This window comes from Tasmannia lanceolata, unplaced genomic scaffold (assembly GCF_043159265.1).
Source record: "Tasmannia lanceolata isolate RefF3 unplaced genomic scaffold, GAP_Taslan_0.1 ptg000029l, whole genome shotgun sequence".
NCBI lineage: Eukaryota > Viridiplantae > Streptophyta > Magnoliopsida > Canellales > Winteraceae > Tasmannia > Tasmannia lanceolata.
Window position 1 is genome coordinate 8715900 of NW_027518706.1, and position 72089 is coordinate 8787988.

The 72089-nt window shown below is 37.7% G+C and overlaps 5 protein-coding genes across 6 annotated transcripts; 3 read left to right on the top strand and 2 right to left on the bottom strand.

Moving 5' to 3' along the window:
- Nucleotides 1–4074: 4074 nt before the first annotated feature.
- LOC143858885 (ruBisCO large subunit-binding protein subunit alpha-like) lies at nt 4075–12395 on the bottom strand. Its single transcript, XM_077369573.1, has 8 exons — nt 12238–12395; nt 11195–11369; nt 10606–10727; nt 9784–9991; nt 9192–9337; nt 8774–9080; nt 5301–5752; nt 4075–4620 (listed from the first exon to the last, which is right to left on the bottom strand). Exons 1-8 carry the CDS (start codon nt 12292–12294, stop codon nt 4333–4335), a joined length of 1755 nt encoding a protein of 584 aa, XP_077225688.1. The 5' UTR covers nt 12295–12395; the 3' UTR covers nt 4075–4332.
- A 1135-nt stretch (nt 12396–13530) lies between these two features.
- On the bottom strand, nt 13531–26937 carry LOC143859112 (serine/threonine-protein kinase PCRK1-like). 2 transcript variants are annotated; one of them, XM_077369791.1, is made up of 6 exons: nt 26666–26937; nt 25829–25881; nt 25043–25455; nt 21475–21735; nt 17670–17792; nt 13531–14263 (listed from the first exon to the last, which is right to left on the bottom strand). In XM_077369791.1, exons 3-6 carry the CDS (start codon nt 25421–25423, stop codon nt 13745–13747), a joined length of 1284 nt encoding a protein of 427 aa, XP_077225906.1. In that variant the 5' UTR covers nt 25424–25455; nt 25829–25881; nt 26666–26937; the 3' UTR covers nt 13531–13744. The 2 variants fall into 2 exon arrangements, with proteins under 2 accessions (XP_077225906.1, XP_077225907.1); XM_077369792.1 differs by lacking the exon at nt 25829–25881.
- A 4247-nt stretch (nt 26938–31184) lies between these two features.
- Nucleotides 31185–46036, top strand: LOC143859067 (sucrose-phosphatase 1-like). The gene is made up of 9 exons (XM_077369741.1): nt 31185–31797; nt 41032–41114; nt 41202–41501; nt 41856–41957; nt 42286–42480; nt 42786–43076; nt 43770–43956; nt 45354–45400; nt 45704–46036. Exons 2-9 carry the CDS (start codon nt 41055–41057, stop codon nt 45794–45796), a joined length of 1275 nt encoding a protein of 424 aa, XP_077225856.1. The 5' UTR covers nt 31185–31797; nt 41032–41054; the 3' UTR covers nt 45797–46036.
- A 3800-nt stretch (nt 46037–49836) lies between these two features.
- LOC143859013 (uncharacterized) lies at nt 49837–50274 on the top strand. Its single transcript, XM_077369691.1, has one exon. The coding sequence runs from the start codon at nt 49837–49839 to the stop codon at nt 50272–50274; it is 438 nt and encodes a 145-aa protein (XP_077225806.1).
- A 16447-nt stretch (nt 50275–66721) lies between these two features.
- LOC143859015 (disease resistance protein RGA2-like) lies at nt 66722–69379 on the top strand. Its single transcript, XM_077369692.1, has one exon. The coding sequence runs from the start codon at nt 66722–66724 to the stop codon at nt 69377–69379; it is 2658 nt and encodes an 885-aa protein (XP_077225807.1).
- Nucleotides 69380–72089: the final 2710 nt, after the last annotated feature.

Here is a 72089-nt window from a genome sequence, read left to right on the forward strand (position 1 = left end):
CATTGGATAGTCACGATCCGAAATGTTTTGCAAAAATACCCTCCAAATTTTGTTAATGCTAACCGTTCAATGAAGGGTAATTTGGTCAGAACCTCTCTTATCACTTAATGAATCGGACGGGAATGCGATTTCACTCATTTCAGTCGTTTCATTTCATACTTTCACGAAGGAAAAGAAAGAGGGGTTTTAGGGTTTTGTTCTTTTGGCTACCCGACTGCCATTAACAACAAAGTCGATCCCAAATCCCAATCTCTCTCAAGAAGACAAGAAAGTCAAGAGGGCTCCATCGAAAGATACTCCCTCGTTCGTAGATCTTACATTGCCCTAGGAAGCTTTCAGGTTTTTATTCCATTTCATTTTTTTTTAACATGAAAAACTCATATCTAGGGTTCTGATTTCTCTTTCCTCTGCAGCTCGCCATCAATGGATCGATCCTTCTGCACTGACATCCCTTCAAGCTGTTAAATTGCTCGCATTAAAAAAATTAATTGTTTACTTAGCTTAGTAGGACATAATAGGACACTCAGATGGACGGTCCGAATTAAAATGGATCGTGATCATGATGTGGAAAGTAAGATCCGAAGAACAATCCGACTCCTACCTGACCGATAAGGAATTTGAATGGATCGTTACTGTGACCTAGGTGGATCCTACCCGAAGTGGATCCATTGACACCCCTAGTTGAAGCCAAAACAGTTTATTCAAAGCCAACATAGTTCAGTTGAGGGGCATTTCCGTCCATGATTTTTATTTTTTTAATAAAATAACATTTAGACGAGTTTTTCCAAAAACTGACATTTTTACGTTATATTTCCAACACTTGAGCACACAATACTAAATTACCCTTTTTTCAATTATATATCTTATTCCTGCTATCAAGAACAAAATTTTCTTAATCAAATATGATATATCCAGAAATTACATGGGTGCAAAGCTTACAAACAATATCGAATGTGAAATATTTCTAGTGTTATTGGAAGAAGCGAAATCCAGTTACCCAGAGGACATTGTTATGGCGCTACAGAGCGATTGTGTGGATGACATAAGTAGGAATGTGCCGACTTTGGTAGAATGGACGAGGAATTGGCGTCCGAGATCCTAGCCGCAGAATGCCTGTTTTAGTGCATTCTTATCAATAGTAAGAATACTCTTCCCACACCATTTGAAGTTTATGCATCTGCTAATGAAATGAAATTTTGTTTAGATGAAGGCAGAGATCACACCATCTCAGTCTTTTATGTTTCTAACCTTTTTTTCAATTATTATGTACTAGTGAGACACCCTGTGCGATGCACAGGGCGAGGAAAGAAAATGATGCCTAATAGGAAGCATTAGAGGGGTAAAAAGAAGTTAAATAAGTGATATGCCGTATCCATTGTTTGAGATCAACATATGTAAATTTCAACATGCAATTAGCAAACCCTTAAAACTATAAAAGTAAGAAAGCTCTCCACAGTCCACACTTTTAGATTTATTTATGAGGAATGATACTGAGAGTAAAAATAAAAATGCAAACCTGTTGCTAATTGGTCGAAATTGCTATCTTCCGGCTCCCATTCGCAAATTCTCACATGCCGTAAGCAAAACCACTAAACCATATTTTTTTACAGTTATAAGTGGTTCGACTTCTCCTCTCTCCATGAGAAGTGGGGGATGTTCTGTGATGTTTCTTTGCTGTTTTTCTTGTATTAATATTCTTGTCTTTCTCTTTGTATCTCTGGTGGTCCATCTCGGATCCCCTTTTTTAATATATTATCATTTCAAAAAAAAAAAAAAAAATAGTAACTAAGAACATGAAAGAGACAATTAAACCCAACGCCAGCATATGTGGCAATACCCACTGGTTTCTTCTCTGATATCAAGTAAGTCAAAAGAGGCGAAAATATCACTTCCCAGAGAAAAGAAAATATAGTACAAAATAACTTCACTGTCCCATGTTCAAAACTTCAAACCATGAAAAAAATATACTTAAAATAACATGAAACTGAAAGTGACAAAAGATGGGATGAGAAAGGGGGAAGGGAGAAAACTGACCTAGTAATTTCCAAAGATTTATTTGAATTTGGCTTTTCTATCTTGTGTTTGGGGCGGATTGATTGTGAGAAATCAAAAAAAGGTTTGTATCGTTTCGGCAAAGGGTTTCTTGTGTTTGGGAAGGTGGATAGACGATGGTGGGATGATAGTAATGAATTTCGGGGGGATTTTTCGGAAGGTGGGACAAATAGCTGTAATGATTATTATTTTTTTGCTAGATTTATTGCTAGCAACCTTTGCACAAATAGTACTTCGGCCAATCTTTGCACCTCCAAGCAAGCTCAGGCGAGTAATGATTATTTTTTTTTGCTAGATTTATTGCTAGCAACCTTTGCAAAAAAAGTACTTCGGCCAATCTTTGCACCTCCAAGTAAGCACAGGCAAGTTGTAGCCTCGGCGATGGTGGCTAGCAAATTGATGATTATTATTTTTTGCTTGCTAGCCACCTTTGCATAGATAGTACTTCGGCCAATCTTTGCACCTCGAAGTAAGCACAGGCGAGTTGTAGCCTCGGAGATGGTGGCTAGCAAATTCCTAAAAAACAAAAATTTCTTAAAACATCCGTTCTTAAAAAATCCAGTAATTGAGGGGGTGCCACCTGGCCTACAAAATATCCGGTTATAGGAAGTGGAAACGTTAGCATGAAGGGATGCCATAAGATTTATAAGAAGGGTTTCTCTTAGTTGCCACGTTGGAAATAAATCGCCACGTAGATTGAAGGGAGGAAGGGGAGGGCTGCCACGCGGCGGTGAGCAGCGAAACCCCCATCCAGCTATCTTATATTAGATGTTCAACTCTTTGTTATGTTTTATTTTAGGAAAATGGTAAAAAGGAATTCACTTTTATGCTCCTTCCTGAAAGACATTTATTAGGTCCCACATATGATTGTAGGCCCTTGATCCATTGGGCCTGGTTGAGGCCTCCAGCAGGAAAAGCTAAACCCTTGATTTTGTAATCCTTTATTAGGCCATGTTTGGCAAACCATGAAATTTGTTTCTATGGAATATCAGTTTACTCAATGGAGAGGGAGAGAGCTAAGAGGGTAAGGAAAGGCTGAAAAACAAGGGTAAAAAACTCCATTCAAAATATGATTTATTTTTCTCTATTTTTAGCATTTTCTCAGCCTACCCTCACTTTTGCCCTCTCAAGTCTCCCCTTATGAAACTGCATATTCTCCAATTCTACAAGACCAATGGCCCTACTATAACTATAAAACTGCCTTTTAGCATTGAACATACATGCAACTCTCATGAAATCTCGAATCAGATCATTTTTACCATTGATCATAAATACAATTCTTGAGAAATCTCGAATCAGATCATTATCATTTGTCCTGACTTAACAATGGAAGCCTGAACCTCTTCTGTTGAACCAATTTCAATCTTGGTCCCAATTCAAGACTAAACAAAGTCTTTACTACCTGTTTGGATTGCAAGAAAAACAATTCCTCAGAGAACTTTTTCCTTTGCACAATTTAGAGGAAAATAATATGAATATGCTTAATTTAGAGGGATATCATCATAAATTGAAGGTCTCTTGTGAATAGCCTTGTGTCAAATTATCCTTTTTCGAATGTAAAAAATGTTCCTACTTTTAGAAATATTTTTCCTTTCCAAACTTCTTCAGAGAATTCCTGCAATCCAAGCATGGCAATGGAATACTTGCGTGAGAAATTCTGCTAATTGGTCTGTGGACCTTTTTCTGAGGGTAATTGCTCCCTCACCCCATACAAGATTTATTAAGGGAATCGCTCGTGGCATCAAAGAATTTCAAGAATTGTGCAACGAGAAAGATTAGAAAGAAGGGCAATGAAAAAGGAAAGAATCCTTTAGTAGTTGGCCTGACCTCATTGTTATACAATGTCACACCCCTACTATAGGATAGGAGTCCAACCTTTGTTTGATCCGAAACATTAATCTGAGAATATTTGAAAGCGGCTCTAAGTCCCTCCTTGGAATTTCATTTCTTGGTCAAAATATAAGATGATATTGGGATTAAATGGACAGAAACCAAAATCAGTACGTAGTAATTGGCTGACTCTTCCATGAGAACTCCCAATCAATTCCCAAAGATCTTGTATGAATCAGACTACACATCCTTCGTAGTCCCTTAATTTCCATACAAAAATTCCCTCTCCCAAGGAGATGATACAATTTCTTCTTAAGATTGCTCCTCCCTATTACATTAAACTCCATCTGTGTCATGGGGCACTCTCCTACCCTAGCATCCTCTTAAACCTCTATAAACTTATTCATAAAAACTTACAAAAAGAAGGAGCAGATACAAACCTTAGAAGACCTACATAGAAAGACCTTGAGGAGAAGCCGCCATTGGCTTCTTGGGCGTAGCCTTCTCCACCACAATGGCCTGCGTTGTTAGAACCATTCCAGCCACAGATGCTGCGTTCTGCAACGCACACCTCGTTACCTTGGCGGGATCGATTACCCCGGCTTCAACCAGATTTTCATACTTGTCTGTCATGGCATTGTATCCAATTTCCCATTCGCTCGCCATTACCTTCTCCACCACTACCTCTCCTTCAACACCAGCATTGTGGGCTATTAATGATGTCGGCGCTACCAGTGCCTGCATTTATAGAGATTGCATCAACAAATTAAACAGAACCAGCAAGTAGATAGAGTTTCCTTTCTCATTAGGCCTTCTTTATATTCCAACAAAATTCAAACAAGCACCATGTTTGGGAACCATGAAAAAAAATTTCATGGAATATTGGTTTACCAAGTGGTGAGATAGGGGTAGGGAGAGGGAGATGATGAAAATTGGGAGGGCAAGAGTGAGGAGATTGTGAGATGTGACTAAAAATAGGGAAAAAAACTATATATTGAGTAGAGTTTTTTTTTTCACTGTTATCAGCCACTTCTCACTCTCTCCTTCCTCATGTCCTCTAAATTTTCTCCATCTACCTCCTTGCCCTTCTGTCCCACCACTAGAAAAACTAATATTCCATGGAAAAAATGTTAATGGCTACCAAACATGGCCTAAGCTTATTTTAATTAAATCTTATTTGCAAATCGGATATTACGGCCTTTGGGAAGCTATTAACTGCATTTCGAAAACTATTGTCTGAATTATTTGCAAATTATCATGTTTAACTTCAAAACCATTTGCATATAAGATTGTACGCAAATAATTTTAAAAGGTACTTAGAGAGGCCCTTATCTCCTATCCAAATTGGCAACAAGATACCACCCACATTATTTTCATCTAACTACATCAAAAAAAAAATGAACGGAAGCAAAACATACCTTCTGTATGATGTCAGCACCTAGCCGTTCATTGGCATCTTCAAGTTTATCCTTAATGGCGGGAACATATGTCGAGAGATGAACATAAGCAGCACCCCCACCAGGCACAATCCCTTCCTCTATAGCTGCAAAAGTGGCATTCTTAGCATCCTCGATCCTGAGCTTACGGTCCTCGAGCTCTGTCTCTGTTGCGGCCCCCACCTTTATAACAGCAACCCCACCTGAAAGCTTAGCAATTCTCTCGGCCAGCTTCTCAGAGTCATAAACAGAGTCAGTCTCAGAGAGTTCTTTCTTAATTTGGTTGATTCTGGCCTGGATTTCGTCTTTTGTGGCGGCATCAGCTATGATGGTGGTAGTGTCCTTAGTGATGGTCACCTTTCTTGCCACACCAAGTTGTTCAATAGAAGCATTCTCTATCAACAAACCCAGATCGCTGGCTTGGAACTCCGCTCCTGAAAGGAGAGGGTCAGAGAGAATGAACAGCAGAAGAAAAAGGATTAGAGCGCCTGGTCACATATCTTCAAGATGTAGAAATTATTCAATCCCCTAAAATTTGGTGGAAATGCCAAATTGGGTTCGCAAATGACCACTAATTTCAAAAGGTGCTTGCATCCACTGAAGGTAGCACAAGGCCATTAAAATTAGGGGTGCAACTCGGGTCGGGTTGAGGCCAACCCTGATCCAACCCTAGATAAGCATTCCCTCAACCCTAACCTAACCCAACCCAACCCGAGCCTCAGGTTAAGGATGGTAAACCCTAACCCAATCCGCCTCTAAATCAGGTCAGGTTGAGTCAGGTTGGGTCGGGTTCATCTAGGGCCTAATGGAAACATACAAGAAAAAAAATGATCCTAAGAAAATCATGATAAAATTAGAGGATGGAGGTCAGGTTCGGATCGGGTTTGCCAAGGCCTCAACCCTAACCCAACCCGAAATTAAATCGGGTTGGCTTTTCCCAACCTTTTTTTTTTTTTCAAAAACGACAGATATATATATATATATATATATGAGGATTACATAGTGAAGGGACAAGGTCCCCTTACCCCCTTCCCTTTAAATGTTTCGCTCCCCGTCAGTATTCCAAATTTACGATCTTCGCAGAAGATCCCTCCAAAAAAAACTTTTAGTACTTCCACCAAAACCTTTGCGATCTTCCCCAAAGATCTTGAATGCAGAAAAGAGGTTCCCATCATCATGATAGGCCAACCTCAAAGACCCTAATTACACCCTACCAAAAAAACTTATCCTTTTACAAAGGAAGCGGGGCCCAATCCCCTATGAATTCAGCTTTAATTAGAGCATTTTTCTAGAATCCCTAAGAGAGATTCAATCTCAAATTCCATCTCATCTTCTTCTGAGATGAAAGGAGCGGGGTACTCGGGGACTACCTCCATGATTCCAGAAACCTTTTTTTTAGCAATCCTTTCTTCCAGCTTCTTGATCCCTACCGCCTTATCCGCCTCCCACGTAATACATCTTAACCTCTTCTCATCTGCCAGTGATTTGATAAAGAAAGGGTGCTTATACATAGGTGAGTGGCATTTCCCAACCCAACCCAACCCGAGAAAATGCCAACCCAACCTGAGCCATAATCGGGTTGAACCCGCCAGGTTCGGGTTGAGCCTGACCGAAGATGCACCTCTAAATCAAATGAGTAATTATCTTTTTTTCATTCAAAGCTATTAAATTAAATATAAATTTCCATGACTAGTAATCCAAACTTGCGGCAGGTATTGGCAGAAGTAGGAAGGGTGATGAGAATAGAGAATAATAGAGTTAGGGTTTTCTTGTTTTTAGATTATAAGTTGGGGCGAGGGGTTTATATACGATTTATTTCTAATCGTAAAAGGCCCACCACAAAACAAAAAAAAACAAAAAACAAACCAAAAAGAATAATAAAAAATCATAAAAATCGCACGATTCAAAATCAAATTCACTAGAAGTACGATTTTTACGAAAAACGATTCTTCTTTCCGATTTGAATCGTTCACCCTTCGATTCATCAAATCATAAATCGTACGATTTAAACATGGGAATTAGCATTTGGAAATTCCAATAGGGCACTATGACATTGAACAAGATATTCTCCGCCAATATTAAGAAGGTATGAACAACGGACAGAAGCAAACTAGACCAGATAATACAAATACAAAGTAGCACCCTAAAATGTTGCACCTTGTAAACAATGCATACCATTTGTAGCCAATAGGCCCACTATGACATTAAACAAGATATTCTCGACCAACATTAAAAAGGTATGAACAATAGATTTTACAATAGGTTATGTAAATCTGGTGGGACTACTGGTCCCCATTGTAAATTTGCTGGTATGAATATATTTGTTAATTTTAAAAAAATATATAGATTTTACAATAGGACTGCACCAAAGATTAGCTCTACGCCCTTATCTTTTTACGCTAGTTATGGACGAGCTTACGGAGGGTATCCAGGATGAGGTGCCGTGATGTATGTTATTTGCAGATGACATAGTATTAATCGACGAAACCAAAGCAGGAGTAAATGCTAAGTTAGAGTTATGGAGAACTACTTTGGAATCCAAAGGTTTTAGACTGAGTAGGACTAAGACAGAATATATGGAATGCAACTTTATTAATGTAAGGAGGCAGGATCAGGATGTAGTAAATATGACTGGACAGGAGCTACCTAAGAGGGATATCTTTCGCTATCTTGGTTCAATTCTACATAAGGAAAAAGAGATTGAAGAGGATGTTAACTATAGAATAAGAGCAGGTTGGTTGAAGTGGAACCTTGCCTCAGGAATTCTGTGCGTCCGTAAAATCCCTACCAAGTTGAAGGGAAAGTTTTATAAGACACTTGTGAGGCCAGCCATGCTGTACGGCTCAGAATGTTGGGCCACCAAGAAGCAGCATGTGCATAAGTAAGTGTAGCGGATATGCGAAAGCTTGGATGGAAGTGCAGCCACACAGGGTTAGATGGCATTATAAATGAAGACATTCGTAAAAAGGTAGGGGTGGCACCCACCAATTGAGGAGAAGATGAGAGAGCACCGTTTAAGATGGTTCGGACATCCAACGTAGGCCTTTGGATGCTCCGGTGAGAAGAGGGGACTAGTGGCAAATTGATGGAGTAAAAAGAGGTAAGGGCAGACCGAAAACAACTTGGGTAGAAACAGTGAAGAAAGACTTGATAGCTAGGAACATAACAGAGAACATGACCTTGGATAGGATAGAATGGAAGAAAATGATCCACATAGAAGAATCCAACTAGAGCCAGGATTAGAGCCGGATAGATTCCTTTCAAATTCTTCATGAAATTTTTCTAAAGGATTCATTTAGCCGACCCCAACTAGTTTGGGACAGAGGCTTTGTTGAGTTGAGTTGAGTTTATGAACAATAGATTGAAGCGAACTAGACTACCACCAGATAATACGAATACAAAGTAGCACCCATAATAGCTCTCTAAAATGTTGCAACTTGTAAAAAAATACATACCTGTCATGATGGCGATATCTTGAAGGAGAGCCTTTCGTCTCTCACCAAAACCTGGCGCTTTGATTGCTGCAACATTTACTATGCCACGCAACTTGTTCACAACAAGAGTTGCCAAAGCCTCACCAGTGACATCTTCGGCAACAATTAGCAGTGGGACCCTCAATTGGGTAGTCTTCTCCAATAGAGGGATGATGTCCTTTACTGTTGAAATCTTCTGATCAGTCACTAAAACTCTAGCATTCTCAAATTCAGCAATCAACTTCTCTGGGTTCGTAACAAATTGTGGAGATATATAACCTCTGTCAATCTGCAAAAATGTAAAAAGGCCCCATCAAAAGAAGGGACCCACAACACTAAATGACTAACTTGAGATGTGCATCCAGACATAGTTTGAAATTTTCAAGGATAAAAAACACACCTCCATTCCTTCTTCAACAACTACTGTTGTCTCAAAGGATGATGAAGACTCAATAGAAAGAACACCATCAGGTCCAACTTTATCAATTGCATCAGCAATCATAGTCCCAATGAACTCATCATTCCCAGCAGAAATTGTGGCAACGGCTGGAAAGAATGAATAACAATAAAACTCAGCAACTTTCTCAAAATAATTCTTTGACTGCAGTTAAAAATGCACTAAACCAAAATAGGAAAAAAAAAACCAGGCCAACAAGAAGAATTTACCCAGACACAAAGTATATACAATAAAATTTAAAAATTATAAATAAAATAAAATTTAAAAAAATCAAAATTAGAACCATTTTTTTAATGGTGGCAAATTTTCGTTAATGAAAGAGAGACCGAGATGGTCACACCAAGAAAAATACAGAAACAACCACACAAAGCAAAACAAAATAAAAGGAAAGAAAAAGAGAAAAGGCTCAAGGGGGGAGATAGTCAAACATTTTGAGACCCGACTTAAGAACTAAAATTAGAACAATTGATTCCTCAATATGCAAAAAGTCACCGAGAAACTCAAATCTTCATTTAGGCACATGTTGTATATTAACCTTTGACATCATCGCGTCCTTTAATGGGCCTAGCTTTTTTCTCCAATTCTTCTACCAGCCCCTGTACAGTCTTATCAATACCTTTCTTGATGGAAACTGGATTCGCACCAGAAGTGACACTCAACAGTCCTAATTTGATGATTTCTCGTGCAAGAACTGATGCAGTTGTAGTCCCATCACCAGCAGAGTCATTAGTTTTACTTGCAACCTACACCATACAAACCGAATTATAAAGTCTTACATGCATTGCTTCTGGCATTCTAAACATTAATAGCATCTCAATATTCAGTTGCCACTTAAATCTAAGAATGTATGCCAAGAGTGCAACTCGGGTCGGGTAGAGGCCAACCCGAATTCCAACCTGATGAAGTTCAACCCGAGGAACTCTTTTTTCCATCCCGAACCTGACCCGACCCGAGTTCCAACCCGACACAACCTGACCCATCCCAAGTTTTTAAACTTACTTAAAACTACAAAAAAATGATAAAAAATTTCGGGTTTCACTCAGGTCGGGTTGCCCAAAGCCCTCAACCCGAGCCCAACCAAAACTCAACCCGGGATAGGAAAACCCAAAACCGAACCAGACCCGAAAAATACACAACCCGACCAGATTTTTTCCAGGTTGAACCTGACAGTTTCGGGTTGAACCCGACCTGAGTTGCACCCCTAAAAAAACCAAAAGCCTAGGGATCACAAACATTCATCCATGAGAATTTGAAGGAAGGAAAAGCTACAGTTTTCAATCCCAATACTTACCGTGGATCACAGGGATTCAGAAACAATGAACAAGAATACCATGAAAATCCGAAAGAAGATGATTACCTCCCTTATCAAAGCTGCACCAGCATTCTCCATGGCATCTGCAAGTTCAATTGCCCGAGCAATTGTAACTCCATCATTAACTACTTTAGGGTTTCCAAACTCATCCAAAACAACATTCCTCCCTATAAAAATATGAGAAAATTAGAACTTAGTCAAAGTGCAAAATCATGTTTCCATTACCCTTACATCAAACTACAAAAGCAAATAAAAAATACAATGTTCAAACACCTTATCACGCCACAGCCCTAACAGGAACAAAATCCGTGGGGAAGGGAGAGGTTGAGGAGCAAAGAGGGTGAAGGAAACTCCCAGATCAGTGGATTTCCAATTACTTATTTCCACAGCATATTTGTAAATCTGACTTTTTTCACTGTCAGTCGCTAATTTGGAAATCCAAGGATTTGATCCGGATCCAAATCACAATGCAAAATGGGCTGCAAATGTGACAAATCCAAATCAAAATCTTCTCGGCATCCAAACGGGCCCTTATTTCACATGCTACGCTAAATTCCTAGATTTTTCCACCTATATGTGTGTGTGCGCGCGCATATCATTTTTATAGTAATAGATGATAGCACAAGATAAATACCTCTAGGACCGAGAGTAACCCCTACTGCATCAGCAAGCTTATCAATGCCAGCCTGGAGCTGTGTTCTCGAACTTTGATCAAAAGCAATTTCCTTTGCCTTTGCCCGCACAACAAATCTGTTGCAGGATTTCCTGTAGTTCAGTTTTTTACCCTGACTCAGCCTCCTCAAGCTTCCCTGCACCCATACAATACAACTATTGTCAGCATCATAACCTTGGATGGTGTAAATGGGGTTGCAAAGACTTTGGGAAATGGCCAAAGTCAACTAAAATATGAGTTAGTGATGCAAACACTGAAATTTTGCAACAATGGAAAAGAAAACAGCAGCATTTAGAGGTAAATTGGCTTGCTCGATCGGAGATGACACATGAGGAGCTTTGTTTTTCCTTTTTTTAAACTTTCTCCCACCTTGAGGAGATTAATGATGTATTTTTTCATTTTTATTTTTTTTGGGTGTTTGTTTGACCATCTCGATCACCTTGTTTTTCTTTTCTATATGTGTGAATAAATCCTTGCATTAAAAAAAAAAACAATAAATCCCTAGATAAAAACTAGGCAGGAAAAATCCCAACCCACATCCCAAAAAACTCTACTTGACATGGTGGACTCTCAATACCTTAGCAATTACACAAATCAATCCCTAAGCCACATCATACTCCCAACTTCATGAATGTAAGCATCCCAAAAACATAACAAAAATGAAAAAATAAAACTCAAAACTATAGATTATTTCCAACATGGCTGAAAGAAATCATAGAATCCAATGGAAGTCATAAATCAAACCCATATGACACTAGCAGCACGGGAAACAATAAACCATGAAATCTTATACAAAGATAGAAATCAATCAGAAAACCCCAACTAAAAAAGTAATTCACTCACAAAAACTAAAACTTCCCAAAATGTAAAATGGAAGGACACCAAATATGAAACCCTATAAAATGATTTCATATAAACGTTGATATTAAAATGAAAAATCTCAGGTAAATGATAGAATATTAACTCCAAAAACTTGAAGAAACAGAAAAAATGTAGGAATTTACATGTTGAGTAGGAGAGCAGAGAATTGATAAGGTCGAGATTGCATTTGCTGCGGCCATTACTGCAGATAGCAAAGGAAAAAAAAACTAGGGTTAGGGTTTTCGATTTAGATAAAGGAGAGAGAAGGGTTTTGTATTGTTAGGGTTTCCATCTTCTAGATACTTCGAAAATGCTATATAGGGCGACTAGCGTGCGCACCTCACACCCTGCGTAATATAATAATTTATGATGGATTCGTTCCTAATTTGCGCCGAGATTTTGGATTTTAGTACTTTTTGAAACATGCTGGACAATACGGGCGTACACCGTATAAAAAGGAAAATGTTATCAGCACTACTGTATTTTGATTAAAAGTACGGTATGGCCCGCACAGTAGGATGATCCAAACCGTCCATTAGATGGGCCACCGCCTAAATAGGTTGTGCCCCAAAAATTATTTCGGATCAATCTATGTGGGGCACAACCTATTTAGGATGTGGCCCATCTAATGGACGGTTTGGATCATCCTATGGTGCGGGCCATACCGTACTTTTAATAAAGTGAGGAGTGCGATCACCAAAATACAGTAGTGCTGATAACATTTTCATATAAAAACTAGTGTAAGACAGTATTTTTAAAAATAGTACTATACGGCTCACACCATAGGATGATCCAAACCGCACATTGGATGATCCTAGCCCACCGATCGAGGAGATGCATATTATGAAAAGCTCTAGATCAAAAGGTTGAGATCGTCCTTTAGTAAAATTCTTTTTGCTAAAGGAGGGGGTGTTTTTGAAGATAAAAACGTTTAAAAGACAGAGAAAAATGTAACAAGCTTGACGACTATGGGGGTAGCCCACAGTTTCAAGTAGATAGACACCTCCTACGTTGTGTACTTTGAACCATAGTTTCAAGACACCTCCTTCGTGGACTCCCTTTGTCAATTCCCTTTTGCCTCCTAAATCCCATTCTTGTCTAATTCCACATTTTGCCTTACAAAGTCAATAAAAACTCATTTTTACCCGTCGTCTGAGTTATGACCGCATCAACCGAGTACTCCACCGAGCCAACCAAGTACGGGCACTCGATGACCTCATGCCAACTCAACTAGGATTTACTTTGACCATGTTTTAGCTTGCATTCGCATTTTGAAACACTGCTCTATAGAGTTCTTATAGAAAAAAAAAAAAAAAAGGTTCAATAAAAAAAGAAATAAATAAAAGAATAATTTCTTTTTTTTAATGGCTAAAAGAATGATTTCTTGAAAAATGATTTCCACATTTACTACCATAATCAAGTAGAAGCAGCAATGGTAACCTGCAGTCATGGTTCAGTTATGATTAATTTTTTGTCTCAGAAATATACTAAGTGTTCATCACTGAGTGCATGATATACACACATGAATAGTTTATTTCCTACAAGATTTAACATTACAAAACCTCATAAGATGCCCCTATAAATTTCCCAAAGAGTTGACTTGGAGAAACCTCAAACTCAACCGAAAACCGTCCGTCCTCAATCTCGTCGTCACCACGATCTTACAAGCTTCGGGGTCCACGCCCGCCAGATGGACCGACCACTTTCTCTGAAATCTGCGAAACCCCTTTTCAAGTTGGATCCTTTCTTCTTAGGTTCTTCTGAAACAACTTTTAAAACAGAACATTTGATAAGGGGTTCAGGGCTCCCCAACTGTGATGTCTCAATTATCTGCTTCACCAACTCATAGACCTCGCTCATTTTGGGGCGTGACTTTGGATTCCGAACCAAGCATTTGTTTGCCACAGAGGCGAGCTTCTGAGCAGACTTAACATTGATTTCACCTCGGAGTCTTGGATCGAAAATCATAGGGAATCTTCTGATGTCTGATAAGTATGGCTTGACCCAGTCTAAGAGCCTTTGCTCAGATTTTGGGCGGTTGCGGTCTAATGGACGCCTCCCTGTGATGAGTTCGTAGAGGAAGACCCCGTAACTCCAAACATCATTCTTGGTTGTAAGGCGTCCGGTTTGAATGTACTCAGGAGCTGCATATCCAATTGTTCCTACAATCTGTTTGGGGATCAGTAGAATGCAAGAAACATTTGGAAGAGAAATAATATGGATAGAAAAGGAAATCAATGTCTATTTAAGTATTTATCTAGAGTGAATCAGTGTGGTGCATTCTCATTATGATACAATGATGTACCACACCTTTGAGGTGGCCCAAAATAATGCTGATCAGACGACAATAAATATCCAATCAAATGAATATTTGGCTTTCAAATATGTATATTTTTACTGTTCGTTTGTGGGGTCTTTAAAGGACGATTAGGATATTCCGACCAGTGTGATTAATGGGCCACTGCAGATCTAAGGTGGGTCCCGCCAGGTGGTCATTCTTGAATGATAGTGGGGCCCCATGTGAATTAGAGCAGACCTCAGTATGCACAATTCTAAGGAAGATCAACATGCTTTAAAAACAGCTGAAATTGGAGATGAGCAACATAGTATCCTAAATCTAACATAGAACACTAAAGAGTCTACAAATCCTACGAATCATTACTGTATGATGATTTTGTTACTAATTGGTCTGAATGTAGTTGTAGGTTCTTAGCTGTTAATCAGAACATACTACAATTTTCAAGTATCAAAGCCGTTATGTGCTATGTTCTAATTGCGAGCGATTAATGCAGATAGGTGTCCACTACAAGGTGCAAAATCTGAGCGAAACCATTATTGCATGGAAAAAAAATATGAGTTCATTGAATTTGATTATCAATTCATCAAAAGTAGCAAACATAAAGGAATAGGAAGCAAACATGAAGGAATAGGTAACGATCTTCCAAGGTAGAAAGTCATAAACAGCTCGGGGGGAGCACTGGGATCAGTATCAAGCGTTAATTTTTTGCGTATATTTTTAACATGTATTTGTCTTCATACTAATGTTTCATTTTTAAGGTTAAAAAAGATAATGTTATCATTTTTTCATTATTCAATTTATATTTCTCTAGGAATGACACTGTTTGTAGAAATTGAGTAGGCATGGTTTCAAAACTTAAACCCACACCATCTGAGAAGAATCACCTCCACACCTACTCCAATTTATGTTCTCTCTTGCTTCCATGTTGTTTTTTTTTTTTAGAATGGTAGCTGATATCATTAGAAAAAGACCGAGATGGTCGAGAACTCGAGATACAAGGAGATATAAAGAGAAATAAAAAATATAGAAAAGAAGACAAAAGAAAGAATCAAGGCATAAAATCAAAAAGCTCTAAATCTTCCTTCTCTACTCCTTTAGACAGTCTATCGGCCACTCCATTTGCGGAACGACGCACATGCTGAAGAGTCCCCTACCCAATCTTGAATCTATTCAAAGTATCTAGCAAATCTATAAGGATAGGGGTGAAGGCCTTTGAGCCAACGAATCACATTCAAGGAATCCCCTTCAACGATCACTTTCTCAAGGAAGTTTTTATCTAGCAACTTAAAGAGAAGGCCCTTATAACTAAAACTAGAAAGAACATTGAAAGTCGCATAGTTGACTTCATAACACTGCTTTGCACCATTAATATTTACTATTTAGTGTAGTTAAAACTTAAAACCACATTATTCATCAAGAGGTTCCCAAACTAAAAAAATGAGTTGATAAATTGTTAAGTAGAAATTCTTCTTACGAACTCATTTGTGTAAAAGGATCCTCTCAGAAGAGGAGCCCCTTTTGAGTTGTAGACAGTCTTAACTTTTCTTTTTGACTCTTTTGGTAAGAGAAGTCCCATGGTGGAAAATCACTTTTGAGTCAGTAACTATTTTGACTTTGTTTTTGTAAAGGAGTCTTCTGAGAAGAACTCCCGTTAAGTCATTATGAAAACTTGTCATTCTTTTAAAGTACTTGCCAAAGAGAATCTCCTCATATTTTGCCTTGGAGGAGAATTTTTGCCAATCAATCTTCAGGATCCCCAAAATAATGGTTGTGACGACATGGAGAGTGATTGACGTCGCCAATTGAATGTTATCCATAGATACGATTCGAAGATTGATGGGGATAGTGATCTAAACTTCCAAAGATATTACTAGCATATGCAATAGTGTGATGATCTGGAAGTCAATAGGCGTGATGATCCGCAATCTAATCGACTTCCAGTGTTTTGTAGAAATAACTGCATGAAAGTCAACTAGGGCGAGTCAAAAATTGATGGGAGCTTCTATGAAGAAATTCATATGTGCCATTCAAAAAAAATAAGAAGAAATTCATTTGAGAGATTATTCTGAAGAGGAAAGATGTTATGATTTATACGTTTGCTAGCTTTGTAATTTGTGTATCAATCGGCTTTTCAATCCACATTTTTTAGGATCTTTAATCCAAAGATTGATAAATCAGTAAAGTTCTTTTGATATCCTTTTTCTTTAGTCAGTATCCATTTCCCTAGATATTCCTGGAGGTAATCTTTTTTATGGAAAATGTTTCCTTTTTCTTGGAGAAAATCTCTTTTTTCTTGGATTTCCCAGAGGAGCTGAATTTTAAAAACATGTCATTTCTTCCAAAGGGAAGCCTTTCTTTTGGATTTCCCGAAAGAAAAAACTTTGAAGAAGTTTGGCATGCCTTCTTTTCTAAGGAAGTCCTTTTTCTTCTTGGATATCCCAAAAGCAAGAAGTTTCAAAGTATCTCCTCTTACCGAAGGAAATCTCTCTTTAAATTATCTCAGAAGAGAAGAGTTTTGAGGATCTATATCTTTGTTCCTATGGAAGGCTTTATTCTTCTCCCAGAGGAGAAGAGTCTCTACGTGTGAAAACTGCAAAAGTAATATTTTATCAAAATAACCTTCTCACATTTTGTTCTCTTTCTTCTCCTTTCTCTTCTTTTCCTTAGAGGTAGCCATTTTTTCTAAAAGAACCGATCCCCCCCTTTCTTTGTCCTTCTTTCTAGTTATAAATTATAAGAATCCCCTTTCTTAACTTTAGCAATAGGTTTCTTACAACTACTTTTACCTTTAGTCATAGCTTTTTTATTATTATTTTTACTTGAATATAGGAATATCCTTTTTTAACTTAGTTGTTGGTGTGCAACCAATTTTTTTTATCAAGGGATTTTACTTTTATCATTTTTTGGTAAACTTTTAGCTCAACATGGTCATAGAGACACAAAAAATAGCTGCTGAGAAGAGGTTTTGAACGAAAAATGTCTAATATGGAGATATCTAGCCTTTTCTGGAAACTTACAGCACTTGTCTGTGAAAGTACATGTAAAGCACAAGTTAGAAACTATCAGTGTAAGCAATAAGCAGCCTTCATTACAACCATGGTTTTAAATTTAATCCGAAATACCGGAAATTTTGGATTTCGGCCGGGACCGAAATTACCAAAAAATTTCGGCTGAGGCGGAAACCGAAACCGAAATTTCAAACCTCGATTACAATGCCAGTGATAAACAAGTGTTAAAAGCAAAAAAGTAACAGTGCCAATGCATTTTGAGACATACCGCTGTTGAAACGTGACTTAATCCTTCAGCTGGTCCCTGTCTAGCCAACCCAAAGTCCGACAGTTTTGCATTCCAGTTCTCATCCAAAAGAATATTTGAACTTTTAAAGTCCCGAAAGATAATCTGTGCAAATAAAACTGACATCAGCTGACATGCTGAGCTATCATTACAAGGATAAATTTTTTTGTTCGAATAGTTTGCAATCATTACAAGGATAACTTTCAGCAACATGAAATCATAAATCCACCATGGTTATCATTTCGTTCGAAAAATGGGAGCATGAAAAAATTTATTAAAATATAAGAAAAATGAGTGCTGCTATGTTTGAACCATGGAGTTTTGTTTGAAAGAAGACTAACAAAAAAAAAGTTCAAGTGAGAAGAATAGAATTATTTAAAGCAAGATCAAACCACAAGCAGAAGTTCAGCATATCCGTTGAAAATGATCTGAAGAACCTTCTCAATTCAAGATTTAGCCCTTGGGCCATTGAAATGGTAAATGTTGAATTTTATTTTCTTTGCCCAAACCACAACAGTATAAAATTTAATCACAGCCCAAACACGAAAACATACATATGTGGTGCAACCAATATTATTGTTTTATCCGTGATAAAGAAAAAGATGAAAAATGGAAACAACAAATAATGAAATACCACATAATTTAGAATAAAAAACAAAATAGAAAGAAAATACTCCACTAGGGCGGTTTACATCATAATAAACTGAGGAAGCTCAAAACTTGACTGATTAGCTCATGCACAACAAGTTTGTTTCCATAAGGATCAATTACTAAAGGGGGACAAAAATCAGCCAGAATTATCAACTGGACCCAGGCTATTCAGGAATTACCAATGGGGGACAGATTTTGTACGGATGAAAAGATGTGGTCGAAAATGCCCTTTTAGTAAAGACCACGTTTTTACTTTTCTATTTTCCCCTCCTCTCTTCTTTCCATCTTTTAGTTTTCTACTTTCCCTCTTCCCAAGTTTGTACTGTTTCGATTTTGAACTTGGGTTTTTAAACCCTACCAGTCATCTCCTTCACCTTGTAGCCGCCATTGGAGGTGGCAAAGCTCGAGAAACACGTGAATAGGTTTTTTTTTCATTTTCTCTATCTAGGTTTTGTTTTTCATTTTTTTAGGGTTTTGCAATGTTATTCTTTTCTCAATATATGTTTTATCTTGTTTAGGGTTTAGGGTTTTCTTCCTCTCCTATGATTTCAGGTGGATAACCCTATTTTGAGAGTTGGAAACCCTATTTCAGGTGGATAGCCCTATTTTGAGGTTTTGTTTTGAGAGTTGGAAACCCTCTTTAGATAATTGGTAAGCCCCATTTAGAGACTTGAAAACCCCTCTTTTACAGATCTTAAAACCTCTGACAACCCCCTTCTAGAGAGTTGAAAACCCCTCTCTTATAGACTTATAAGCTTTGAAAACTCCCTCCTAAAGAGTTGAAAACCCCTGCTTATACATAATCCAATTTAGTTGAAAACCCCTGCTTTGGACCTGAGAAGCCCTCTATAGACACTTGAAAACCCCCATTTAGGTACTTGATCAGCCCTATTTTAGACTTGAGCCCCCCTAGCCAACCATGTTTATTGACTTCATAACCCTCCTTCTTGAGACTTTAAAACCCCCATTTAGAGTGTTGACAACCCTGTTTAGAGATTTGAAAACTCCCCTTATTTCAACATTGTTCTTCTAATATCTTGTGTGTCTTTGCAGGTGTTTAAAAAAATGGCCGAAACAATGGTTTCTCTTCTTTTACACTGTGATGGAAGATTGAAGGATGAAGTTTCGTGGGAAAATATCGGTGGGAGGAAAACATTCTTATCGATTGGACGATGAATCAATTTCCAACAATTTAAAGTTCTAATCCAGAAAAGAATCGGAACTATAGAAGGGCAGGTGATTGAATCCATAAAGTGTCGATACGTTGTTGATCCATATATATCCACTTTATGGATGTCGATAATGATGATGCCTTCCCAACAATCATGAGGATGTTTGACAAAGATGTGTTCAATTCTATGATGATATATATATTCAAAAGCATTAGTGACAATGGTAGAAATTCATTGTATTCGTCAATGCTGCCTCCAAACAATGTTTGTATTACGGGACCCTCTAATAATGTAGCCATTCCGTCTACTTCGAATCCACCCTAAAATCTTTCTCGAGAAGCAGAAAATGTCAATCGTCCCCCGCGTTTTGAAGTGGATTTGCAAAGAGACTACGAGGATGAACTTGATGGTACCAATATAGGAGGTGATTCAACACAACCCACTCTAAGGTATTGTACTTCTTTACCAATGGTTTTCTCCCTTTAATATTTGAAATTCAAAATTAATCAATCTACTAGCCTGATTATATATTGCTGAACTATGCAGGTCTCGCATTGACCTAAATGAAGAATTTACACATGATTTGACGGACCATGCCACTGAAGATATCCATGACAGACAAAGTGATGGAGATTTGGAAATGCACCTCAATAATGAATTTCAAGATGATTTTTGTGAACAATCAACCATAGTAGAACTTTTCTATTAAGCAGAGCTGAATTCATCTAGTCCATGCAATGTTCAGGCAATTGGTTAAGGAAAAAAAGCTTATGAACACTGTTTCACAATTAGAGGAGCATCATTTAGGAGCTTTATTGTTGTATTGTCATGACTAAACATTGGCAACTACAAAAGCAGTAATTGGAAGCACTATGGAAACTCCAAAATAGTACTAATTCCACCAGTTAGTCTCTGATAGCTCACTACAAACAGTGACACCACAAAGACCTCAGATTTAAAGTGAGTTATGAAGTCTCTAAATAGGTTTCCAAGTCTCTAAATGGGGGAGTAGTGTGGGCATACTATGGCTCTATAGGTGTCTGTGATGCCTCTGAAGCTGAAGTGAGGGCTGCGCATTTTGGCATTTTGCATATTGATAGAAGTCTGTTGGATCAGACCATTAATGAAGGGGATTCGCTAAATGTGATTCGTTGGCTGAAAGGTGGGTCGGCTCCTCCATGGAGATTTCTTTCCATGTTTGATGAGATTGGTGATATAACCTCGGGGTCTTTTATCGGATATCAACATGTCAGAAGATCGGCAAATGATAAGGCAGATGCACTTGCCAAGCGTGGTTTATCTGGTGGTCCTATTAGGTGGTTTGACCACCTTCCTCCTTGAGGAGTGGTGTGCCGTTGATTGTATATTTCATCTCTTCTGTCTTCTCGTTTTCTATTGTAAATGTGGGAGTTCCATCTCGGTCTCCTTTTTTTTTTTTTTTTTCATCATTTATAATATTACCATTTCAAAAAAAAAAAAAATCAATACAGTGGGACCCAGCAAGATGAATGGTTTCTGCCATCAAATCTTTACTTTAGCTCACTCGTATTTTCCATGGGAAAACATGTGAATACTACATAGCAAGACAAAACAAAAGAGGCACCGCAACTCTTACTTTTATTAATGGACATATTCCATGATCTACAACTTTTATTGTCTTGTTGTAAAGATAATATCATCAATAGATCAAGACCCAGTACTACAAAATACAATCATACAACCTGACCGAGATGGGGTAATAAGTACAGAATGCCCGTATTGAGGTCTTTTTACTCTTTAACATTGATTTGAAATGAATAATGCGCATTTAAACAAGGCTACACTAGAACTAATGGAGATCTTACGCACAACAGACTAAAATATCCATATTCCAATGGCAGTCAAACCCAGCTGAACCATTCATGAATAAATCCACATAAGATGGCAAGATAACATGATAATGGACAGAAAAGAAAATGAAATACCTGAAAATCCATTTCTTCGTGGAGGTATTTTAACCCACAAGCAGCATCCTGAGCTACTTTTAGTCTTATCGGCCATGAAAGAGTGGTTTCTGATCGATTAAATAAATGGTCCTCTACACTCCTATTGGGCATAAATTCGTAAATCAAGAGCCGTTGGATCCCTCTTTCATCATCATCAGCACAGTAGCCCACTAGTTTGACGAGATTTGGATGTTCAACCACACCAAGAACATTTACTTCTGTGACCCACTCCTTATGCCCCTGAAAGATGAAAAGAATGATAAGAAAAACATCCTACGAGCACAAAAGAGTTTGTGCCTTCAAAAACAAAAAGAGAACCATTTCTACAAAATATGACGTACAACTGGGGTGGAATATGATGCAGAGACCCAAAACCCTATTCAATAATTTAATCAGAGCCATTCATCTAAATTTTTAAAGCGGCCAAATTTAACCAAAAAGAAAACTCTAAAGTTGACTAAATTATATGTTTTGCACAGAAACACTATTCATGTTTTACATTGATAGGACCTACAAAGAGCAACTTAGAGTGGAGCTATTACAATACCTAAAGCACTCCTAGCATTCGACAGGCTCAAAACCTAAAGTTTCTACTTCTATTTTGTCCATATAACTTCTAAACATCTCCAAAGTCCCTACTTAATGAACAAAAAGGAAAGGCTCAAAAAAGTATTAATGTAAACATGTGTTGCCTGTATTAATGTAAACATGTGTAGCCCGTCAGCCTTCAATTTTTTCTCTTCTTTAATTATAATGAATCTTGAAATGCAAGATGATGCTTTTGCATCAAACCCTCCTGATTGGACGAAACTTGACCTCGAGTTTTCACTATCACGCCTTTCTCTCAAGTCTCAATGAAAATGCTGCTGAAATCCCTTCTAATGGAATAAGCAAGGTGTTAAATTTTGATTTTGGTTGGAAATTTAGGTGGAAATACTATAAAATCATGAAAACATGTGGAAATATATGCAAATGATAGAATTTAAAGATGAAAGTTCAGGAAATGCTTGAATAAGAACACATAAGCAAGACAGCCATCCATAATGGCTTAAAACATCAAACACGTAGTGTCATTCACTATAGCGAATGTCTGATAATTTAGTATGTAGCAAATTTTCCATGTAATTCATATGAATATTGATACATAATATATGCACCACATTTCATATGCAATTTATATAAATATAATTATGTAACACATACTGATATAATATACCACTATTACATTTAAAATTTTGGTTTGTGCATTTCGGTTGTTACGGTTTTGGTGCATATGGAAACTGAAACATTTCGGAAATTTCGTGTCGGTTTTGGCGAAAATGTAAAAATATATGAATAAGTTCTTGGAGTAAGAACCATTTACTATGATCCTTATGGAATTTTTATCCGAATGTTTAAAATATTAAAATTGCCTAACTGACATCTCCAAATCTTCTCGTCTTCAGTTCATTCATTGTCATCCCTTTTAGGCCACGTTTGGATACCCACAAGATTTGGATTTGGATTTCTCACATTTGCAGTTGAGATTTGGAACTGGACAGGATCATTCGATTTCCAAATCAGCTACAACAGTGAAAAATAATCTGATTTTCAAATCTTTTCTGTGAGACATTATTTGGAAATCCATATTGGTGGCAATTACCTTCACCCTCGCTGCTCCTCGACCTTGCTGCAGAAACAGCAAGACGTCCCTCGCTCCCTCTCTTGTACAACATGAGCATGGGGATGATTGATGTATTTTATATCCAAAACTCAAATCCAAATCCAAATACAAATACAAAAAACATGAGGTATCCAGACGTGGCCTTAGATTCTTTTGCATGGCAAATTGGATTTTCAAATTCTTCAATGCTTTCATTGGGATTGTTGGGCAAAACTATCTAGGAGTTTTATTCTTCATCCAAGTGAACCCTCCAAATGCTAGCCTAGATTTAGTTTATTTCTTCATCTAAACATTTAAAGAGAACCAACTTGACCCAAAAGAGAACTAAATGTGACTTAACATATAAGTTTTTAGTTAAAAACACTTTATTATAATTGTTAGGTCTCACAAAAAACTTAGGAGAAACTATTATGATGCCTTGTTCCAAAAAAATAAAAAATAAAAAATATTCTCATACCTAAACTACCCCTGGCCTTAGGTAAACTCAAAATCCGAAGTTTTTAATCTTTTTCTTTTTTTATTCATATTCATATGACTTATCCTTGAACTCCTTCAAAAAATATTTTATCTGATTGCTCTAGTGTTTCGTTATGCTTTCCATTTTTTCTTCTTCTTTTCTTCATTAGTTCAATCATTCAAAGGAAATTAGAAATGGTATCCGAGCTAATGAAGATCTAAGATGTGACTTTGTGAGCAGTGAAGAACTTGCAGGAGTTTTTCGTGGAGAAAGAAGCTTCCAACCATCTTGGCATGGACTTTTTTGCCCTAATTTGGTATGTAAACCCATGTTTCACCATCTAGAAGGCATTTGTTTAATTTGGATTGGGTTTTCTTTGTGTTGTAGGGTACTTCCTCTCTATCTTTTTTATATTAGGTTCACGAAACCCTAATCTTTTGATGAAAGCCTAATCTTATCCATTGTTTTCTTTAATCTAATCATAGGGTGGTTCCTTCATCTCTATAGGGATCTTGATTAAAGAAACCCTAATTATCTTCTCAAGATTGGTTATAAACTCAAATTCTATTCCTGGAGTTGGCTAAAAACCCTAATCCCTTGTAATTGTAGGATGGCTCCTTCATCTCTATAGGGATCTTGATTAAAGAAACCCTAATTATCTTCGCAAGATTGGTTAGAAACCCAAATTCAGAACCCAAATTCAGAGGCAATTAAAGAAAAGTGCCAAATTTAAAAGTTATCTGCATATAATCTTATATGTAAATGGTTTTGATGCTAAATATGATTGTTTGCAAATAGCGGTTATAGTAGTTGTAAAAAATGATATCGTTGAGTTTCCACAGATGCCTTAATGTTCAATTTGCAAATAACATTAAATTAAAATAATCTTATTTGTGAATAAGGACCAACGTTTGTGGCATCCCATGAAGCCCTAGGTGTAAACTGCTCCAAAGAGAAAGATCCATAAAGAAAACTCTCCAGAATGTTATGGCCTCTCTCACCAAGTTAATAATGAACGGTGTGCCAACAAATACTTGCAATCATGGGCTCATATCTCAGATTAAATGGCAAAATTGCTAAGGTTTTTCACACATATTATGAGAATTTGAGGCCTCTCACCAAGTTAATATGAAGAATGAATGGTGTGCCAACAAATACTTGCAGTAATGGGCTCATATCTCAAATTAAACGGAAAAATTGCTAAAAATTTTCACACATATTATGAGAATTTGAGTTCAATTATCAGAAACCAAAACAGTGATTACCCAAAGATTGCAAATATAGAGAAATGAAGACATGTAGGATTGTGATATTGGCATAAACATCAATTACTTTGCCCGTACTAGACCAAAAGATCAACAGATGGGAAACCAACAAAAAGAAAGAACCAAGCATAAATCACGAAAATAATGAAAAAGAAACCTTGCCTGCAATCCTTTTCTGCTCAACTGTTTCACAGCAATTTCAAGCTTGTTATGAGGCTCGTCAGTATTACGGACTATGCCCTTATAAACGCACCCAAATCCACCTTCCCCAACCATAAGTGACCGGCTGAAATTCCTTGTAACAGTTTTCATATCAGAAAAAGTAAACACCCTCAGATTGTTAGGTCTCTGAGACAAACTCGAGAAGGATATCCTCCCCATAGATTCAGCACTCGTGTTAGAAACATTCTCCGAATTGAATTCAGACCCTGACCTCCTCATGTCACGGTCGGTTGACTCAGTCGTGTAAGACCGAACCGATGTGGACTTTGTGGTCTTTTGCTCTTCCCTCTTCTCACCGTTGATGAAATGGAAACACTTCATAGCCCTAAAAGACTATAACCCAACTCTTAGCCCTGTAGATCAAAAGGCAGAATAGGAGAGTCTCAAACCCCATGAACAAATATAGAATGAGGACTCAGAAAATAAGAGAGCAACAATCTAATGCGGCGCCAGGAAGAGAGACTCAAATAATCCCACGACCGGGGCAATGGCATCAAGAACAATAGAGAATAAGGAGAGAAGAGACGATTTTTCATTCATGCTCAATTAGAAGATTACAAATTATTTTTATCAAAATGATCCTATGCCACTTTCCTACTGAATATAGAATAGGATAACCAACTAATCCCGCGCAAGCCCCAAGTTTCCAAGAAGAATACTCTAAAAATCAATAACAAAATGAACAAAATGAAGAGGAAATATAAAAGCTAAGAAAATGCAACACACCCTTCAAACCTTCAAAGCGCAAAAGTCCTTCTTCAGAGCACGCAGAATAAAACCTAAAAATCAAAAAATCAAACGAATTTAAGAAACTCATCAACTAATCCTGAAAATTCCCACTTTGAGGTTGTTTGCAGAAAATCCAATTTTAGAAAATTACCATCAAAAACCTCAAAACCTACCTCCCTAAAAGTTTTTTTTTGCATAAAACTTACCCTCCCCCAAACACAATTTCAAAATAGTCCTCCACTCATCAAAACCCTAGTATAAACATTTCGCAGAAACTCATCTATTGAGTCCAGAGTTCAACCAGCAGAACCAGATTAAGCCAAAACAGCTACAAATTGGTGCCTAAAACCCACTTTCAACAAATTAAAGGAACAAAATTTTCATTTCCAATTTGCAAGAAACACCTCAAAACCTACCTCCTAATAGTTTTTTGTATAAAACTTACCCTTCCCACAAACCCAATTTCAAAATAGTCCTCTACTCATTAAAAACCCTAGTTTAAACATTTCACAGAAACCCATATTTCAATTCCAGAGTTCAACAGATTAAACCAAATACTGTCAATCCTTGCCTACTTTCAACAAATTACACAAACAAAATTTTCATTTCTATTTTAAAACAAACACTCCAAATAATATGAATTGATGCCTAAAACCCTCTTTCAACAAATTACAAAAACAAAATTTCCATTTCCCATTTACAAAAAACTCACCTTTTTCAAACCCAATTTCAGAATTTCACTTATTAAACCCTAACCATCATTTTTTCAAGTTTTTTTCCTTCTCCTTTTGCCTTTCAATTTTTCTCAAAAAAAAAAAAAAAAAAAAAACTCACCTTCCTTTGCTCTGATCCAAACCCAATCCCAAAAATTCATGAGCTAAGAGTCTAAGACTTAAACAGTCAAGTTTTCAAGGACTTTCAAGGGAGAAAAGAACCCAAATCTCAGAATTCAGAATCTAAGAGCAACGAGCAATCCATGAGCTAATAAAAGTCAATACAAGGCAGCTGGAAATCCGCTCACCAACCAAAATTAGAGAAAATAAATACACAAGGAAAAGTGAAACCTATAAAAAGGAGATGAGATGTGAAAAGGGTTTTGAAAATGAAAGAGAGGGTTTCCACGTAAAAGCAGAGTCGTCTAATAAAGAAAGAGAGGGAAAAAGACAAAGTGTTTCCATGGTTTAAAAAAAAGCCTTTTTAAAAGTTCTTAAGAATGTTGCTTGGATTTTGGGAATAAAAAGGGTAAGAAAGAGTCGTCATGGAAAAGTGTGTTGGAAATTTTATAGACATGTTATGTTGCTAAAATTCATTTTACAGGAGCAGTTAAAATCAAAGCTATTAGAGAAAGGATTCAAAAAATTCAAAAAATTAAAATAAAGGGAAAACACCTTCAAAACATCATAGGTGTGTAATGACCCAAAGACCCACTTAAGGGGGTTAAATTGTCAAATAAATGCCATACTTAGAGTTTTTTTACGGTGTTAGCCCGCAAAGTCCAGTATTTTTCAGAAGTACTGTTAGGCTTACTCCATAGGATGATCCAAACCGTCCAACGTAAATAGGTTGTGGCCTAAAAATCATTTCCATAGAATGATCCTAGCCCTACGATCTACAGTCATAATATGTAGTTCCTCTGTAGATCATAGGGCTAGGATTGTTCTATGGAAATGATTTTATTTTTGGCACAACCTATTTATGTTGGACGGCTTAGATCATCTTATGGTGTAAGCGGTGTATTACTTTTTGAAAAATAATGGAGTATACGTGCTTACTCCATATAAACTCTGTTAAATAAAGCTATCACCGGGAGCTGGCTAAAATAATTGCCGATCAGGTGTTCCTCGCTTGGCCTTTACGACATCAAAGGAAAGTCCCGCGGGCAAGGTGCTGTGCCGGTCATCAAAAAACCTATGTAATAAATGGAGCAGATTATAAAATCTGGTTGATGGCAGCTGAGCTGTACGTCTTGTAGTTAGGCAAATCTCTAAGCTTTCCATGAGTTCACATTGAGGTGGCTTCGACTGACCTCGTAAGGCGCAAGCCTTGTGGATTAGTCCATAGAGCATGCTTGCTCCTCAAATGACCAAGCCTTCAAGTTTGGCGAATTAGGACATGGTGTACTCAATACTTCGTTCCTTCTTTTGCTTCAACTATCTGAGCAGGGAGTGGACTTGTGTTGCGAACTTGCAATTGGTCCCTTGATTTGGTGGTATGAGCGGTTAAGTCTCCGAGCTTGGTAGAGTGGAGCGCCGCTAGACCTACCCTTGCCTTTAGGTGGTTGGAGTTGCCTTGCAGGACTTCGGTCCTATGGATTGGCTCATGGCATAGGTCAGTGCCTTGAGCTGTTGGGTCACGAGACTTGGCGGATTGATAAGTGGCATCGTCATTATTCACGCTGGATGGACTTGCACTTGACTTGAGGGCCTTTGTTGGATATCACTCGTGATGCATGCCGATCACGAGAGTAGGCTTAAAGTTGAGCATAGCAAGACCAAGCATAGTAGCCTGATGAAAGGCTCGAAGATTGTGAGAATTTGAAAAGCATCGAGAGGTGCTGGCATGTAAGGCCTTCAGGGCCTTGCAGTGGTGAAGACTACCCTTAGCATATGCGTACGTTGGAGCGTCATATGGGTTTGTCTGCCCTAAAAAAAAAAAGGTTTTATACTTTTATGGATCAAAGGCCTAAGATTATCTAATCAAGGCGTTTTCAACAGCGTTTGGCCACACTTATGATTGCCATTCAGATCAGCGAATCCGATCATGTAAACAATGTTTAATCGGGCCCCAATAAGTGCCATCTAAGCAGGCAGCCACACATGTTAGGTTTACTTAAGATGGTATTTATTTAAAAATTTAACCCTGTAAGAATGGTATTTGGGTCATTAAACATCAGATACCCTCGTCAAGGGGCCCCTACATGTATGATGTTTACTTAAGATGGTATTTAGTTAAAAATTAAACCCAGAAAGAAGGGTATTTCGTCTTTACTTACAGGACGGAATCCCATTTTGGAAGTATTATGAGAATGAAAACAAAGATAAAAGGTTTGAATCTTCAAAAAACATTGTTTTCAGAAGAACCATCAACTGGAATCTCTTGTACATGTCCCAATCACCAGTTACATACAGTTCCCATGGGGAAGAGACCCACCGAGTCAATAAAAATCTCATGCCATCACTCACCGATTCACCCAAGTAAACCTAGTTTTGAATTGGGCGAGTCCACCTCATACAATATTGAACTTCTTGTTAATTTGGTTAGCAGGTTTCGAGCCATGCATCGGCAAAATCATGGATTTGTCAGGGAACTTTTGGGTATGATATTGGCACTACCGTGTTTTGATAATTGCACTAACTCACTTTGTCTTTTTTAAATTGCACTAGCTGAAGAGATCCGAGTAAATGGAAAGGAAAAACTTTGTATATGATATGTTTCTAATTGAAGGATTGAGGCAGATACAGTTATTGGACTAATCCCTATATTCATTTTCGGGAAATATAAGAACTTTTTACCGCTGTTTAAATTATAAAATAATATGAGATGAGTTTGTGCAATTATCAAAACATGGTAGTGCTAATATCAGTCGCCTTATTTTTTATTATTATTGAGATTTATCATTGTTCTATCCATGATCCATCCTATATCTGTTGTCTTTGATTTCCTGCCCCTTTATTCCTCTTATTTACTATACAAACCCATGTTCATCTTGTCGTGTGGGCCCAGAAATTCGGCATTTATGAATCTCTCCAGATGTCAGCATGTGATAGATTTCATATACAAATCAATCTGAAAATGAAAAGTGAGGAGTCTGTGATAACGTTCATTTATAAAACTGGAACCCACAAATTAAAAAAAAAGGATGATTTTAGTTTCCATAAAGGGTAAGGATTGATAAATTTTGATAATGGCACCGGTCACTTTATTAAACAATTTCTTGATTGGCTGTTGATAGCACCCCTTTTCCCCGCAATATGAGTTAGCTAGACGTAGAAAAAATTGTTTAATTTTTGAAGAAAATAAGAAAAGATTTTTCCAAGAAATCCCCTGCATCCAAAATTGTTAAAGAAAAAAAAATTCCAAGAAAAACTTCTTAGAAAATTCGGAAAAAAAATTCAATCTTGCTAAAGAAAATCTTGAAAAATGGGATAGTCAAACTCTGGAAAACTCATTTTCCAAATAATTTTTTTTTTCAGAAACTATAAAATCTAAGAGGAAGTCTAAACTGAAGGGAGCCGTTGCAAAAAAGAGGTGAAAGGGCTTCCCCATTGGCTGCACATCACCATCATGTTTGACTTTTCAGCTAATATTAATGCATGATGGCGATGTGTAGCCAATAGTGAAAGGGCTCCCTTCAGTCTAGAATTCTTCAAAATCTAGTCCCGTGTTTTTTATTGCAAGAATTTCTTAGAAAAGACAGGAAAATAAAAGGTTTTTCAAAATTCCTGTTTCTTCATTGTTTGATTGCACATGAAATGAAAGCAACTTGCATGGGTACACTTCAAGTTGTATACCTTCATTTTATGATGATATCCCTCTAAATAAGGCATGACCAATTGATCATATCATATCGCTCTAAGTTATGGAAACAAATTTTGTAAGAAAACAATTTCCAAGAGAAATGTTTCTCCTGCAATTCAAACAGTGCCTAATAGATCAAGGCTTCCGATCAAGGTGGGGCCAATGAAAATGGGCTACACTTAGGGGTGGCCAGAACCGAACCGGAACCGAAGAACCGAAACGGAACCGAACTGTTTAAAAATATTTTTGGTCCGGTTCGGTTCCACTGATGAAGAACTGAACTTATTCGGTTCGGTTCCGGATCTAATCTTCTTGGTTCGGTTCTGGAACCGAAGAACCGAACTTTGAAGATATATATATATATATATATATATATATATATATATATATATATATAGAGGAAAAGGATTGTACGCTCGACCGTACCTAAGGTTAGGTACGGTAGACTGCCAAATCACATGGGTCTCACATTTTTGTTGGTCATCTAAACCATTCATTTGTAAGGCCCCATCATAGATAGGGTGCATACCAAAAATCAACTCCATAGGATCATCCTAACCCATCCATTTGTGGAGGTCAAAATGGACATACACTGTTTGTCCACAAATCTGCCCATTTTGCCGTCCAGCTTTGGAGGGGTTAGGATGATTCAATGGTGCTGATTTTTGGTACACACACTATCTATGATGGGGCCTTGCAAATGAATGGTTTAGATGACCAACAAAAATGTGGGACCCATGTGATTTGGCACTCTACCGTACCTAACCTTAGGTACGGTCGAGCGTACAATCCGTTTCCTCGTACGGTCGAGCGTAAGCTAATTTCGTGCCGTAGAGTGCGGTAAAGTGAGGAAAAACGAAAACCCATCTCATTTCTGTTTTTCTTTCACCCTCTCAAACCAAAGAAAAACCAAAACCCATCTTCAGCTTCAGAAAAACCAAAAACCCGTGGCAGATCTGTGCCCAAAAGCTTCGCCCTTTGTGGTGCGCCTCCTCCTTCCTCTCATTTCCAATCAAAAACCCCTAAAAACAGAAACTCATCTTCAAGCTTCCATAACCCAAAACCCCTTTTTTACAGACAAGAGAAGAAGTGAAAAACCCAAACCCAAAACCTCCTTCTCCGACGGTAATCTCTCTCTCCGACTCTACTCTCTCACTCTCCGACGCGTGTCGTCCTTCTCCGGCGGGCGCCACCTCCTTCTCCGATGGGCGCCACCGGCTTCAACTCACAGGTATGTTGTTTTCCATTTTTTTGGGTATAAAGAAAACAAAACCCACGAAGGGCGAACAACAGACAAGAGAAGAAGAGAAAAACCGAAAACCCCTTTCTACTGTGAGAAGAGGGAAACCCAAAAGCTTCGAACAACAGACGCGTGTCGTCCTTCTCCGGCGGGCGCCACTTTCTTGGACCTTCAAAAGGGATCGATCTTTACAGATCTTTAATCCCAGGTAAGTTTGGCTATTTTCTCGATCTATTTTCGATTATGTCTTTTTTCTAGGGTTCTTAATTTTGTCGCACAATGATTATGCATGTGAGGCTATCATTTCTAGATCTGTGGGTATGAATTTTTTAGGGCATTTTTTGTGTGTGTTCGTGGGTTTTATATAAAGGGCAATGATATATTCACACAATCACACCCCCTCATCTTCCCTGGACAACCCTATCTAGTGTAATTCGACTACGCATTTTAGTTTTTACACCACAGGGGTGGTCCAAGCAACAAAAGGGGTTCCAAAAAAGAAGTGATATATTTTGCCTCCCCCTTCAACTCCCTGGACAGCCCTTTTAGTGTATATATAATAGATAATTTGATATATATTTAAATATATTAAATCCTTAACGAGCCTTAATGAGCCGAGCTGAGCCTGGCCTAGCTCGGGATCAGCTCGTTAAGGATTCGAGCCGAGCCCTTACCGAGCCGAGCTCGAGCGAGCTTCCGAGCCTGAGCCAAAACTGTCACCCTTAGCATGGCCAATTGGCCATGTCAGCATCTCTGGATTTCAATGGTTCTCATTTCCATGCCCACCATCCACTCATGGGTCCATATCTATGTTAAATGGCATTGGAAATACTTATAACACAATGTGCTTTATTATCCTATAATATAAAAGCAGCCTTTTCTTTTATACAATACACTTTGTTAACAAGAAACAAAAGATACAAAGAAAGAAAAGAAGGAATGAAGGAGGTAAAATCTGTAAGATTTTTTTTTACTGATCACCAATCCTACACCGTGTTTTAAAGGGTTTGCACCTTGCAACACATTTCTTACTAGGTATGTATATCTCAAGAGTGACAATGAAAGGATAGTTAATAGATGCTGCCCTCTGACTGATAAATGAAGCTTAATTACAATGGGAGCAGCCACAAAGAATCCTACCCCGTCCAACTTAGGTAAGATTATTAGAATTAGAAAGATTTTTAGCTCTATCTCCTACATTAATCCAAAACTTATAGTTGATTCGAAGATAGGAAAACGCTAAATGCGAGCCCGTAGTAAGAATGGGTCAATCACCCCTCACATAATTCTAAGGTTGCTAGTAGAATTTCATGAGAACGAATCATAAAAATTCAATTTTGAACAAATAAAAACATAAATTTCACTAAATTCAAAATTGTACTCATAAATATATATATATATATATATATATATATAAAATGTGTGTATATTTAAAGAGTATCAATGATTGAAAGGGCAATTCACATGTGCTTCCCTCCAACTGATATAGGAGGCTTAATTTCAATGGGAACAGCCACGAAGAATCCTAGCCCTTCTAGCTTAGGTAGGATTATTAGAATTATAATGATTTTAGTTCTATCTCTCACACTAATCCAAAACTTATAAACCCATACTCAAAATGGGTCAGTCATCCCTCACAAAATTTTGGGTTTTCAGCGCGATTTCATGAACAAATCATAAAATTCAGTTTAGAACAAATAAAAAAAGAATCAGTTTTGCAAAATTCAAAACTCTGCTAATAAATATATAAAATTGAAAAAACCAGTGTCAGTTCAAAAAACCTAGAAATGAACAGCACAATCAATAACAAACTGAAATAGTATCCCCTCTAATCACAAACGTAATCAGTACTCAATAGATAACAATTTAATCGAAAAAAAACTGAAAAACTGATATAAAAGAAGGAAAAGAGAAAGATAACAAAAATCCTTGTTTTCAAATCCTTGTTTTTAACATAGAACAAAATAACATGTCAATTTGAAAAGCAGAAAAAAAGAATTGGGAACAGAAATGTACCTAAATTGTGAGAATGAGGAGGAGATTTGTGAAACTCAGAAGGGGAAAGAGGATATGAGAGACTGAGAAAGATGAGGGGTTCAGTTAGTTTGGATGCTAAATGCCAGAAAAATGTGCGAGTAATATTCCTTCCAATTGAGGAAGTGGAACACGTGTCACTGTGCCAACAAAATTTCCCATAAAAAATAGGGGAAATGAGATATTCTCTACCCTTTTATTCCTTGGGCCACCCCCTTGTAGCGTAAAATGTTGGGGTGCAACTTGGGTCGGGTTCAACCTGAACCGGACGGGATCAACTCGATTTTTTACTTGGGTTTGGTTGGCATTTCTTTGGGTTGGGTTATGGTTGGGAAAAGGCCAACCCTGTTTAATTTCGGGTTGGGTTAGGGTTTAGGCCTTGGCAACCCTGCCCGAACCACGAAGGGCGAAGCTTTTGGGCACAGATCTGCCACGGCTGCCACGGGTTTTTGGTTTTTCTTTTTTCTTGTGAAGCTTGAAGATGGGTTTTGGTTTTTGGGGGTTTTTGATTGGAAATGAGAGGAAGGAGGAGGCGCACCACGAAGGGCGAAGCTTTTGGGCACAGATCTGCCACGGGTTTTTGGTTTTTCTGAAGCTTGAAGATGGGTTTTGGTTTTTCTTTGGTTTGAGAGGGTGAAAGAAAAACAGAAATGAGATGGGTTTTCGTTTTTTCTCACTTTACCGCACTCTACCGCACGAAATTAGCGTACGCTCGACCGTATAATCATTTTCCTCTATATATATATATAATATTTTTATATTTCTATTATACATATACTTATTAATATAAATTACTTATAATATTAATAAGTAATAGTTAATACTATTCTTATAATAAGAAAGTAACTTATATTATAACTTTAATTAAAAGCTTTTATAAATTATAATTAATAGTTAGCAATTAGCCATTAGAACCGGAGAACCGGACCAGACCGAACCGATTATGTTCGGTCCGGTTCGGTTCGGTCCTACTATGTACTACGGTTCAGTTTGGTTCTTACGGTTCATGGAACCGGGAACCGAGAACCGAAAAAAAAGTAACCGAGAACTGAACCGGTTGGCCACCCCTAGCTACACTTGAATGACCTCATCATCTCCAAGTGGTATGAGGATCCCAAAGGTGATAGTATTTTCAAAATTTTATATGGTGTAGGCCCGTACAGTCTAGTATGTTTCGAAAAGTACTTACAGCCCACACTATAGGATGATCCAAATGGTCCATTTGATGGGCCACAATGTAGTATTTTCGAGATTTTATATGGTGTAACCTCATATTGTCCAATATTTTTTGAAAATTATTGTACCGACCACACAACAGGATGATCCAAACTGTCCATTTGATGGCACGCAATGTAAATAGGTTCTACCCAAAAAATCATTTCCACAGGTTGATCGCAACCCTCTAATCTATAGAAGTTTCCATAATTGTAGTTCCTCTATAGGTCGGAGGGCTAGGATTATCCTATGGACATGATTTTTGGGCACAACCTATTTATGTTGTGGCCCATCATATGGACGGTCTGGATCATCCTATGGTGTGGGCAGTACAGTACTTTCTTAAAAATAAGTGACTATATGAGCTTACACCATATAAAAACTCTATTATTTTCTATCATTTTTGGGAAGTGATATATTTTCCTCCTTTTATTCCCCCAGCCACCCCTCTAGCGTATTATGATTTATGATACTTTTTTTACTAGGAGTGAACTAGGTGGAGTTGGATCCGGTTGACGCCAGCCCTGGCCCAACCCAAGATAGCATTCCCTCAATCCTAACCCGAACCAATCTGAGCCTCGGGTCAAGGATGGTCAAGTGTAACCCAACCCATCTAACATGTTTTTTTACAAATCGGGTCAGGTTGAGTCGTCGGTTTGGGTTCAGTTTCACCTCGGACCAAACAGAAAAGTACAAGAAAAAAAAAAAACATAACCCAGAGAAAATATAAATAAAAATAGAGTAAGGATGTATGTCGGGTTCAGGTTCGGGCAGGGTTGCCAAGGCCTAAACCCTAACCCAACCCGAAATTAAACAGGGTTGGCCTTTTCCCAACCATAACCCAACCCAAAGAAATGCCAACCAAACCCAAGTAAAAAATCGGGTTGATCCCGTCCGGTTCAGGTTGAACCCGACCCAAGTTGCACCCCAACATTTTACGCTACAAGGGGGTGGCCCAAGGAATAAAAGGGTGGAGAATATCTCATTTCCCCTATTTTTTATGGGAAATTTTGTTGGCACAGTGACACGTGTTCCACTTCCTCAATTGGAAGGAATATTACTCGCACATTTTTCTGGCATTTAGCATCCAAACTAACTGAACCCCTCATCTTTCTCAGTCTCTCATATCCTCTTTCCCCTTCTGAGTTTCACAAATCTCCTCCTCATTCTCACAATTTAGGTACATTTCTGTTCCCAATTCTTTTTTTCTGCTTTTCAAATTGACATGTTATTTTGTTCTATGTTAAAAACAAGGGTTTTTGTTATCTTTCTCTTTTCCTTCTTTTATATCAGTTTTTCAGTTTCTTTTCGATTAAATTGTTATCTATTGAGTACTGATTACGTTTGTGATTAGAGGGGATACTATTTCAGTTTGTTATTGATTGTGCTGCTCATTTCTAGGTTTTATGAACTAACACTGGTTTTTTCAATTTTATATATTTATTAGCAGAGTTTTGAATTTTGCAAAACTGATTCTTTTTTTATTTGTTCTAAACTGAATTTTATGATTTGTTCATGAAATCGCGCTGAAAACCCAAAATTTTGTGAGGGATGACTGACCCATTTTGAGTATGGGTTTATAAGTTTTGGATTAGTGTGAGAGATAGAACTAAAATCATTATAATTCTAATAATCCTACCTAAGCTAGAAGGGCTAGGATTCTTCGTGGCTGTTCCCATTGAAATTAAGCCTCCTATATCAGTTGGAGGGAAGCACATGTGAATTGCCCTTTCAATCATTGATACTCTTTAAATATACACACATTTTATATATATATATATATATATATATTTATGAGTACAATTTTGAATTTAGTGAAATTTATGTTTTTATTTGTTCAAAATTGAATTTTTATGATTCGTTCTCATGAAATTCTACTAGCAACCTTAGAATTATGTGAGGGGTGATTGACCCATTCTTACTACGGGCTCGCATTTAGCGTTTTCCTATCTTCGAATCAACTATAAGTTTTGGATTAATGTAGGAGATAGAGCTAAAAATCTTTCTAATTCTAATAATCTTACCTAAGTTGGACGGGCTAGGATTCTTTGTGGCTGCTCCCATTGTAATTAAGCTTCATTTATCAGTCAGAGGGCAGCATCTATTAACTGTCCTTTCATTGTCACTCTTGAGATATACATACCTAGTAAGAAATGTGTTGCAAGGTGCAAACCCTTTAAAACACGGTGTAGGATTGGTGATCAGTAAAAAAAAATATTACAGATTTTACCTCCTTCATTCCTTCTTTTCTTTCTTTGTATCTTTTGTTTCTTGTTAACAAAGTGTATTGTATAAAAGAAAAGGCTGCTTTTATATTATAGGATAATAAAGCACATTGTGTTATAAATATTTCCAATGCCATTTAACATAGATATGGACCCATGAGTGGATGGTGGGCATGGAAATGAGAACCATTGAAATCCAGAGATGCTGACATGGCCAATTGGCCATGCTAAGGGTGACAGTTTTGGCTTAGGCTCGGAAGCTCGCTCGAGCTCGGCTCGGTAAGGGCTCGGCTCGAATCGTTAACGAGCCGAGCTGGCTCGTTAAGCCTAACGAGCCGATCCCGAGCTAGGCCAGGCTCAGCTCGGCTCATTAAGGCTCGTTAAGGATTTAATATATTTAAATATATATCAAATTATCTATTATATATACACTAAAAGGGCTGTCCAGGGAGTTGAAGGGGGAGGCAAAATATATCACTTCTTTTTTGGAACCCTTTTTGTTGCTTGGACCACCCCCTGTGGTGTAAAAACTAAAAAGCGTAGTCGAATTACACTAGATAGGGTTGTCCAGGGAATATGAGGGGGTGTGATTGTGTGAATATATCATTGCCCTTTATATAAAACCCACGAATTAGGGAAGCTCGGTAAGGCTTGCAAGCCTGGCCGAGCCAAGCCTAGCTCGAGCCCGAGCCAAGCCCGAGCCTAGTTATCGAGCTTAACTAGCCGAGCCGAGCTGGGCCAAGCTTGGCTCATTTACACCCCTAGGCTATGCAGGTGTATAATGACATTGATAAATATGTAATTATATAAGATTATGAAAGTATAAGACATAGGAATGATGTATCTAATGAGCTAGAAATTTATTACAATTATATAATATACAAGTTACTAATATCCACACTACGAAGTTTTGATAATGGGGAGAACTCACCTTGTTTACACTGTTTAATTGGCTGGTGAGTGCTTTATGGGAATTGTAATAGCCTTTGACAGCTGGTTAAAATGTGTAAAACAAGGTGATTTCACCCCATTATCAAAACATAATAATGTGGATATCAATAGCCTATACACACATATACATATACGTGCTTTTTTTGTTCTGTAGGTTCATTAGAAATATATTGTTCATTTTAACTATATTGCAGGTGTATGAAATCCTAAAGGCCCATGTTGCGGAGATGTGAGTGTTGAAATCACAATAATATGGAGTGCTGCATTAATAAGGTTCTGTAGGTGTGAGTAGAACATAGACATGGGTGCTTGGAGATGCAAACCTCTTTGAATGAGGTCATGTATTGCAAAGAAAAATGAAGAAGGATCACACAATAGCTTTAGGGAACATCATATAGATAATAAAAATTGGATTCACCAGAGTTTTAGAAATTGGAATTTAAAACACATGCACATATAACCATTCAAAAAAAAAAAAAAAAAAAAAACCCACATGCACATATCATACAAAACATAGGTAACACCTACTATGATTAAAACTTTAAAATTTTTACTTCTGAGCTTCTCGAACATCCGGCATGCGGGGCCTGGGGTGGGGTGCTATAATGTAATTAGAACTCCTATTTCTGACCTCTCAACTTTTCAAGTTACAAGTTTCCAATTTTCTGCAGCTTGCTAGAACATAGTCCTTCAAAAATTTGTTCCACTAGAAGTTCTGAAAATTTCTACAGAAGTGTTATATTTATGTATTTAACCCGAAATTTATCTAGGAACATGGCCTGGAACCTAAAATTTTATTGATATTAAAGAAAATTACAAGAGGACATGCCGTCTTGCCTCAACACCCAAAGAAAAACGAAAGAATCAAATAAATCAAATACTAGGAATTTCCAATAAATCGCATCTCAGGAGATCTTTCCATTTCCAAAGAGTATTATTTCTTCTCAATACACAAGCATAGTTGGCAAGAGCAGGAGCATCTACTACTTGATTGCCTTATCTGTATTGGTGAGAAAACCGAGGGTTAATTTCAAAGATAAGGTTCAAAAGATCCTGCCAATAGCAGCTACTAGACCAAGGTTGCTCCTTAGTGGAGTTAATCATATTTATCAACATCCTACTATTAGCACCATTAAAAAAAAAAAAATCCTACTATTAGCTTCCACCAAAACCTCTGTGAACCCTAAGACCTTAATCTAAAATGCCTATCATTTCAAATATAGATATTTTTCCCAATTTTTTTCACTGGATCTTCCAATCTCTACCACAGAAAGTATCCGAAAAGTACACTACCTTTTGCTGCCAATTTCTATGTTAGTCAACTTGTTCAGCATTTCAAGTTTTGAAACCTGTCAAAATCTCATCAGAAGTTCCATAAAAATTCAAAAAATGCATTATTTTTTTTTCTGAATGGTTCAAAAAATGCATTATCAGACATAAGGAACCCACTTTTCGAAATTTTGATTCATCTGAGGTCATTCGACCCACCAAATACTAGGTTTCTAAGTTGCTGGAGCAATGAAGAAAATGTGTGAAAGGTATCATGTTGGGATCATAAAAAATGGTCTCGAAAAATATACCTTTTTTGTATTTTGCCTCTTTTTATTGCTGCTAGAGCTTCCTTTTCATATCAACATGGAAGTATTTTGTGGCTTCTTGAAATTTAGGCTGACTATTTTAATTATTTATTTTTATGTATTTATTAAATAGGCTTTAGTATTAAATGCAGTATGTCAACTTTGTAATACATTTTTGGAGTCGGTGAACATATGGATTTGTTTAATAGTGATTGCATCACAGTCAAAGCTTAATTTATGAATTATAAGGTAAAATTTATATTATTAAGTCTTAACCTCAAAATCTAATTTCCAAAATTTTAAAATTATTAAGTTTTTGTATCAGGACATGATGTTGTAGAAATTAGAATTACCTTTTTCACAGCACACATCACATATAGGTGTTGAGTTGCTACACCCATTTGAAATGCACTCAAGAAACCTCTTAAAAATCGGATTCTTGGATAAATTTTTTTTAAACAGTTACTTTTCTTAAATATTAATGGGGTTGTTAATGCAATAGATAAACGGGTAATCCAAACGTGATGTTATGTTTTCCTTATAAGAACACACAACCATGGTAATTATAGATGTTTATGATGTTCAGTTCAGGAAAAAAAACAAGTTGAGGGGCTTGCTGAATATAATTGGATGGATGAGCTCTAATGCTCAGTTCCCTAGGCAGGATGTGGATGACATTGGGGAGTTTTTGGACGGTAGTGAGGGTCATGTGGTTTATTTCAGCCCTGTTTTGGGATCTGCTAATGCTGTGGATGACTTTGTCTCTACATGAGGGGATTCCCTAATCATCAATGACTTGTTCCTGCGTGAGTAGGAGGGCTGTTTTTTTTTTTTTAAAAAAAAAAAACTTCCCTTTGTTTGTTCTGATGTTGATTTTTATTTTATGACCCCCTCAGTCAATAATATCATTATCTTCTAAAAAGAAAGAAAAGAAACCCAAAAATGCTGCATCCGAATATTTGGAGTTTCAGAATCTTGCATTTGTTGACACAGTATTTCGTCTGTTAGAAGTATCCGTGGAACATTGGCTAATATAACAAAAAAAAGATTAACGAAAGCTTTCTCCAACAGCTGTATTGAGTTTTGACGCTTGTTCTACTAGCATGTCCGGAATAAAAATTGAGTGGCTGTAATTTAGAAAACTTAGTGTCCTTGTTGGGTAATTATCTTGATGAACTGAGATGTATTGAGTATTGACGCTTGTCCTACTAGCATGTCCGGAATAAAAATTGAGTGGCTGTAATTTATAAAACTTAGTGTCCTTGTTAGGTAATTATCTTGATGAACTGAGATGTAATTAAATGTGTATGATTATAATAACAAGGAATTAGGAAAGGGTAACTTGAGGTTTAATGGTTCCTTGTCGATGTATTAGTCTTTTGCATGTATTTGACACTACTTAAAATTTAGTATTAGAACTAACTACTGGCTAATTTGCAGTTTTCTCTGGTGATAACCAAACTATGGATAGACTGAGTGGTCCTGCTCGTCTCATGATTGTTTCAGATCTCGACAGTACTATGGTAGCGGTTATGAGATTTCTCTTGGTTATTTATTTGCATTTAACTCATGTTTCTGCGATATTTAGACTGGATATTCTCTATTTCCAGGTGGATCATCAAGATCCAGAAAATCTATCGCTGCTTAGGTTTAACGCCTTATGGGAAGCCAATTACCGGCATGACTCTCTCCTAGTTTTCTCGACTGGAAGGTCACCTACACTTTACAAACAGTTGAGGAAAGAGAAACCAATGTTAACCCCTGATATTACTATAATGTCCGTGGGAACGGAGATAACTTATGGTGAATCAATGGTGCCGGATGATGGTTGGGAAAACGTTCTAAATCAGAAATGGGATAGAAAGATTGTCACTGAGGAAACTGCCAGCTTTCCCCAACTTAAATTTCAGGTAAGGCTTGTAGCTCTCAGTTTTTATTATCCTGTATTGAGAACATGAAAGAATGGATAATTAAATTAGGGGATTGATATCCGCACTACAACTATTCACTTTGTTTTACACTGTTTTAATTGACATCTTGAGTATTTTCACAGCCGTGAAATGCTAAATGAGAAGGTGTAAAACAAAGTGAGTAGTGCCATTAACAAAATATGGTAGTGTGGATATCAAACCCCTAAACTTACTATGTAAATTTTTACTATGTAACTTGTTAGCATCCCCTGTGCAAGATACAGGGTTGATAGACGATTTCTAAATATAGGCTTTATTTTAATCATAATTGGAATTTAATTTACTTTGAATCAGTCTGAAACAGAGCAACGACCACACAAGGTTAGCTTTTATGTAGAGAAGGAGCATGCCCGACAAGTGATGAAAGATCTTTCGGCCCGTCTGGAGAAACGCGGGGTAAGATTATTACATCGAATGGAAAATTGTTACTTGGCTAACAGAAAAGTGGACTTGAGTGCCATTAAAAAAAACAGAAAAATGGACTTTCGAGCCTTTGCTTGATGTTGACGACCCTGAGTTTATAACATTAAGGTCTTCTTTACCTATAAAAAAAAATTAATAATGAAACAGAAACATGCATTTTGAGAATTGTTTATAGTTTCCATGTGACTGTATCTCCTCCATCAATTTCACCATCTATTTAGTTGACCTCTCTATTAACTTGGAAACAGTGATTTCATTTTTTTTTCCTTTTGTTCATTTTTTTTGCTTCATTGTCTATCAGTTAGACGTCAAAATTATTTACAGTGGAGGAATGGATCTGGATGTATTGCCACAAGGTGCCGGCAAAGGACAAGCTCTTGCATATTTGCTCAAAAAATTCAAGTCTGATGGAAAACCACCAACAAATACTCTTGTTTGTGGTGATTCTGGAAATGATGCAGAACTGTTTAGCATTCCAGAAGTTTATGGCGTCATGGTCAGTACCTAGAAAGACACTCTTTAATTTATTTAATTAAATAAAATCTTTGCATTGTTGCGGTCAAGGTTTGAAATTTCGGTGTTGGTTTCGGCCTCAGCCAAAATCGAAATTTTGGTGGAAATGCCGAAATTCAATTAAAAAAAAATCAGAAATTTCTGAATATTTAGCCAAAATTAGAAATTTCGGCCAAAATTCTAAATTCCAGGAAAAAAAAACTAGCTAAAATTTCAAACCATGGTTGTGGTTATAAAGTTTTTTTTTTGTATCTACAACTTTATGACATTCATATGCTCGATGTACAGGTCAGCAATGCAATGGAAGAACTACTGCAGTGGCGTGAAGAGAATGCCAAAAACAATTCTAATATAATTCATGCAACTGAGAGGTGCGCAGCTGGTATTATACAAGCTATTGGACATTTTAGGCTAGGTACAAATACATCCCCAAGAGATGTTATAGACTTCTCAAGATGCAAGACAGAGAACTTAAGTGCTGGGTATGAAGTAGTCAAGTTTTACATGTTGTATGAGAGATGGCGTCGTGCTGAAGTTGCAAACTCCGAGCTGCATATCCAGAACTTGAAAAAAATTTATGTACGTCTTTTGTCAACTTTTTGCTTCTAATTTAAATTCATTTGACTTTTATTGGGATAGAATGGATGCTAGCTATCAATTCACCACTTGTGGGCAAGGTTTAAAATTTCGGTTTCTGTATTGGTTTCAGCCATAGCCGAAAAATTTCGGATCGGTAAAAATTTCAATTTCAAATTTTTTTTTTTTAAATACAAAATGCTGAAATTTTTGAAATTCTGAAATTTTGGCTGAAATCTGGGCCGACACCAAAATATTTACTTCGGTGTCGGCCCCGGCTGAATTCCAAAATTTCGGCATTCTGGCCAAAATTTAAAACCATGTCTGTGGGTAACTTGACTTAGACTCGATGAGGACCCGAGTATGAGACTTAAAGCTTTGTTGGGTACTAACTGAAGTTATTCGAGTTTATAAACCATATGTTGTACTGTTGTAGTCTGGATTTTCAAGTTTTGAGTACTTGATGAGTTTTCTACAATTATTGGGTTTTTTTTATTTATTCCAAGGACTCATTTGAGTTCTATAAAAAATGAGTTCTTTGTTAAGTTAACGAAAGCCCGATTCAGTCAAGTTGGCATGATGAGTTTTTTGAGTGCTCTATCAAATTTTCACACCTTACTTGACATATAATGAGTTTCTGCTATTGCTATTTGGTTCTATTTATAGACTTCTAACTGCTTACAATGTGATTGACAGTACCCAACTGGAATAATTGTCCATCCCTCAGGGATTGAACGGTCTCTTCATGAATGCATAAATGCATTGGCTTCATTCTATGGCGACAAACAAGGAAAAAAATTCCGGGTATGGGTGGATAGACTTTCATCTGCACAGATTGGTTCAGATACATGGCTAGTGAAGTTTAATAAGTGGGAGTCATCCGGTACGATCTAAATTTTTTAAATTTAATTTTTTTTTGTTTTTCAGCTGCAAACTTATTACATGCCATCCTTCTTGAAAAATTTAATGCTCTGACATGTTTAATTGTCTTATATAATCGGTGCCTGTAAAAACCGTTTTGCTAATATTAAAAGAATTTCTGGGTCAATCATCGACTCACCGCGCCGATCCAGTTTGGTTGAGTAATATATGCACATCAAAATTACATAAATAATGTCCAGTTTTATACCAAAACCAAGAATGAGATAAAAAAATGTTTTTTTCCCTTTCTTTCCATTAAAACCATTTTAATTTGTCAGACGGGCATGCCCACACATCTCTAGCACAAAAATTTCTTAACAAATTTCTGTCCCTGTTACATGGCATAAATCTATGGAAATTTCTTGGAACCCGAACTGGAGAGAACTTGAATGTAGTTGTTGCATGTCTGCCATTAAATATTCCACCTTGAAAAAATTTAGTGTCTAACAGCCGGTTTGGGGAGAAATTGTAACATCAAGCTTTATCAAAAATCAACTTTAAAAGTGATATATTGAATCACTAGTTTTACAAGTTGTAGCATCAGCTTTATAAAAAATCACCTGTAAGTGTGATATATTGAATTTACAGAAGCTTTACTAGAAACTGAAGTGTTCTTTTGCAGAAATAAAAATTTAAAAAGAGCATTTTTTTTGTTCAAGTCACCCAAACTCTACAAAGGTTGAGTCTTCCAAATAAACGTGCAAAAGAAAACATTTGTAACTTAGATACATGAGGCTTCGGGAGAATAACAGACTTTGGAAAACTCACATGCCAACATCTCCTTACAGTATATATGGTGATATTGATAGATATATGATGAAAGTATAAGATATATAGAAATGTGAGTTTTTATATGGTGCACTTGCAGCTTGAAAGTACATCGGGCCCACATGTGTGGATGCTCTAAACCATTCAGGTTTTCATCCCTGCCATAGACATGCTGTGCTCCAAAATTGGGCCCTGTAGGAAAATCCTAATCTTTCGATTTGTGGAGGTTTCTATACCCTGTCGTCCATTTTAAACCTCCACAAATCAAAGGGTTAGGATCATCCTCATTTTTGGAGCACGGCATATCTATGGTGGGGGGGTCCATCACATCCATTCATATGGGCCTCACTGTACTTTTTGCTGCGATTGCAGCTGCACTAGTGCTCACTGTATAGAAACTCAGGAAGTGCAACTAAATAAATAGAAATAAATTAATAGTTAGAAAAACGCCAAGCTAATGTTTTATGTAATGTACACAATAGCATTATAGGACATTAAATGGAGCATCCTTCTCTATGCCTATTGATTTTTATTATTTTGGAGCTGCTTTTCTGTCTTTTTCTAACTGCTTTCAATGAACTCTTCTTGCAGATGAAGGGAATCATTGTTGTCTTGCCACTGTTTTACTGAGTTCAAAGGTAAGAGATTTGGTGTATTTGTCCAGGTATTTCATTAAGAAAAAAAACCATTTATAATAATAATAAGAGGAATGCTAAACTCAGGGGCATCCTTGCTAAAATGGGCTGAAAGGGCGCCCCAATTGGCTGCACGTCACCATCTAGCATTTATGATGGCTGCAGGCCAAAGATTATTAAATGCACTTTGGTGACTTGTAGCCAATGGCGGCGCCCTTTCAGTCCAGTTTTGCAAGGGCGCCCTTGAGTTTAGCATACCTCTAATAATAATATTATTATTGACATGGGTGAACTATAATTTTGCAGCCCGAGACACAAAACGGGTTTATTTGGGTCCACATGCATCAGACATGGTTGGATGGTTTTGGAGCGAGAAACCAGATAGCCTGGCTATTCTAGATGTTGGGTTCGAGTCCGATGCCAAATATCTGGTAATAATTTTTCTTTTGATATAATAAGTTTCTGTCCTCTTTTAATTTTATACCAGCCAGTTGATTAGCACCAAGCGTACTTGTGACTTGGAAACACATCATTGGCGCATGGATTGTTTATTTATTCTGTTATTTTATCTTAACAATTTCATCGAGAATGATATACTTTTATCAGAAAAAGGGCAGCTGGTCTGTGCAAAGTTCTACCTATGATTTCTTATGTGACTTATAAACTCCCAAGGATCAGACTTGACCTCTATTTTTTTAAAGAAACTACAAAGTGATCCCTTTAGACACTTTAAAAACTTCCTGTGTCAACCATCTCTACTCGCCCGAGTCTACTCTGTTTTACTGTGGCCAAGTTCTCACCCAATTCTGACATTTGTCTTCCCAAGTCCATCAACTCATTTCTCTAGGCTGAGTTCTCGTTCGAGTTCTTAAAAAGTGGTTTTGACTATGATAATAAGTTTGAAGTTTCAAAAGAGTGAAATATTTCACGAAGAGGAATATCCAATGTGGCCTGTCCATTGGATTGCTTATGGCCCAAAATCTGCTATGATTGGATAATTCTGACAATCTGACCAAGAGTTGCTAATCAGTGGCCAGGATTATTGGCAATAGTTAACATTTAATAGCCAAGATTGCTTTGGTTAGATTGTGTCTGACTGGAGTAGTTTGGGCCATGGCCAATCCAACGAGGTTCTTACTACTAATAAGTGATAAATTCTCAAAGATTTGGTAGAGTAGATTTTATAAGTAATGTAGATTGCAATTTATTTTTTGAAAAAAGATGACGGTTATATCAAGTCTTCCTCTCTACCACCAATCATCCATCCATTCCTTTGTAACATTTCTTAATTTCGGTGAACACAGCTCTCCCACCTTTATAGAATCATTTTGTCTAATGGGTCCTGAATATGACATCAAAATGTTCCCATTTTATTTCGAAATACTCTTCCAATACCCACCAGTCTTGCTAAAGGAGCAACCATCGAAGTTCAGGTTTGATTTTTTTTTCTTGGGGCTACTTCCTATAATTTCTTTGTTCCACTTTCTAAGTATCTTCTCAATTTTATAATCTTTGTGTTCCTGCACATTGCTGCCAACTTGCCATTTGTACCTTAATTTTTCATGCATTTAGCCCATAAATGCAACACTTTAAATGTTTGTGTGTTAAATTCAGTCCATCTACTCCACATAAAAGTGAACGGAGCTATAAGCCTCAGTACCTTTACCACAGCAACTCCATCTTCCATCAGCTCTAATGTTACTTAGCAATACCTTTGATTTTGAACCATTGAACTACCTATGTCCATATGAATGTTACACCTTTACAATGTAGCCGGAGATGGTTCGCTGATTCCCCTTCTTCTCTGCATATGCTACAAATATTTGCCTACTGAAACTCCTTTCTTTCCAAACAATCTTGGAGTGTTAATATTCATTAACATAGCTATCCCTACGAATGCTTAAACTCTTGTAGGGATTTCAACACCTTCACCAAAAGGTATGTTGAATCCTCATGTGGGAGAAGTGAAAAGTAGAATGACTTGACCTTGGCATCACAATTGTTGTAAAAGACATGCACATTCTGACTCTTTTAGGTTTCTACCCAAACTACATGTTCCACTACCTTTTTGTCGCATTCAGATTATCTTGGCATTTTGGTTCTAGACTGGCCCATTAGATTCTCAAGAAAGCTTGCAATACGGAGACTTTACCTAACCAGGTATCTTGTTAAAACCTCAAACCTCACTCTGTCACTCTCCAAACATATCCTCACTCCCATTTGAAATGGCTTTACCAAACCCTAGAGCATCTCTCTATCTAATTTCATAACCTCCCATCTATCTCAAAGATTCTCTAAAATTTTTGGGTTTCTTTGAATTAAAGTTGATTGGAGCAATTATAGATCTAGAGTTCTTGAATTCTCAAAAAATTAATAAAAAATAGGGAAAAATACAGTTACACCCCCTCAACTTTCTGACACATTCAACGATAACCCTGTAGTTTCAAACTCATGAACATACAGTGTCGGTTTAAAATCAATCGTAGCTGATTGCGAGTTCGATTAATTCGCGAAGGTATAATTTGTTGTCGCTATTTTTATTTTGTAGCGACAGTTAACCGGCGACACAGAAAAGGCTATTTTTCTTGTAGTGATTTCAAGGTCCAAGTCTAAAATTTAAGGAGTTAAGCTAGAGAAAGATAATTGGATTATAAAATTCTCAACCCAAATGAATAGTAAACCATTATTCGATCAAAAACCGAAATAAAAAAGGTAAATAAGATATGAATTAAAACTATATGGAAAATGAAATAGAATACTAAGAAATGGAACGTTCAAAGTGGGCATTGTGGCCTTGCCTCTCACTCATCTTCTGCTCCAACTCCACATTGTAGTGATACAAGGAGAAATCTTGCAATTTCAGTGTAATTTTTCACCTTTCTTCAAAGATAAGAAAAACTAGAAATCTCTTGTATCTTTTTCTTTCTTTCGTTCTTTATTTATTTTTTGACATGTACTGATCTGGACCCATAGAAGTCTTAAAAAAAAAGTCTTAAATTTTCAGAGAAAAATTGATTCTGAGTCGCTGTGGCACAATTCTATCTAATTTTCAAAAACTAAAAGATTTAAATGAGTTTTGCACAATTCTATCTAATTTTCGAATGTTTACAGTTTATGATTTATGGTCGCAATCTGTCTAGAGCTTACAAGGTTGCAAGATAAATACCTGTGTTTCTCTTTTCTTTATTTTAAGTGTGGTTTCTTTGTAGCATTTCTTCGATTTTCCCCCCTATTTTACTTCTATTGGTTGTTATCATGAGGATGGAAATCCTTGGATAAGCTGTTCAAGCGATTGGATATCATATCATGCTCGGATAATTTTATATAGAAATAACGTTGTCTCTGTTTGGATTGCAATAAAAACATTTTTTTTTATAAAAAGGGCAGCCCAGTGCACGAGGCTCCCGCCAATGCGGGATCTGGCGAGGGCTAGATGTACGCAGACCTATAACCCAAGTCTGCGGAGACTACTGGATCATGCCTAGCACGGGCCGCTACTGTACACAAGCCGTGTCCTGGGGCATTGCCACCTTTAATCAACTTATTATAAATTAGAGGAATGTTAAACTCAGGTATGCCCTTCCAAAAATCCGATGAAAGGGCGCCTCCATTGGTTGAATGCCACCAAAGTGCAATTTGTGTTCTTTTCCTTCAACCAAAGGGGGCGCCCTTGAGTTTAGCATTCCTCTATAAATTAAGGTTGATTTAAAAGTAGTAAATTTTAGAAATATTTTTCCTTCCCAAACTTCTCCGGAAATTCTTGGAATCCAAACAGAGCCAGTGGATAAACATGCGCTCCACTTGGCTTTAAGAGCTTTTTGAGAACCGACAGACAAGTGGATCGCATGTTTATCAAAACAAGTGGGCGCAGATATCATTTCCTTTAAAGAAAAAAGGGAAATGATTTCAGCACAACCATTGCATCTTCTCATTTTCCAAACTCAAAAGGTCATAGATTACCCAAACAGGCCATTTGGCAATTATAAAAATGAGATTTTCTATGGTGTACGTATTTTGCAGAATGTACTGTACAGACCACACTGTAGGATGATCTAAACCGTCCATGTGATTGAACACAACGTAAATAGGTCTTGCCCAAAAAAAAATTTCCGTAGGATGATCCTGACCCTCCGATCTATAGAGGTTCCATATTATGCAATTCCTACATAGATCGGAGGGATAGGATCATCCTATGGAAATGATTTTTTGGGCACAACCTATTTAAGTTATGGCCCATCACATGGACGGTTTGGATTGTCCTATGGTGTGGTCCGTACAGTACTTTCTGAAAAATACGGGATCATAAGGGCTTGCACCATGTAAAATAAGGGACTAGTAAGGGCTTACACCAAAAAAATAAAAAAACCCTCTTGAGAAAAGATAAGGTTCTTTTTATTTTCCCCTCTACTTCATACCAATTACCAATTTCTATTACAAGTATGGAATCTCTTATCAATAACGAGGACTTCTTAGATTCAGTTCTAAACCTGAAAAAAACCCATTTGAACGAGGGTTTCAAAGACAGATTTAACGACGGTTTTATATCAGGAAAGGAAGAAGGAAGAGAAGTGGGTCTAAAACAAAAACATGGGTTTGAAATAGGAGAAGAATTAGGGTTTTATCATGGTTTTATTGACATTTGGAATCCAGCCATTAAAATCGATCCCAATTTCATCTCGTCTAGGGTTCAGAAGAACATTAAACAGATGGAGGAATTGATCTGTAAATACCCGATTTTGGATCCGGAAAATGTGAGTATTGAGGAGATTATGAATGGTTTGAGTTTGAAAATTCGCGCAATTTCGGCCACCATGGGGTTGCGATTGGAACATGAGGGGTACCCAAAAGCTTCTGAAATTAAGGAGATTGAATTTTGAGTGGATTTTTTTTTTAATGCTTAGGTGAATTTTGTTGGGAAATTTTGAGTAACACCCCATCTTTGATCTTCGATCATTTTTTAAACAATTAGTGCCTTTTGATTTCTGGGTTTGGCTTGATTTTGTTTGAAATTTTGGGTTTCACATTTAATTATCTACCACTCTCATTTTGAGTTAATGAGGATTCATATGCTTTTGATTGATTTTACTTCCTCAATGAGAAACATCTAGATTTTTTTTCTTCTGTAATTTGAATGGAGGTCAGCTGAGTACTTCCATAGTTCCATCTGAATTGTTGGGTTTCTGACTCTGGTCGTTGGCTAGTGTGGAAAGCATTTTCTTCGGCCAAGACTAAAGGTAGATGGCCTTGTAGCAATGGGAGAGTTTCCAAGTGTGGCTAACAAGCTCAGATTGATGAGTTAAGGATAACATAGATATGATCTATAAATGCCTTTTGAGTACTTTCTTCCATTTAGATGATCCTTAAAGGCGAAGAAATTTAATGGGTGTAGTTTGGAGCTTGCTGAAATTTGGTCATTAGAGTGGAAGGATTTAGGGGCCGTTTGGATATCAACATTTTAAAATTTTGGATTTCCTCAAAATCCTGGATGGGAGAGCAGAGAAGGAGACCGTCTGTCGTTTTCTGGTTTCTCCCCCTTCTTTTCGTTGAGCGAGAGAGTAGAGATCGTCCCCCCGTGTTTCCAGGTTTTAGTCTTAGTTTTCGTTGAGCGAGAGAGTAGGAGATCGTCTCTCGTGTTTTCATGTTTTAGAAATCTCATGATGGGGAGAGAGATTTCTAAAACACGGACTTCTTACTTAAAATCCAACATAACGGATTGTAAAATCCTGAATTTTACACCGCCTTCGAACTAAAACTTGTATTCTAAAATCCACAAAATCCACTCATCCAAACAGCCTCTTGGAGTTGCAATCTTCCTGTCTCTGAGCCATCGTGACTTTGCTCCTCCTTCCTGTGAAGCTCTTCTGCCAAAGGTGGTGGAGATTTAGTCTATAGAAATCATGGCTTCAAGTTCATTGTAAGTTTTCAAGTGAGATTCAGCTTCGTTATAGGAACACCAAAAGTTTCTCTAATCCATTTCCTAAGATCTCTCTTTAATCTAGACAGTTTTTACCACTAATTCCTAACAATTGGAACACACTGGTTGCCCTTCTACAAAGCTTTGAAATCAGGGTGAGTTTAAACTTCTGCCTACCCTGAATGCTATTTCCTAGTGGAATATTAGTCACTATGTATTTATACACATTGCCAAGTGTTGCTACTAATGAACTGCTAGGGCAGAATTTTGTATATTTCCTATTGTTAGGAATATTAGGATAATCCTATGGAGAAGATTTTATGGGCGTGCCCTATCTACGTTGAGGCCCAGCAAATGAATGGTTTAGATGACACAAACAATGTAGGCCCAACAAATGAATGGTCTGTATTGTGCATGCCCTATCTAGGAAGGGACTAATCCCTCGGGAAAAAAAGATTATGGAAAATGATATTAACCCAAACCGCTGAGAGAACATTTTCAATGTGTGGGACATGAGTTGTGGGTCCTACCACAATAAGTGTGTTAGTTTTTGGACCCTTCAACAATTATTGATGGGGAGCTGATATATTCACCCATATTATTCCTGGGGACACCCCTTCTAAGACCTTCACACCTAGTAAAGTACGTAGTCACCCCATTTACAACCTTCTCACCAACTAAATTTGGTAGCCATTACATCAAGTTAGAAATTTAATTTAGTAAATGACCAAAATAACTATTAAAGCTAGGGGTGTTCGGTTTGGTCGGTTCGGTTCGTTTTTTTCCTTTTCGGTTCGGTTTCGGTTATTTTCTTTTGGAAATTCGGTTATTCGGTTTCGGTTATCTTAAAAAAAAAATCGGTTAACCGAATAACCGAAATTATGATAAAAACCATTATTTAAAAAAAAAAAGTGCTATATGGGCAGTCCGTAGGATGATCAAAATCGTCCATTTGATTGATCACAACTTAATTAGGTTGTGCTCAAAAAATCATTTCGAAAGGATGATCCTAGCCCTCCGATCCAAACCGAGAATTTGATTTTTTCCTATTTTTCTCCCACTATTCGGTTATTCGGTTATAATCGAATAACCGAATTTTTAATCGGTTGGGTTTCGGTTCGGTTTTTGGAAATTTGGGTTCGGTTTCGGTTATCGAAATTTGATAACTGAAATTATTTTGGTTATCAAATTTTGGTCTATTCGGTTCGGTTATAACCGAACGAACACCCCTAATTAAAGCAGCCCATATCCAATTGTGACGAAAGGGGCGTTTGGTAAGATTTAAGGGGTAAGTTTGTAAAAGTGCATAAGATCATTCATTTAAAAAAAACATTATGATAGCAAAACATGGCCTTGGTAAAAATTGATTTCAGCGCAATCAAATTCATGGTCGTAGCTTGTGCCAAATTTAGGTATTATCATAAAATTTCGCTTGTGGTTGGCACTCGTTAAGCATCATTTATTTGTTGGGAACTTGATTTTACACATACTTTTACACATGTTTTGAGATTTTCCTCTAAAATTATGTATAAATCCATGATCCCTAGAGCAATTATATGATGTTTACGAGTGCCCTTATTTGGCTAAGGGCACTCGTTAGCAAAATCCTTATTTTATAGAAGGGATTTGCCATTTGATTCATGTGTGGTGGCTGCTCTCACGCAACATAAGGTCGGTCTGCAAAATGCCATTTGCAATGGTCCCTAGGAAATCCCTTTATAAAAAGAAGTGGGCATCTAATCTTTTGTGTTGGACACGTCACGTGAAATGGTTATCTTTATTTCCCGTGAGAGAGACATAAAGATAGGGTCTATGTGATAAAAGAGTATTGAAAGTAGAAAGAAAAAACTCTGTTTTTATTTCTCTCTATGTGTGTTTCCGGTTACATCAATATCAGAATATATAGAAGCAACACTAACAGAATACAGAAACTGACTCCTAAAAAACTGGATAGGGTTATCTTTATTTCCTGTGGGAGAGACATAAAGATAGGGTCTATGTGATAAAAGAGTATTGAAAGTAGAAAGAAAAAACTCTGTTTTTATTTCTCTGTGTGTGTTTCAGATTACATCAATATCAGAATATATAGAAGCAACACTAACAGAATACAAAAACTGACTCCTAAAAAATTGGATACTAATCTGATTTGTATCTTTATTTTACTAACAAACTCACACACACATCCCACTAGATGACAGCTCACTAAGATAAGATAAGTATGAGTATGGCCCTATTCTTTAGCCTCAAACTAGGAACAAAAAACAACTTGAATAAATAAACAAAAGATAAAAACATGTGCATCAATCGTAAGAGGCATTAATCTTTGACACTCCCCCTTAGTGCTTGCTTACGATCAATCAAACCAAGTGCAGCTCTAAAGAACTCAAACTTTGGTTTTGCTAGTGCCTTTGTGAAAATATCTGCAACCTGTTCACCTGTCCGAATGTTTTCTAATGTTATCTGATGCTCAAGCACTTTCTCCCTAACAAAATGATGTTGGACTTCAATATGTTTTGTGCGAGCGTGGAACACCGGGTTTGCTGCCAACTTGACAGCACTTTCATTGTCACACCGAATAGGAACAGCATACTCAACTTCACAATAGATATCACCAATCATCCGCTTCAACCAAACACATTCTTGGGCAGCCATCGTTGCAGCCACATACTCTGCTTCAGTGCTGGACAGAGCAACACTAGGTTGCTTCTTACTACACCATGAAATCACAGTTGAACCCATATTAAAACAATAGCCTGTAGTTGATCGCCGATCATTGATGTTGCCTGCCCAATCAGCATCTGTGAAGGCAGTCAATATAAAATTTTCACCTTTCTTGTACATCAGCTCAATACTTACAAGTATCTTTCAAATAACGTAGAATCCTCCTTGCTGCATCCAAGTGAGGAACCTGTGGATTTTCCATGAACTGAGATATGACACTTACTAAGTATGAAATATCCGGTCGTGCAATAGTCAAGTAAATTAAGCTACCCACAAGTGGTCGGAATTTTTGGGCATCCTTCACTGGCTTTCCTTCATCTTTCTTCAACTTCAGATATGGTTCCATAGGAGTAGTTTTTGGCTTCGCCTCCCCCATGCCAAAACGTTCTATCAGACCACTGGCATATCTCTTTTGAGATACAAAGAACCCATTTTCTGTCTTCTCAACTTCTAAACCAAGGAAGCATGCAACTTCACCAAGATTTTTCATTTCAAATCTGACTGACAAATCATCCTGTAGGCGAGATATTTCTGCATCATTGTCTCCAGTGATAATCATGTCGTCTACATACAAAAGTACTAACACATGCATCCCCAATTCCTTTTTCACAAACATGCTTGAATCTGAATTTGAAACTTTGAAGCCACAGAAAATAAGATATTGAGCAATCTTACCGTACCACGCATGCGGAGCTTGCTTAAGCATGTACAATGCTTTCTTGAGCCGGCAAACATGATAAGGAAATTCGTTTGAAACAAAGCCTAGGGGCTGCTCCATGTAAACCTCTCTATCTAGCTCTCCATAGAGAAATGCATTTTTAACATCAAGTTGCCAAAGCTTCCATCCCTTGTGTGCAGCCAAGGAAATAATTGCTCTAACTGTCACCATTTTTGCAACTGGACTAAATGTCTCCTCGTAGTCCTGCCCATAATGTTGTGAAAAACCACAAACAACCAAGCAAGCTTTATGCCTGTCAATTGATCCATCTGCTTTCTTTTTCAGCTTGTACGCCCATTGATGGCTCAATGTCTTTTGGTTTTGGAACTAGATCCCAGGTGTTGTTTTTCATCAAGGCCGAAACTTCTTCTTGCATCGCTAATTCCCATTCTGTGACTCCTTTTGCTTCATCATAGCATGAAGGCTCATTGCACTCAAGTGGCCCCATAAAGAAACAAGATGTCACTAGGCAATGATTTAGATGTACCTCATTGTCTTTTAAGAAATGAGGTTGTTTTCTCTCTCTGCTGGACCTTCGTAAAGCAGACACATCTTGCTCATTGTTCACTAAATTCGAGGACAGCACCCTGTTTTGCAGAAAATCATTACTCCCCCTCTCCGTAGACTCATCTTGATTCATTGAGGAGGCACCATGAGAAGCTGGTTGTATCTCTGCAGAAACTTCTTGATTTTCCCAGGTACCGCTATCTTCAATGATTCTTGGAACGGACTTTGATGTAATATAGTATGACGAAATCTCATCGAACACAACATCTCGAGAAATAGTAAACTTCTTTGTCTCTGGATCCATACACTTCCATCCTTTCCGATGTGGATCATAACCAATAAAGACACACCTTTTTGCTTTTGGATCTAACTTAGTTCTATCAGTTTTTGGAACATGAACAAAGCATATAGAACCAAATATACGAAAGTAACACACATTTGGCTTGACTTTATATAAACTCTCAAAACGAGATTTATTGTTACCTAGCCATGAGGGTAGCCGATTGACCACATGACATGCACACCGCATTGCTTCAACCCACAACTCGCAAGGAAGATTCTTGTCATGAAGCCAAGACAAACTCACTTCGGAGAGATGTGCTATCTTCCGTTCAGCAACCCCGTTCTGCTGTGGGGTTTTACGATAAGTCATCTTCCTGTGAATACCATGATCGTCGCAGTATTTAGAGAACTCAGTCAACATATACTCCCCTCCATTATCAGTCCTCAAGCATCGAATCTTTCAGTCGAACACCTTTTCCACAGAATTTTTAAACTCGAGAAACTTGGAAAATGCCTCGTTTTTTTTTCCTTCAAAAAATACACCCATGTGAATCTAGAGAAGTCATCCACAAACACCATCATGTATCGAATCCCACCATAGCTTGGTGTTCTGGTTGGCCCCATCAAATCTGAGTGAATCAACTCAAGTGGATTAGATCTTCGACTTGAAGATCTCTGAAATGGAAGACGATGAGATTTGCCATATTGACATCCTTAACAAACTACATCTTGCTGTATATTTTTAAGAGCTAGGATCCCGTCCACTAATCTTTTAGAGGAAATCTCTCTCAACATTTGGTTGCCAACATGGCCCAATCTAGCATGCCAAACTGTTGCACCATTGTTCTGACTGGTCTTCTCCACACAGGCTTCACTTGCAGACATTACATACAAGGATTTCTTCTTTTGCCCAACGAAAAGAACATCACCAGCCACCTGCTTCAAGTTGTCCAGGACCTTCATGTCATTTGGCCCAAAAAAACATACTTTCCAGATTCAGTTATTTGAGAAACTGAAACCAGATTTTTCTTTAACCCCGGCAGATGATAGACACTTGTCAAAACAATATCTCCATCCTCAGAAGCACTAGTCTTGACATTCACACTACCTTCTTTCTCCACTGGATGTACCGAATTGTCTACTGTGACGATTGCTCGGTCTCCATTATACTGATGAAGATTTGAGAATAATGAATCATTTCCAATCAAGTGATGCGAACATCTGGAATCAATTATCCATTCCTTCTCATAATTAATGGAAGTATTGGCATCAACCAATTCTTTAATTGAATCCGAAAGAGGGGCTGCATCTAATTGCTTTCCAACTACTACACTGGAAAAGCATTTGTCCCATTGTGGTGGCTGATCTCTTTCAACAACACAATCAGTGTTCATGTTTCCATCTTCAAGCTTCACATGGCAAAACCTCTTGATGTGGCCAAGCTTCCCGCATCTGTAGCACTTCTTTTGCTTAAAATTGTCTTTTGGTGTATGTTCTGAAGTTCCACCTGATGAATTTTCCTTCCACACCTTTCCTTTAGAGAAAAGAACATCATCAGTTTCAGACACCTTTAGACCTGCCATCTGATTAGCCAATGCTTCCTGGTTGGAGAGTAGATTCTCCAATTCAATAATGGGTGGCTGGTTTGCCCATCCTTGGAGTGAAGTAACAAATGGCATGTACTCTTTCCTCATGCCTCGGATGAGATAACGTCGTAATCGAGCCTCACTGACTGGTTCTTCCACGTCCAATTCTAAAATTTTTGCACACAAGTTTTTAATTTTCAAGAAATATTGTGAGATTGACATATCACCTTGAATCAGCCTCGCTAGCTCATTTTCGAGTAATTGCAGCCTGGACGTGTTCTTCCTTTTGAAGAGCCTTTCAAGCGTGTCCCACACCTCCTTTGGCATATTAATCTCTCGCACATGATCAATTAATTCCTTACAAATTGAAGTTCTCAATGCAAACATAGCTTTTCCGCATTTGATCTTCCACTTCCTTCGTGCTTCAACATTTTCTGGAATCTCTTCAGGAATATTGTCATTTCCTGAAGTAAGGTCCCATAAATCTGGACCTTGGAGGTACGCTTCCATGCACAGTCGCCAATACTTGTAGTTTGTACTTACAAGCTTCTCTACGCCATATTGTGTAGAGCTGTTTCCGCCACCATTTAGATCCATCTCAACGAGCAAGAACTTTGAGTGATGAATCTAAAATAAAGGATGATCTTCTCCAACAAGTAAACACCTGCACTTGATAGTCAAGAAGAATCAAAACCTCAACCGTGGCTCTGATACCATATGATAAAAGAGTATTGAAAGTAGAAAGAAAAAACTCTGTTTTTATTTCTCTCTGTGTGTTTCCGGTTACATCAATATCAGAATATATAGAAGCAACACTAACAAAATACAGAAACTGACTCCTAAAAAACTGGATACAAATCTGATTAGTATCTTTATTTTACTAACAAACTCACACACACATCTCACTAGATGACAACTCACTAAGATAAGATAAGTATGAGTATGACCCTATTCTTTAGCCTCAAACTAGGAACAGAAAACAACTTTAATAAATAAACAAAAGATAAAAACATGTGCAGCAATCGTAAGAGGCACTAATCTTTGACAATCTATGTATTCCTTGTACCCAGTCCATATATGTCTTCTCAGTGAGATGGATGTTATATGGGTGTTTGATTAAACCCGCTCCTTCCTCCGGCCCCTGCCGACTGAAAGCCAAGGGTCCAAGCCCTTCTTGTCCCCTATTCTCCCCCCACAGATCCTTCCTGCTATGGAACAATCTGTATTGGGGAACTCCTCAGCTATGGAAGCCATCCATGCTTCTAAGGAATACTGGCCTGACGAAGGGATCCCTCATTGGCTGATTGATGCAAACTCGGTTTCCCCTCCCTCAGCCGCCCCCCCCCCCCCCCCCCCCCCCAAGAACTCACCTCCAAAAGACTCTCAGGGAAGTTCATCCAATAAAAGAAAAAGATCAAACCCAAAAAACCTCCTCAAACACCCCCCCCCTCCCACCATGCCTATGGTTGATCATGAAACTTTTGAACTTTTCAAACCTCCTCCCCCACCTACCGTTAATCAGTTCTTAGTCTCTTCGGATTCTAAATTGGATCCCTCAGGAGACCTCAACGTTTCCAAGGCCGTGAATTCTGAGATTGAGGATGGCCCAGATTCCAGAACCATGAGGTTGAAGACAAGGGCATATCCGGAATTAAACCAAATATCTTTTCCTAGCCTCCCTCGAGCAGCGAACCTAGATTTTCTCGAACAGGAAAAAGTCGATCGTGATTTACTAGAAAGGTCATTGAAAAAGGAATTCACCCCTTACCGCCCATTTTTTTTTTTTGATGGGCAAGATAGGCTTAGGCGGACCCCAACCAAATATATAGATAGAGAAAAATCTGATTATAGAGGGGACCTAAAGCGACCCCAAGAAAGAAAAGATACATCAAATAATATAACCCACAAGCAGATCAAAATGGCAAAGGGAGCACACTTAGCAGCCCCCCTTACTGCCCATATTACTTACTCTCTTCTGCTAAATCAAATCTTGGAATTGGGCGGGAAAACCAAATTCCCATTGCTACCCCTCTGCCAGATCCTCCTGTTCATCAGGCATGGAGCTCACTCTTCTCTAATGCTCCTCACCCGTCTATAGCCAACTCCCCCCCTCTCGAGTATTCTACTCTTGAAATTTATGAAGATGGCTCTCCCTGTTTCGATTTTGAAAGCCCTGAATTCACCGAAGCTTCTTCTCGATGGTCAAATTGTTTGCTTGGATATTACTTAGGTAAAAGACCTTATTTTCCGGCCTTAAAAACGCACCTTTCAAAATCCTGGATTTTAAAGGGAGATTTTGAACTCAAAGCTCTCTCGGGAGGTTTCTTCCTATTCAAATTTGTGAATTCAGAAGACTGTGAAAATATCCTTCAAACCCATCATTCCTATGGAGGTCGGCCCCTAATTATGAGAAAGTGGACATCGGAGGTTTCATTTGAGAAATTAAGCCTATCTTCTATACCCATTTGGATCAGATTGCTTGGGATTCACCTCAAGTTTTGGACGACAACTAAGCTCAGCAAGGTGGCTAGTGGAGTGGGTAAGCCACTCTGTATGGATTCCCAAACTTTGGATGCTACTCCGTTAACCTATGCAAGAATCTGTGTTGAAGTGGAAGCTAGTTCTACCCTTCCTACCCACATCACCCTAAAAACTCCCACTAGAATTATCAAGCAGCCTGTGGAATACGATTGGAAACCTACCCCTTGTCATGCATGCAATACTTTAAGCCACACCCCAAATTCTTGCCCTCTTTCATTCACTCCAAATGTGGTAGGAAAACCAGAGAAAAAGAATTGAGACCTGTTGTTAGAAACCAAATGCCCCTCAATGAATCTAGTTCCCCTATTCTTCCACCCTCACCCATTGATTCTGCCTTGAAAGAAAAGAATGCCCTTCACATCTCTTCGTCCCAATTGAAGTCTTCTCTACCACCCCTCGAGATGTCGAGACCTTCCTCTCCGATAACTCATCTAATTCAAAAACCCCCATCCTCTCAAAATATGATGCCGAACCTGATCTCTGTATTTCCTTACTCTGTTCTTCTTGATCTGAATGATCCAGGGGATTCTCCCCATTGTTCAGAAACTGAATTTGCTTCAACAAGCTTCAAAAGCCTCACAAGGCATTCTCCCATTCCAAACTCTGTTAATGATGATCGGAATCAGAGCATGGAATGTTAAAGGGCTTGGAACCTCAACAAAGAGGGATAATATCAAAAATTTTATCTCTAAAGAAAAAATACCTATCATGTGCCTCATTGAAACCAGAGCCACTCAAGATAAGCTAAGAGACTATGTTTCTAGTGTTTGTGCTGATTGGCAATTTGTTGCTAACTACACCAATTCAGACATTGGCAGGATCTGGATCATTTGAGATCCTCAAGAATCTTCTCAATTCATCCATGGGGAAGTTCTTTTCCTCCAATCCTCTCATAAATTTATGCTAACTGCTATGTATGCCCACAATACTGGTAGAGACATGAAAATGCTCTGGTCTGACCTATGCTTGATCGCTGCTGGCATTTCCATTCCTTGGATCACCATTGGTGATTTTAATACTACCAGATCTTCTGATGAAAGAGTTGGAGGTGCTCCTCCAATCTGGATGGACGTGGTAGACTTTAATAAATGTATTCTTGATTGTTCTCTCTCTGAGATTAGATTGCTTGGTCAACATCTCTCCTGGTGTAGAAGAGCTGAGAATGAAGAACTTAAACTCTGCCGTCTTGATAGAGCTCTTGTCAACCATCATTGGATCAATCAATTTACCCACTCTTTTGCTAGGTACTTGCTCCCAAATCTTTCTGATCACTCCCCCTTGATGGTGTGCCTTGAAATTAATGTTTCTGAGGGCAAAAAACGATTTAAGTTTCATAACATGTGGTTGGAAGATCAATCTCTTTTTGCAATTGTTGAGAAAGCCTGAAATATCAAAGTGCAGGGAAACCCAATGTTCCGTCTCTCCCGCAAGCTCTTATCTGTCAAAAATAAGATCAGAATGTGGAACCATCAAGTCTTTGGCAGGATTGACATTCGCCTCCCTCTGGTTCGCCAACAACTTGAAGAAATTCAGGAAAAAAGTGTTGTTAACCCGTTAGATATAATTCTCAGATCCGAAGAATCAAGGGTAAAAGAAAAATATATCCATATTGCTAAACTGGAGGAAACTCTCTATCGCCAAAAATCTTGGATTGATTGGTTAAATCTGGGTGATGCAAACACCAAATTTTCTATTCGGCCATCAATACTAGAAGGAACTTTAATAATATTTGTACGATTATCGATCGAAATGGAGAAATTGCATCCAATCAGCAGAATATTGAAGACTCTTTTGTTGATTATTTCAGGACCATTACAATCATGTACAACCCCTGACCCCATTCGTATGATTGATGAATTCGAAGCTCTTCAGCAATCCTCTAATTGTACTAAAGAGGAGATTGAAAATGTCATTAAATCCATGGATGGAGACAAAGCTCCTGGGCCCGATGGATTTAATGGTATATTCTTTAAACATTTCTGGTATTTGGTGGGCGAGGACACTGTGGCGGCCATTCAGAATTTCTTCAAATCAGGTAAACTTCTCACCCAGATGAATGCTACCTTCATCTCATTGATCCCCAAATGTGCAGGAGCATCTTCCCCTGATCAGTATCGGCCAATCTCTCTTTGCAATTTCATTTACAAGGTCATCACTAAGATTTTGGCAAATAGACTAAAGCCTCTCATGAGTAAAATCATCAGCCCATCTCAATCAACATTTGTGAAGGGGAGAGTTATTCAGGATAACATCCTCCTAACCCATGATTTGTGCCATAATTTTCATCGTAAAGATTCGAGGAATAGTATGTGTGTAAAAATTGACCTTTGGAAAGCTTTCGACAACATCAGGCATGATACTCTGCTGGAGTTCTTAAAGAAAATCGGCTTCAATGGTAAATGGAGAAATTGGATACATCAGTGTATCTCTACCCCTGGTTTATCTGTTCTGATTAATGGTGTGCCCAAGGGATATTTTCAATCTTCCAATAGAATCCGGCAGGGAGATCCCCTATCTCCTCTGTTATTTTGTATTATCATGGAGATGTTTTCAGTAACCATAGAAAAGGCCATGGATCAAAATCTTCAATCCACCCCTTTTTCTAGTGGAAACCTAGATATCTCTCACTTACTTTTCGCAGACGATGTTATGCTATTTATTGATGCATCCATTCTGTCGGCCAAAGGAATCCTTCATTGCCTGGAATCATTTTTTGAATTCTCTGGTTTAATCCCCAATCTAGACAAATTTGAGTGCTTCTTTGCAGGGGTTGGATCTCAAATCCAAAGAATTATTATCCGTATCCACCAAATGAAGAAAGACACTCTTCCTATGAAGTACCTGGGTTTGCCTTTGTTTTCTGTAAGAATTTCTGCTACTGACTGCCAACCACTTGTCTCCAAAATCAGAAAGAGAATCACATTCTGGTCCAATCATCTGCTTTCGTGTGCTGGCAGAATTGAGTTGATAAAAATTGTGCTTAACTCTTATCAAATTTTCTAGTCTGCTGCATTTTCCCTTCCTATTGGCATACTCAACGCTATTGAAAAGAAATTTAGAGATTTCCTTTGGGCCGGTTGCTCCCTCCAAAACAGGTACCACCTGGTTGCTTGGGATCTCATATGTAGGCCAAAGGTAGAAGGAGGGATGGGCATTCGTTGTCTTTCCGACCCTAACAAGGCTTCTCAGTTCAAAATTCTATGGCACATTATCCAAAAGAAGAACACTCCTTGGGTAAATTGGTTCTGTATGAAATATATTAGGGGAAGAAACTTCTGGGATCTTCCCATGCCTTCTAATCCCTGTTGGGCGGCAAAGACATATTTTGAAAATCCGAGATGAAATCCGTCCCCTGATCTGCTATGCTATTGGCAATGGAGAGGGGATCAACTTCTGAAATTTTCCATGGCATCCAAATGACCCTATCAACTCCCAAAGTTCCATAGGAAACCTCACTTCCATCATTCCTCGAAATGCTACTATTGCTGATCTAAGGTCTGATGGTATATGGGACCTTGCTATCTATGCTCCTCCTCACAATCTTGCTGATATTTTGGACTCGGGCATTTATCTCTCAGGCTGTTCTGAATCTACTGCTATTTGGAACCATCAAATGATGGAATGTTCTCTTTCAAAAATGCTTGGAATCAGATTCGGAAAAAACATGAAGTGATTCCCTGGACCAAGTCAATCTGGTTCACTGGTCATAATCCCCGCCATAGCCGTATTGCTTGGCAAACCCTTCACTATAAGTTGAGTACTATGGATCGTCTTCTCTTCCTTGGTCAATCCAGAAACACTAGATGTCTCCTCTGCAAGCAAAGCCTGGAATCTATTGATCACATCTTTTTCCGTTGCTCTTTTCCCTCCTGGATATGGTGATTCATTCTTGGGAGATTCAATTCTAGGAGAAAACCTCTTGAATCTCTTCTAGCTGAAGAATCTTGGATTAGATCAAAGTTTAGGGGAAAATCTACCATAGCCATGAAGATTGCTTTTTCGGCTTCGATTTACTGCATTTGGATGGAAAGAAACAAGAGAGTACTTGATCACAAAGAGCAGCACAAGCAATCGATTCTCAGGCACATTCTATCCATTGTCAAAGAGAAAATGATTTTCCTTAAGCTCCAAGATTCCCCTTCAGACAGAAATATAGAAATTTCTAAAAACCTTGGAATTTCTTATCAATTCCAGGATATTCAGCCAAAGCAATGCAAATGGGAACCCCCAGACTGTAACTCTCATAAGTTCAATTTTGATGCTTCCCTAACTGTAGACAAATCAACTTTAGGTAGGCTTATCCGTGATTCATCAAGCACTTCGATCCTCATGTAATACCTTAGATGCTAAGATTCAAAATATTAGTGACCTTGAGCTTGATGCCATTGCTCATGGGCTAAGTATGGCATCTGCTACTAGTGTTCATAATATTTGGGTTGAAGCAGATTCTTTGCTTGCTGCTCAGATTATCAAAGGCGAAATCAGATGCCCCTGGAGGAAACTCAACACTCTAGATAATGTCCTTATTCTTCTTAGATCATTCTCCTCTTGGAAAATTTTCCATACATGGAGGGAAGCTAATAGAGCTGCCGATTTCCTCTCTAAAAAGGATTGTTGTTGTAAAGGGCCCATGTTTCTGCCTCAGGAAATCCCGCCCCATCTGGGCTCTATCTTGTATGAGGATTCCTCGGGATCTATCTACATCCGTTTGTAATATCAGATGATTCTTCAGAGGAGATGTCTTCTCGAGTGGGATGGAGGTTTGAAGGTCTGGCCCCTGCCCGGTGTTCCCTCCACTTATAGCCACATTTGGACATATATGTTTTGGTGGACTCCCTCTTCTTGGGTCTCATGGATGTTTCATCCTTGTGATAGGAATTGTACTTCCCTAATTTTATGGTTATTTGTATGTCTTTGTTGCCCTTGTGGCCCCCCTATGTAGTCCTGTTTTCGTTTCAATATATCTGGTCGGGATCTGCCTAATCCCAGCTTCCCCATCAAAAAAAGAAGAAGATGTTATATGGGTGTTTGGTAAGATTAAAGGCGTAAGTTTTGTTATAGCGCATAAGATCATTCATTCATTTAAGAAACATCCACTTTTTCAATATAAAGAGTGGACTCTTTTGCTAAGTTAATGGGAGATTAAGAGCATAAATAGTAACGTGGTCTCATATTATAAGAGTAAGATTATCAAAACAGAATAAAGCAAACGTACCTAAAAGCAAATGAAAAAAAGAAAAACAAATACAAAGTGGGAACATAATAAAGCAAAAGGAGGGGGGTCTATATAACACACCTTCTCATATTATAAAATAATAAAGCAAATGGGGACATAATAAAGTAAGGGCGCTGATACCCCCCCCTGTAGGCTATGTTCTCCCCCCTTGACGGCTTCCTAACTAACGTAAATGTCACTTTCCCAAAAGAAATAGAGAGCAAAACAATCAAATTAATAAAGCAAATATATCTTTAAAGTTCAGAAAAGAATAAAGCAAACTTAAAAGAAAAAGAAGAAGTCTATATAACACATACAGCATCTTATCTTATGGGACAAAGCTTGCAAGATATCTTTGTGATTCTACATTTCTACTCGTTCTAGCTCGAGAGAATTTTTTTTTCTGCAACCAAGGATCAAATATGGTGGATGCTATCGTTAATATACTGTTTGAGAATTTGAACTCTCTAATCCAAAACGAGTTTCAATTACTTGGGGTGTTAAAAAAGATATGGAAAAGCTTAGGAGCAACATAGTGGGACTCAAACTCATATGGTATAATTTGCACAATATCTTCTCCCTTGTTGTTGTTTTGGCTCTAGAGGCACTCCACCATTGATTTAATCTGAGACATTGATGTTGGGAGTTGGTTTGCATACCCACTCAGCCAGTGATTCCACGCCACTTACGAAATCAGCAACGGGGGACCAAAACAGATGAAACAAAATCCATGTTCTAATAGTTGTGTGCCCATAAAACCTTCTTTGGTCCTCATTGGGGCCCACAATTTTGGGTGATCTAAACCATTCATTTGTTGGGCCCCAACGTAGATAGGGCTTGCCCATAAAATCTTCTCCGTAGGTTGATCCAAATTTGTATCCTGTCCAATTATGTCGGCTCAGTGAGATGAGCGTTTGGTAAGATTAAAGGGGTAAGTTTGCAATAGTACATAAGATCATTCATTTAAAAAAAAATTATGATAGCAAAACATGGCCTTAAGAACAGTTAATTTCAGCACAATCAAATTCATGGCCGTCTCTCGTGCCAAATCAAGATATTATCATCAAATTAGGGTATTGCTTTGCACTCGTTAAGCATCATTTAATTGTTGGGAACAGGATTTTAGACATGTTTTGAGATTTTCCCCTTAAAATATGTGAAAATCCATGATCCCTGGAGCAATTATATGATGTTTACGAGTGCCCTTATTTGGCTAAGGGGCAAAATCCTTATTTTAAGAAGGGGTTTGCCATTTGATTCTTGTGAGGTGGCTGCTCTCATGCAACATCAGGTGCCCAAAATGCCATTTGCGATGTCACGTGAAAGGGACAGAGACATAGAGATAGGGTCTATGTATTCCTTTTACCCAGTCCATTTATGTCTTCTCAGTGAGGTGGATGTTTTAAGATCAAAGGGGTAGTTTGTTATAGCCCATAAGATCATTCATTCATTTAAGGAACTTACACTTTTTCAATATAAAGAGTGGACTCTTTTGCTAAGTTAACGGGAGATTAAGAGCATAATAGTACTGTGGTCTCATATTATAACACAAAGATTATTAAGTCGTGGACAGAATAAAGCAAACGTACGTAAAAGCAAAAGAAAAAAAAACAAGACAAAGTAAGTGGGGACATAATAAAGCAAAGGTACACAAAAAAAAAAAAGGAAGCAAAATCTCATCAAATCCATAAATCTTTAAAGTTGAGAAGAGAATAAAGCAAACTTAAAAAGAAAAAGAAGTCTATATAACACAGCATCTTATCTTAAGCTTGGAAGATATCTGTGTAATTCTACTTGCCCCAGCTCGAGAGAAATTTTGTTCTCCTACCAAGGATCAAATATGGTAGATGCTATCGTTAGTATACTGTTTGAGAATTTGAACACTCTAATCCAAAACGAGTTTCAATTACTGGGGGGTGTTAAGAAAGATATGGAAAAGCTTAGGAGCATCATACAAAGGATTCGAGTTATACTCCCAAATGGAGAGGCTATGGCAGCTAGGAATGAGGAGCTGAAGGATTGGCTCACAAAGCTTTCAGATGCGGCCTATGATGCGGACGATATCTTATCAGACTGGGCTGTGGAAGATCAACGATTAGAAGTTGACAGCACAATTGGGTGTGGCAAAATACAAGTAAGCAAGACCTTCTTTCCTTGTTTTCATTTCCAACGTAATACATTTCGCCATAAGATAGGAACTAGGATAAAACAGATCCTCGAGACATTCAACTCAATTGCTGAGGAGAGGCAAAAGTTCAATTTTGAAGTAACACCAATGAGTTCTGAGAGCGAAGAGAGAACACCTACTTTCTCCTTAGTAAATGAAAAAGAAATTTATGGGAGAGATGAGGATAAAAAAAAGATTGTGGAACTATTGCTAGCCGATGTGAGTAATGAAAATGATGTCCCTGTTATTGCCATTGTTGGCATGGGAGGCTTGGGAAAAACCACACTAGCTCAATTGGCCTACAATGACGAGAATGTAAAGGGCCATTTTGAGCTAAGAATGTGGGTTTATGTGTCTCAAGATTTTGTTGTTACTAGAATTGTAAAAGCAATTTTAGAATCTGCAAATGGAAGACCAACTGTTCTTACTCAGTTGGATGAGATGCAAAAAAGCCTCCGAGAAATAATATGTGAGAAGAGATTTTTGCTTGTACTTGATGACGTATGGAATGAAAATTCAAAAAAATGGGATGATCTAAAGAAGATTTTAACATGTAAAGGAAAAGGAAGCAAAATCGTTGTAACTACTCGTAAAGAAACAGTTGCATTGATGATGGGTGCGCTTCACGAATCCCCACACTTGACTGGTTTATCAGACAGTGATTGTTGGTCTCTGTTTGAGAATCAAGCATTTGAACCAGGGAGAAGTGAAGAGCATCCAAACTTGGTTACAATTGGCAAAGAGATCGTCAAGAAATGTGGGGGTGTTCCTTTAGCAGCTAAGGCATTAGGAAGCCTCCTACGTCTCAAAAGGGACGAACCTTTGTGGTCGTCTGTAAGAGACAGCCAAATATGGGAATTACAAGAAGATGACATTTTGCCTGCTCTAAGATTGAGCTACACCAATTTGCCTTCTCATCTAAGGCAGTGCTTTTCTTTTTGCTCTGTATTCCCTAAAGGCTATAGAATTGTGAAAGAAGAACTTATTCTTATGTGGATAGCTAATGGCTTTGTTACCCCTAAAGGAAGAATGGAGTTGGAAGACGTTGGAAATGAGATTTTCAATGATTTATTGTGGAGGTCTTTCTTCCAAGACATAGAAAAAGACTATGAGGGAAATATAAGTTGCAAGATGCATGACTTGGTCCACGATCCTGCACGATCTGTTATTGGGAACAAGTGTTATATCGTGGATTCGGAAAAAACTGATAATATCCCTCCGTCGACTCGATATGTCTATTCATTATTAGAATGTCCTGGCTTATATAAGGCCAAAGCCATACGGACGATGCTATTGGGCTTTGAATATAAATCCGGAGGCATGGAACCCTGGATCCTTAGAGACATCGAGAAATTTAGATACTTGCGATGCCTAGATCTAAGTATGCTAGATTTTAACCCACATTCAATATGCAACTTGAAACAGCTAAGGTACCTCAGCCTCGCCGATACTTACAACGAAACTTTACCTGAATCGATTATCTACCTACAAAATTTGCGAACATTGAAACTAAAAAACTGGTTGAGGCTCTGCAATCTCCCACCACTAGGGCAGCTTCCCTCACTCAAGAATCTTGAGATAGGAATGCCTTTAGTGAAGCAAATCAACAAAGAGTTTTACGGTCACAGCGCATTGAATGGATTTTCATTTCCATCTTTGAAAAGACTATCGCAAAGTAATATGTATAGTTTAGAGTTGTGGGCATCAGTAGAGAAAGGAGGAGCTTTCCCTTGCCTTAATGAATTGAAGATTGAATACTGCCCAAAGTTGATCACCCTGCCATGTTTTCTGCATCTTACCTCCCTTGTTATTAATCATCTTGATGAGATGTCATCCTTTCCAGAAAACTTTCTAAGACACGGTAATGCACTCCAACGTTTAGAAATTAGGGATTGCGACAAGTTGAGGAGTCTTCCTCGGGAGCTGGACAATTTCATTGCTCTCAAGTCATTGGTCATTTTGGATTGTATGGAGCTGGTGTCTTTGCCGGAGGGACTGCGAAACCTCACATCTCTCGAAAAGTTGGAGGTTGGAGGGTGTGGGAGTCTAATATCATTGGCCGAGGAAGGGGTACTACGGGGTTTGAAATCTCTTCAGTCATTGGTTATTGTGGGCTGTAAAAAGCTCGTTTCTTTGCCGGATGACTTGCGGTATCTCACTGCCCTCCAAAATCTGGAAATCTGTTATTGTGATGAGTTTGAATCATTGCCAGATGGGCTGCTACGGCATTTGAAATCTCTTCAATCATTGCGTATCTCTAACAGTGATAAGCTCGTTTCTTTGTTGGATGACTCGCAGTACCTCATTGCCCTTTTATCTTTTAATAACTAGTGTCCTTGCACTCTCTTTCTTTCCTTCATCTATCTAACTTATCTACACCAAATAATTAATGTTAATATACAAGCCAACACCTCAACTTATGTGGAAATGCATATGCTTTATTCCATCATTTATTCTTACAAATTGTCCAATGTATCATTCCTTTTTACTAATTAATGTATTTATCCATCAATTACTAATATCTAAATTATATTCAACACACTTAGAAAGAATCATGCCTTAGATAAAAAAAAACCTTAACTTTTTTAGCTTCTCCCTAAATACTACTTATGTAAGCTTTATTTATTCATATTCGTATGAAAATTTCAATTGTTTTTAACATGATAAAAACAAACAATCTTTTCTGGCAAAACAAATTATATTTTGTTAAAAATAGTTTTTGTCCAAATAAAAAATTCTTGTTTCATGTATGGACTTTTCAAAAACATTTTCCAAAAAAGTTACGGTTTGACTGTTTCTTGAGTTCTAACAGACACTATAGTTTGTTAATGAGGGATTTTCATAAAGATTATAATCTCTTCTTTTATGTCATTTTCGTGAGCTGATCCTGTTATATTGTTTATCTATTTCCATTCCTCTAGTGTCCACTATTTTGTTTTCCTTTCTAATATACAGTTGGTTGTTTCTTGCTTTCAAGGTGTGAGAGTCAAGTAAACCAAAGCCTACTTCTGGGTGCCTCCTTACCTTGCTGTTTGCATTGGTTCTGCTCTCTGTTTGTGTTTGGCTACAATTAGGAGGGTTTTCTACAGCCTTGTGGGTGGGTTTTTGGAAGAATTTTCTGTTCAGGATTTACTCTGCTCTTTTGGAAGAGGTCTATGCTGGTTTCTGTATATATGTTCATTCAGGTTATGGTTTGCAACAGCCTTGTGGATAGATTTGGCGTAGAATTTTTTATTCAGGATTGCTGCTTAGTGTTTGCTTCTATTTTCACTTCTGTAATAAAGGCTCTAGTGCGGAAGTTTTAAGGGTGGTCTCCTTGTAATTTGTGCAAGAGTTGTTCTCTTGTTGTTGTGTTCTTTTATCGTGTAATCCCATGTTATGTTCGAGGCAAGGCGTCTAGTGTGGAGAATGTGGTTTGTAAGGGATTTCTTAATTTCTTAATGTATTTCTCATAAACATGAACAATATCTCCAATTGTATTTTTCTAGAGCCTTACTTGTACCACTCAATTATGTACCTTCTTGATGCTTACTACTATTACTAAATTTTCTACACTTTGTCTCTTTATTTACGTCCCGTTTGGATTGCAAGAAAAGCATTTATGAAGGAAAATGTTACGTGCAACTTAGGGATAGGTTTGGTTGTTGCTAATTTTTAGGAAATTAAAAAAAAAGATTGAATATTTATTGTTACTAGGATAACCTATGGTGGAACGTTGTGGTAGGATAGGATGTTTGCACGTAATCTTAGTTTCCTATTTTCTAGGTTTTATTACTACTTTGTTCGTAGTTAGGGGAGTGTATTGTAATTGACTTTTTTTGCTTAATGAATGAAAAACTTGTTCCAGAACGTGTCTTGTGCACAAAGGAGGATTGATCCTTCCCTTGAAGTGGATCAAGAGGCCAATCTTCCCTCTGAGAAGATCAATCACGTTGCGAACCGATCTAAGTTCGTAACAATTTTTCTCGGGGATTTTTTTTCTTTCCACAATTTAGAGGGAAATGATATGATTATAGTTAATTTATAAGGATATTATAATAACTTGAAGGTCTCTCTGAGTAAAAATTCAATAGTGCCGCTTCAAGTTATCTTTTGTTGTGTGCAAATAAGCAAGAAATTATAGAATAATTTTCCTTTCCAAACTTTTCTAGAAAATTCCTGCAATGTGTTGGAAATTCGATTGGATCCTGCTATTGTTTTACCTAATTAAAATCTTTTATAAAGTTATACGTAGTGTGTTTTCAGTGCTATTTGGGCTCTGGCAAACGGGCTTAGGGTTGAACAAGAGAGAGGAGGTTACCTCAGTAGATTAATTTGATTCATTCGAATGAGATTTTTTTAGTTTTGTTGTATTAGATGTTATATATTGACAACAACGCCATATGTTTAGCCTTAGGATTTTTATACCTTTACAAAAATATATTCGGGTTTTGGAAAGTGAAATGAACTTTTTCAAAACTGTACACGACCCATCGGATTCAACACGAGCTTTTGTCGATGTCACACATGATAGACTCCAACAAAACTGCACCATATATCTATGCACCAATCATTTATAATCAGATCCAAAGGATCCGGTAAACTATATGGGTCCGGTGACAATCCTATTGTCAACGAGAAGGATCCAATAACGATCCGATTGAACCCCAATTCCAATATTCCTCGGACCCTATGTTTGGTGTGCAAATTCATATCCGTTCAAACTCATGCTGTCCATCGGATCATCCGAGATTCGACAACAAGAAAAACCCAAGATGAACAAAAATCATATCAGGCCCACTATAAAATAATAGGGCTGCAGTGTGATTAACATCTGAGAATAGATGAATGATAGAATGAAGGGCGCCCTTGCGAAACCAACTTCAAGGGCGCCCCCATTGTTCAGTCTCAGCAAAAGTCAAAGTAATTTCTGTTTTTTCCTGCTTCACCTAATTTTTTCGGCACCATCTTAAGTGCACTTTGAAAGTGGTTTTTGCAAGGGCACCCTTTATTCTACCAATCCTCCTGATAATAACCTTGGTAAAGAAATGAGAGGGAGAGA

Bases quoted from the DNA above. Each gene is read 5' to 3' on its own strand.
- LOC143858885 (XM_077369573.1), bottom strand. From the start codon at position 12,294: ATGGCCGCAGCAAATGCAATCTCGACCTTATCAATTCTCTGCTCTCCT. The intron at 11,370-12,237 runs GTAAATTCCTAC...GTATGGGTGCAG, and splicing joins TCTGCTCTCCTACTCAACAT to GGAAGCTTGAGGAGGCTGAG. The intron at 5,753-8,773 runs GTATGTATTTTT...CTCTCCTTTCAG, and splicing joins AGATATCGCCATCATGACAG to GAGCGGAGTTCCAAGCCAGC.
- LOC143859112 (XM_077369792.1), bottom strand. From the start codon at position 25,423: ATGAAGTGTTTCCATTTCATCAACGGTGAGAAGAGGGAAGAGCAAAAG. The intron at 17,793-21,474 runs GTATTTCATTTT...TTATTTGCACAG, and splicing joins ACGAAGAAATGGATTTTCAG to ATTATCTTTCGGGACTTTAA. The intron at 14,264-17,669 runs GTATGTCTCAAA...ATCCCCAAACAG, and splicing joins TAAGTCACGTTTCAACAGCG to ATTGTAGGAACAATTGGATA.
- LOC143859067 (XM_077369741.1), top strand. From the start codon at position 41,055: ATGGATAGACTGAGTGGTCCTGCTCGTCTCATGATTGTTTCAGATCTC. The intron at 41,958-42,285 runs GTAAGATTATTA...ATTGTCTATCAG, and splicing joins CCCGTCTGGAGAAACGCGGG to TTAGACGTCAAAATTATTTA. The intron at 43,077-43,769 runs GTACGTCTTTTG...TGTGATTGACAG, and splicing joins AGAACTTGAAAAAAATTTAT to TACCCAACTGGAATAATTGT.
- LOC143859013 (XM_077369691.1), top strand. From the start codon at position 49,837: ATGGAATCTCTTATCAATAACGAGGACTTCTTAGATTCAGTTCTAAAC.
- LOC143859015 (XM_077369692.1), top strand. From the start codon at position 66,722: ATGGTAGATGCTATCGTTAGTATACTGTTTGAGAATTTGAACACTCTA.